This window comes from Ochlerotatus camptorhynchus, unplaced genomic scaffold, assembly GCF_037179485.1.
Source record: "Ochlerotatus camptorhynchus isolate MF236.1 unplaced genomic scaffold, CSIRO-AGI_Acam_v1.1 ptg000140l, whole genome shotgun sequence".
In the NCBI taxonomy this organism is placed as follows: Eukaryota; Metazoa; Arthropoda; class Insecta; order Diptera; family Culicidae; genus Ochlerotatus; species Ochlerotatus camptorhynchus.
In genome coordinates, this window is record NW_027040630.1 from 2,329,304 (window position 1) to 2,401,392 (window position 72,089).

The window sequence follows — 72,089 nt, forward strand, 5'->3', positions numbered from 1 at the left end:
CCCAGACCTTTTGGGGGTGAGAGCCAATCGCGCTTACCACTACACCACCGGCGCCGCTTTATTATACTTATTCGAAAAAGGGAATATTTCCTTCTATGTTACCTATATATTTAACGAAGGGAGTTTTCCCTTTTTGCTTCGAGGATGGGAATATTTCCCTCTTTATTAAATATTCAAAGTGTGAAATATTCCCATCTCTATTGATGAATTGCAACTAAACTTTTGGAATCGCCAACAAACCAATTCCAAGTGAGAACTAAGAAAATGATGATGTTTGGAAAATTTCTTTCAAAATACGGCCGTTATTACGAGGAAATTTTTGATTGTGTCCGGTAAGAAAACATCAATTCTAACCAATTGATAAATAGCGAAATGATTTCTTGTTTATTACACGAAATACATAAACCACTAAATGGTAAACCTTTTGCTCCTAAAATACCTTGATCCATTGAGTATTATTCATCTTCTTTTGAAATAATCGGAAGAAGAAAATTTTCGTCTTTAAACATGTCCCTTCTTTAGATCACGTGCTGTTCTCTCCACATCTATTAATTTCGGGGTAGTAGAATATTCGGGATAAAGTCATAGAATCTTCAAATACACTATGTTTACGGTATTGTTCTTTCAACGTTTATTAATTTCAGGGTATGACGTTCGGGGTAGTGAAATTCGAAGTAATGTTATAGAGTCCATCAACTTGACACCATATCAGGAGTGCATGACAAAAATGTGTTCAATGGATTTTTTATACCACTACTAAAAAAACTCAAAAACGCCTATTTTCACTTGTAATGAATTTGATGTTTATTCAACATTTCCAAACGCTTACATACAACTATATACGCTATGTTAAGGACAATAGGTTGACAAAATGGTTTTCTAAGTTGATATTGAATTATGCAGCATTGTCAAAATGGATCATAGTTTTACCGTGGAGGATTAAAAGTATCTTAGCTTGCAATTATGTTATCGAGAAGAACCAACCAATATGTTCAAGTTGTTTTTTTCCTGAAATATCGTACAACATGCAAGTATCTAACAGAGGAAACTTGCATTTAATGAATGTTTGATAATGTTTATCAATCATATTCAATATAATGTTTCCAGCTAAAGCATAGTCGACACACGAATTAGGTCACATTGGTGACTTGACTACATTTATGATGTATTAGATTTTCGCAATTTCAAGTTCACAAAAGGGAATAATCAAACGATATTGGAAGCTTTGTACAGCTCTATGAAATGGATGATAATGTTGATCGGGGAAAGCACAGCAATTGTAGTTTGTTTTGTCACATTCATAACATGCATTTTATGATCAATGATTTTCAAATCAACGTTGCTTTATCATTATTAAAGAAAAGAAAATAACCAAATTGAATTGCTGTTTTATTCTTCTTTAGAACTAAGAATTAACATAAAGTTTTTTTTTAAATCAATAGTTGTCTTTGACTGAAGCTAAATAAGATGAGAGGCTGAACCTCAACTAAAATGATTTGTATTTGTAACATAAACATGACGGAACTCAGATTATGTACTTATAATAACCAAGGTAAAGTAAAAATAAGCTTCAGCTTTGAAAATGGATAAATCATGAGCAAAAGCGATTACGGTAGATTCATTGTTGATTTAATAGGGATTATTACGCATTCGTACTCTACCTCGGTTGTTATGTACTATTGAGTTATATGAAGGAACGAAGAGAGCGGCCTTAGCTCGTCCATGATCCTCTGCCACTCGGACAATCAGCGGTTGAGTACCACCTTGTGGTATTACATTATTCAACGCCGATATCGCCTCCTGGGCTTCTTCTCTCTTGTTGAATCTTTAAAAAAAAAAACAAAAAAAAATGTAAGACGGAAATTGCTATCTATATGTATTAAGTCTTTTAACTGACCTAACGAACGCTACCCCTCTCGGATGACCAGTCAGTTTATCTCTCAAGATGTTCTTTTGTACTATGGTACCGTATTTACCAAAAATAATATCTAACTGCTCGTCAGTTATGGTTCGTGGAAGATTTGTGATATAAAGATTTGTTTCCTTGATGTCATCGCTTTGTGGCCTTGCATATGAAACCTTGATTCGCTTGTTTCGAACAGAGTAACCATTCAAACATCTTATAGCACGCTGTGCCGCATCCTCGGATAGAAAGTTGACAAAACCGAATCCGTAACTATAACCAGTCTGCTAGAACAATTAATAAGATAGTTGTTGTTTAACCATTAGTATGCTTCTCAAAAATCATAGTTGAGTTACTCGGAACAAATCTTAAGACATGCACACAGAAAAAAAATAAGCCACATATTGATCGGTGACATATGCTTTATATTACCGGGGGGAAATCTCATCACTGATGAGTCCAGCCATCTTAAGTTTCTAAATGATAGACAATAGAAAACAATAGACTATAATTCACTAAAAAAAGTAAAAATGTTTCAACGGCTATTTGTTACAAATCTAATAGTTTAAGTTGTTTTCTAATTCAGTAATCCACAAACACTTCCCCGCAATAAATACTGGGAAAATGCGTAACAATATTGATAAAACTAATTTTAACAATTCTTAAAGTTTTTCATTAGATACAAGTTTTGAAGGCCCACGCATAGTGCACGTTGAATTAACCAATAAACTCAATCAGAGGTACATGGCCTTTAATATTACTCAATAGCTGAGTAAAATAGTATACTGCCGCTCATCGCAAGTCGGTCCCATTTGCGTTTTGGTCAAAACTAAGTTTTCCAATGCAACTAGTAACTAGTCATATTTTCATAATACTGGATAAACTCAACAACTTTGTTCTGGAAAAGTTTGGAAAACAGAAAAATAGGCTGTTCCATCGCATTAGAAGCAATTTTACGAAGCAAACTCAAAATGCAGTTTTCTCGGCTTGCTGATTTGTGCTATGGGACGGACTTGCCATTGTTATAAAATCTAGGGTTACCCCAGTTTTTATGACATGAGCAGTGGTGCATGAAAGAGTTCACGTCCTCCCCCAGAGCCTTAAGACAAGATATTGATATATGAATAAATGAATATGCAAGGGTATATTTTAACAAGATTTATGAAACTGACCCACTCTGCTGGATATTGATAACAAAAGGCACTCTAGGTCAATTTTGATAATAGCTTATGTCAGTGGCGTCCCGTAACTCACTTTTTACCTGTGCACCAACCAGATTTAATGTCGTACTCGAATCGGTTGAAAAATACAGTTGTAAATTTCAACCAAACTATGTAAATTTCAAAATCCGCAAAAAAAAGAAAACAGATAAGTAAAAAATAAATAAAACCGTAAATTTAAAACTCCACTTTAAACAGCAATCGGCTACAATGAAAATGAACAAAAAATCAAACAAATTGTAACTGCGTATTCACAATAAAATAAGGATTATTGAAAATTATTTGAATTAAAATTCCTGTTTACTTCGCCACCAATATTTAACAATTTAGCTACGATCGTGGAAGTATCTCGAAACGAATATGCAAACATATTAGAAAAAGATTAAATTCGTATGAAAAATGTCCACCTCCCATTTGCAAAGGGAAAAATGGTCATATAATCCATTTCATTTTTAGCTCCAATTTTGCAAAGGGAAAACTTCATATGAATAATAAATAGGGGAAATGGATGTTATGTTGGCCTATGGATTTAAGATTGGGCCCATCGCTAAAAACCTGCAATTTATCAATTTTATCTAGATGAACCATTGGAACGGCACTAATGGATTTTTTGGTCGCTATTGAAAAGGGCATTTAGGCCGACATTACATCCATTTCCCCTATATATATATATATTTCCTTGATATACTTCTTTCCTTTATTTAACGTCGGTCTCTGTTCCGCAATCTAGTGCCAATCACCGACGGACATCGATTGCCATCCATTGACGGCAATCGAATGTGCAGGAAGGCAGCTTCCACACCTGCGTAGGATATCGCACCCATTCAACACACATGGGCCGGGACCAACGGCTTTACTTCCCTTCCGAAGGAAGACGTGACCAGAGATTTTTATGCCTCAGAAAAATCCCACCGACCTCGGCTGGGATTGAACCCAGACCCAGGTGTTAGAAAGCAGTCACGCTTACCACTACACCACCGACGCCGGCTATTTCCTTGATATAATTTTCGTCGAATTTGTTTTCCGTACTGAGTACGAATGCTACCGACGCCATGAAGGCACCTCCCACACCTAGACCCTACCTATCGACCCATCAAACTCATGGTCCGGGGACCAACGGCTTTACTAAGTGAACATTTCAAATGGTCCTATCTGCTTTGATCGATTCTCTTCATCGACAACAATACATCGATGTTGACAATTTTTCTGTTTCACATCATCAATATTATTGTCAATATTTCCCCTTGATACGTGTGGTGTTTGCTTTAGATGTTTCGGTGTAACAATCTAGAAATAAACGTGCGGTTTTTGTTAACTCAACAATAAAATCTGGTAGCCCTGAGTCAACAAAGGAAAATTCTGAATTTATGCACGCGAGGATTTTTTTTTGCTTTTTTCTACACCGTGTTATTTGAATGGGAGCTGGCTGCCCGTACCTAAGTCGTACACATAACGGTTAAAAAGTGTTTCTTTGCGTTATAGTACGTTCAGACTACAGAGTTATAACATGTTATAGCGCTATCATGATGGTGGTTTCTGTGTTGTAATTATTAGACAACCGTTATAACATGTTATAACTGCTCAGTCTGGACAGCGTTTTAGATGGATAATCTGTAAATCTAATATGATGCACAAGAAAAAAGATAAAACGTGAATAATTGGCATAAAGTTACTTACCTTCATGTCTCTCATGATTCGACAGCTCTCAATTGGGCCCATGGTTGAAAACATCGAATACATTTCACGTTCAGACATGTCCTGTGGCAGATAATTGACGATCAGATTCGTCCCAGAGAAGTTGCTGCTACCAGGGCCGAAATTCATTCCGGACAGTGAACTTGTGCTCGAAGACGATGTATGTGGTGCATTGCCACCGAACGTGCTACTCGAAGGCATGTCGTACATTCGAGGTCGTGACGAATAGGAGAAATCTGAATCCTGTCCATATGCATAATTCGACTAAAAAATTTCAAGCAATTTGAACTTGGTAGTTTAACATCAGGGACTAGAGTAAAGACGGATACTGGCTAAAGCAACTTCAGTACACATTTTTATCTGATTTTACAAAGCAGGGTTTCGTTTAATATATTTGGCTGTTATTGCTGTGTTTTGTATGTATCTAGAGTTTTGTAAGTATGATTTAGACAGAGCATGAGAGAAATGGAGACCAATGAATTCAAAAATAATGATACAGAAAGAAGTGAAAATGTGTAGCAGAACTTGTGTATATAACTTGTTTCGATAGTAAATAAAAGGAAGATAGAAGAAAAATATTTGGAAGATCTCATTTATGCTAACATTCCTTTTATTTTATGCGGTGGGTATTATCTTTTTTTTTTCATTATTGAAATTGGTTCGAACGTTACAATAGCGCAAAACAATGACGTCTTTAAGCGATTTTATATCGATTATTGGCTGAACGTGTTTTTTTCTCTCCCATTTGTATCAATTCATACTTTCTCTTTTAGCGTATATTCACCATAATAGACAGACGGGATACAGCATCACCGTGAATAGGCAGCAAGCGTATGGCAGTGACCATCAGGATACAAACCGGCACCGCAGAATTGTTTCCATTTACAAGATTTAAGGATTCGCTTCAGAAACTCTAAAGCCTCGACGACATCATAATTGGCAGTGCGTTTGTACGACGAGAGAAAGGAACCTCTCCATGAGTAGAAAAAATCTGCTATCGAACACATACATCTTATCTATATGTGGCATCATAGCGATATAAGAAGGATGTACAAATGAAATGTGTTTCGTATAATCCACGCCGCCAAATAATATGTTTGGAGGGCTTAGGCTTAGGCTGACCAATCTAGTTAGTTGTCATCAAAAATTAATCTAAATTTCACGACACCACAATAATAAATATTATTATTAACTGTAATTAATTCCAACTAATTATCCGTCAACGTCAAGCGACCGTTACCGTCTCAGTCGAGGATTTGTTCGGATTGGAAATTTAAAAGCTCTCAATAGTATAGTATTTAAGGTACTGAGAACAAAACTATATTAGTTCCCGCAGAAACGTAATGATTTAGAAAAAAATAGAGTGAAGGGTGTGAGCTATCCCCTAACCAATGCTCTTGAAGGCTACAAATCGAAGCATCTCTCTCTCTAGACACCACGACGCTAAGCACAAAATCCCTCTGGAATTGTATCTGAATGCAGATCAAGCAAGCATGGTGCGTCATCATCTGGCAGGCACGGAGTCTTGTTTGGCTGGCACTACAGTACATAATTCAACCAACTACGTCGCTCTGTCTTTTGGCAATGCGTAAAAGTAGTACGAATTAAAGTGCCATATGCATTGATTTCCTCGTACCTTTGCTTCAGATTTCATAATTTGGTTTCAAACCGGGCAAGATATAGCACGTTACATACACGTGTCATATGGATATTGCAAGCGAAAGTTTCTTCTTACCATTCACGTCTGTTGGCATAGTGAAGGGACATACTTAGCCATTCGTCCCTAATTGACATAGTAACGATGTTATGCATTTAAATCATTCAAGAGATGAACTAGCCTATGGCTAAACATCTCTTTTAAAAAGATAAAAAAAAAAAATCATTATTTATATGTAGGGTAAGGTGGGGCACAGATTGGTTATCTATTTGATTTATTTATTGTTGATATTGACAAACAAATAAACTAATAAATGTACTAGCTGACCAATCGTGCACAACCTTAACATGTTGACTTGTTCCCCGAACAAATTGCACTACACTTTCTTTTAGCGGTGGAAACTATTGTTTCCAGATCAGCTCAAGCTGGAATATTTATTTCTTGTTTAGTGTGTGCACGTTTTTACTAATTAAGGTAGATCAACTTACAATTTAGTGTAGGCTTCGTAGTTTTAGATTATATCCAATTTGATTTCCACTAGTAGGGTATAGTTTAAGATTTAGCAACTAATTAAGTTCGAACGCTACGAGAATCCGTACAATCACCATGATTGAATAATTGCCTGTTTGGATCAATTTTAGGTTAAGTTCAGCATAGAAATAGAATAATCAATTTATAGCTTACGTTTAGAGATTAGGTAGTTCTGTATGTAAATAATAACTAGTATTAGGAATTCATTTGTTGAATAATTAATTTTAACAAATTTTAGAGGTATTTTTCCAATTAAATTAACGTTTTTGTATATGAGACACCAGTCCAGCAGTGAATCCACTTCAGTTCGCCATTCACACGAGTTTTTTTCCTTTTCCTCCTATTACCTGTCATTCGTCACTCCTGTCATCGGCCGCCACTGTCAAGGTTCACCGGTGCTATCGGTTAGATGACCAGCGTTGCTAGTTAGCGTAGCAACATTCTCGCCCCCGTAACACTGCGTATCAGGAGTAGTTTTACCTGTATCGTTGACGTCCAACACGGCCAGGTTGCTGACTGGTCTTCGTAAGAATCCTGAGCTCGTCTGAACGGTGGCTCGTCGTATCCGGCCGTCGGGTCCCGGCTGCACTTCCACTATTCGCCCCCGTATCCAGTTGTTCCGTTTGCAGCTATCCGCAATGACCACTAGGTCTCCTACTTCTATTTGCTTCGTATCGCTGAACCATTTCGTCCGTCTACAAATCGTTGGTAGATACTCTCTCAGCCAACGACGCCAGAAGATGTCTAACTGATGTCGGATCTGCTTCCAGCTGCTTACGACTGCCTCCCGGTGATTTGTGGGATTTGCGACTGGTTGCTTGACCCCACTGGAGCTCCCAAGCAGAAAGTGATTTGGCGTTAGGGCTTCTTGCTCTTCTGACTCCACAGGCAGATAGGTTAACGGTCTAGAATTGACCATACTTTCCGCTTCGACTAGCAATGTTTGGAATCCTTCGTCGTCAAGCTTTCTTCCGGTGTCGATACTTTCTATGGCGGATTTTATAGAGCGGACCATCCTCTCCCAAGATCCACCCATATGTGGAGCTGAGGGTGGGTTGAACAACCATTTGGTATTGGCATTGGTAAATGTTTCTGACAGGCCGTTGCAGATCTGTTCTCTAAGCACTCTCTCAGCACCTTGGAAGTTGGTGCCGTTGTCGCTGTACACTTCCAAGGGGGCTCCACGCCGCCCGACGAATCGGCGAAAGCACGTTATGCAGCTCTCCGTGGTCAGGCTATGCGCAACTTCGAGGTGAACTGCGCGAGTCGTCAGACACGTAAACAATGACACCCAGCGCTTTGCGTGGGTGCGCCCAATCTTCACGAGCATTGGGCCGAAATAGTCCACTCCAACATGTGAGAAAGGACGTTCAAAAGATGCTAATCTGGCGAACGGCAGAGGTGCCATTTTCGGTGTTGTCGGTTTTGATCTGTAGACCTTACACTTTTGGCAAAGTTGTGAAGTCTTCCGTACGGCTGCCCGAAGATGAGAAATATAGAAATTCTGTCTTACCTCATTCACCACCGTCTCAGGATTCGCATGATGGTTTCTACGGTGATAGTGATCCAGAATCAGAGTTGTCATTCGGTGTGACTTCGGTAAGATTATCGGAAACTTTGCATTGAAGCCTGTGTTTTCTGCTGCTCCAATCCGTCCATCCTGCCTTAGAACTCCACACTCATCGATGTATGGAGACAGCTTATAGATTGGTGATGATTTGTCGACATTTTTCTTACCCGCCTTCAGTTGGGCGATCTCGTCCGGATAACTCTCCTCCTGACAGCAATGCCAAAGAATGTTTTCCGCTCTTCGAATTTCGTCAGAGTTCAACGGCGCTATGTCTCGCTGCCCTCTACTTCGTCGAGCATTTCGGATGAACCGGAGTGTGTAACCCATTGCTCGGAGAAGACGCATCCATCGAGAGAATCGTTCAAATTTCACTAGAGGCTCCAACGTCGAGCCTCCATGTACAAAACACGGCCGAAGTTCCTCCTCTGTACAGACCTTCTGCTTGAAATTCTGTTCTGGCCACTGCTCCTCAGGATGGTAGAGAAACTCTGGGCCCCGGAACCACTTCCCTTCCGTCGATAAGCAGGGTCCGGTTCCCCACTTCGTTGCCTCGTCGGCGCTGTTCATCTTGGTAGGCACCCATCTCCATTCGCTGCTTTCTGATAGCGTGAGAATCTCCCCGATGCGGCACGCTACATATTGTCGGTATCTTCGGGCGTCTGACCGAATCCAGGCTAAGACGGTGCTAGAGTCTGACCAGAAAATCCTTTTTTCGGCGGATCGAGTATGGGTATCTTTGACGAACGATGCAAGTCGAACCCCAAGGACTGCCGCTTGTAGTTCCAAGCGAGGTATAGATAGTGGCTTAAGAGGCGCCACTTTCGTCTTCGCCGATATTAGGCTGCAGATCATGGTCCCATTGACCAGAATGAAACGAAAATAAGTCGCTGCGCTGTACGCTTCTTCGCTGGCGTCTACAAATACGTGCAGCTCGACGGAACGCAGTGATGTAGAAGCAGTTGAACCAACGTAACAACGAGGAATGCGAATATTATCGACCTGCTTCAAGATTCCGATCCATTTCAGCCAACGGTTGAATGCTTCCTCTCCGATTTCCTCATCCCAGTCCGATCCCGAGCGCCATATCGATTGGATCAAGATCTTTCCGTGCACTGTGTACACGGCCAGCAAGTCCAGGGGGTCAAACAATGACATGACACACCGAAGAACTTGGCGCTTGGTCGGTCGTCGGCCTTCATCGATAATCGCAGCAATATCTTTTCGCATTTGAGTTGAGAATCCCAGTACATCCTCTATTGGGAGCCACAACATACCAAGAACTCTTTCTACTCCTTCGGTTTTATCCAGGTTCAGGTCCTTCACTTCCGAAGCCACCGTTTCACCTAGATGTCTGAGCACATCGTGGGAATTGGAGTGCCAACCTCGAATTTCGAAACCACCCTTTCCGTGGATCATTTTCACCTCTGCTGCCACTCGTTGAACTTCTTCGATGGTGTCGAAGCTGTCCAAGTAGTCGTCCACGTAATGACACTTGATTATCGCCTCTGCTGCCCTGGGATAGTCGACAGCAAATTCGTCTGCGTTACGGTTCTTGATGAACTGGGCACTACACGGCGAGCAACTGGAGCCAAAGGTGGCTACGTCCATGAAGTACACATCTGGTTTTTTACTGGGGTCTGTTCGCATAAGAAAACTTTGGGCAGAACGATCTGCAAGTCGTATACGAAACTGGTGAAACATTTCGCGTATGTCACCGCTTACCCCTACAGGCTTCTCTCGAAAACGGCATAGAACCCCTGGCAGACAAGACAGCAGATCCGGTCCTTTAAGAAGAACCATGTTGAGAGATATGCCGTCCACTTTGGCCGCAGCATCCCAAATCAACCGGACCTTACCAGGTTTTTTGGGGTTGGTCACAACGCCGAGTGGTAAATACCATGTTCTGCGGGGGTCAGCATTTTTCAGTTCCTCCTCAGAAGCGCGATGCGCGTAACATTTCATCTGGTAGTCTTCAATCTGTCGAAGGACATTTGTCTTCAGTTCGGGCTCACGAAACATCCTACGTTCCAAGCACTCCAATCGACGAAGAGCCATGTGGTAACTATCTGGAAACTCGAAATGATCGTATCTCCAGAGGAGTCCGGTTTCAAATCTACCGTCCACCCGAACAGTGGTATTGGCTAGAATCTTCCTTGCTCTCGTGTCCTCCGCTGATTCCAGTTTCATCATCGGCTTGGTTCCTGTATCTTCCTGCTCGAAATACCGCTTGACTACCTCGTGAAGATCCTTTTCTGGCTGAACTTCCGAGATATGGCAACTGACCCCTACGGACTTCGCATTATTACCTCCACCGTATACACACCACCCGAGTCGCGTTTTTGTGGCTACTGGTTCGCCTTTGTGCCCTTCTCGGCATTTGAGCGGCATTGACAAGTTCAACTGGTCCAAACCAATAAGCACGCGAGGCACGGCGTCTTCGTATCGAGCTATCGGTAATCCTTTGAGGTGAGTGTATTGCAGCGAAAGTTGTTCGGGCTTCAGCGACTGAATTGGAAGGTTCAGCTCAGATACCGTTCTAGCTGACTTGACTTGGAATGATTTCCCACTGGATACTCCTGAAATGTGGAATGATATTTCTTGAGGATCCGCTTCACACCGGGTTACATTGCTGGTCCAATTTAGGTACAAGGCTCCTTTTGGTCCGGACTCTCCCAATCGCTCAGCTACCGATTTTTCCACCAACGTTAGTGAAGAACCATCGTCCAAGAAAGCGAATGTGCTAACACTTCCACTTCTCCCCGTCAGAGTTACGGGAACAACTCGAAACAACGTTTTCGATTCTTGGTCTCGATGCGAATGGTTTTCGGCAGTAACTGGCTTGACCTTGTTTTCCGTTTGGGAGTGTAACAGCGGATGGTGCTTGAACTCACACCCATCAATTCCGCACTTCGTAGACAATCGACAACGATTCCTTCCGTGCTGGTTGAGACAAGTCCGGCAAAGCTTCAAGTTGTGTATTCTTCGCCAACGATTTTCTACGTCGAGTTCTAAAAATAGCTTGCACTCCTTGACTCGATGATCCGGTTGACTACAGACTGCACAATTCCGTCCTTTAGAATCTGGATTCAAGTGGCCACCAGATGTACTTTCTACACTGTTCGAACTGTGAGTGTACACCCGCGCTTTCTCCTTCTGCGTTCCCCTTTTGTGATCGCTTGTCCGACGGTCACTAGAGCAATGAACTAATTTGGTCACTTGGCTCGCCGCAGTAACCATTTGTGACATGTACGTTGCGAAGGTCTTCAGCGTCACATCAGTCACGGTTTGTTTATGGATAGCCCATTGAAGTTTCAGCTGTGAAGGTAGCTTGTCTTCTAGCTCCTGTAACAACGAGGGATTGTTTAAATGAGCTATTTCTCCCGCAGCTACTAGGTGATCGCAGAGCCCCTGCAGTTCCATCCCGAACTCAATCAGCGTCTCAAGGCGTTCCATCTTCGGCGCCGGTGCAGAACGCATTCTGTTCAACAGAGCATTTATAAGTAACCCGGGTCGGCCGTAGAGCATCTTGAGTGTAGTTATTACTTGAGGGACGGACGCGGGAAGAAGTAATCGGCTGCGAACCGATTCTCGAGCATGGCCCTTCAGGCATCGTTGCAGTCGAACAAGGTTTTCGGCATCGCTGAACCCACAACATTCCGTGGTGATGTTGTACTGGCTAATAAATATGGGCCAGTCTTCAGGTTTCCCATCAAAGTCTGGGAGATCCCGTGACATCACCCGACGAGCTGCAATTTGCACTGAGGAGGGTCCCTGTCCCTGTGCTAAAGTTTCATCTTCCGTATACGGTGTTGGACCAGCTCGGGGATTTGCATATCTCACGTTCGCCCGTGGTGGTATATGCGACGCAGACGTACTTTGGCCAATAATATCCAGAGGCTGAGAATTTCGTACTGATGGCTGTGCACGTCTAACTCTGTCAACACTGTGATTAATACGAGGGGGAAGGTCAGCTTCCACCTCAGAAGGAACGTACTCGAAAGACATTGGCGGAATAATGATACTGGCGTCCTCATTCGTAGCGTTGCTAGGTGGAACTGATGGCACTGCTGGGGTAGTTAACCTTACACGTGATGGTTTGTACGGTACGAGTTTCTGATTTACCGGAGCGGATGCAGGATTTCGAGAATAAACACGGCTACTCGAAGCAATATGCTGTTGAAGTGTCATGGATTGGTTGACTGCTGAACGTGACGAAACTAAATTTCTGCTGCGAGAGTGTTCACCCTGGAGAGTGATTTCCGGATTTGGTGCCATCCCGGTTTCATTTGGTGTACTGGCTTTAGGCTCCTTTGATCCGTCATTCCTCATCCAGTCGATAATTTTCTCCCGGCTAACACGACAGCGACTCCTATGACTTGCAACGCTCTTTTCATCGTCTGCGTCTTGTTCCGCCAACAAAGCGTACTTCTCAAGAAGGAAGGTCATCTCCATCTCTTCTTCTTCCACTATCCGCCTTTTCTCTCGGTCAATCAGCTCCTTCTCAAGATCCATTTCCTTCAGGAATCGATTACGATGGATTTTCTGTTCCTCCTCCAATCGCTGCTGCGCCAGCGACTTACTGATGGTGTTTCGGGTTGATTGGCTGCTGACACTGATTGGTAAACAATCGCTACACGCCCAGTGGCGGAGTTCGACAGACCGTGTTACACTGACGCATTTAAAATGGTACCAACCTTCGCATTCTTCGCATTGGACCATGTCGTCAACCCAGTCTGGTTGATCACAGGCCAAGCAGGCACTAGCATAGTTGTTCGAGGCAGTGTTGTTGTTATTGGCCATCTCCGTAAATTCTTGAGGTTTGTTCCCCGAACAAATTGCACTACACTTTCTTTTAGCGGTGGAAACTATTGTTTCCAGATCAGCTCAAGCTGGAATATTTATTTCTTGTTTAGTGTGTGCACGTTTTTACTAATTAAGGTAGATCAACTTACAATTTAGTGTAGGCTTCGTAGTTTTAGATTATATCCAATTTGATTTCCACTAGTAGGGTATAGTTTAAGATTTAGCAACTAATTAAGTTCGAACGCTACGAGAATCCGTACAATCACCATGATTGAATAATTGCCTGTTTGGATCAATTTTAGGTTAAGTTCAGCATAGAAATAGAATAATCAATTTATAGCTTACGTTTAGAGATTAGGTAGTTCTGTATGTAAATAATAACTAGTATTAGGAATTCATTTGTTGAATAATTAATTTTAACAAATTTTAGAGGTATTTTTCCAATTAAATTAACGTTTTTGTATATGAGACACCAGTCCAGCAGTGAATCCACTTCAGTTCGCCGTTCACACGAGTTTTTTTCCTTTTCCTCCTATTACCTGTCATTCGTCACTCCTGTCATCGGCCGCCACTGTCAAGGTTCACCGGTGCTATCGGTTAGATGACCAGCGTTGCTAGTTAGCGTAGCAACATGACTAATAATCACACATCAGTCCACTCCCACGTGCGTTTTCGTCAATTTTGAGTTAAGGTCGATCCATTAAGTATGTCAACTTCTTAGGGCACGTTTTATGAAGTTTCATACACACATGAGTAGGGGTAGGAGGGACATAGTGAACAGGTGGAGCATAATGAGCATCCTGTACTTTAGCCTTAAATTTCTAATTATTCCTACCCCTACATGTATACGAAAAATGTGACTAAAGAAGTAGGGGGATTATTATTTCTCCTGATTTTCGAGTGAAGGATTTAATACATGCTACCTCAATATCACTACATAATCAATGAACCACTTTTTCAGGGCTGCTTTTTCGAGGGGCACACGATAACTCCGACGCAGGAAATACCAGCAATCAAATTAATGCCATTACTTACATCTTTAACTACATTGATAACAGTCGTAATTTAGTAATTACATTTTCAGTGCAATTAATTATATTTTGAGAAATTTTAATTACATTAAGTACGGCAAAATAATTTTCATTACTTTTATTACATCATAAAATGCATAAATTAATCATGTTACCATGCTTCTGCGTTAATTTTACTTCAGATGTCATTGCTGTTCTTAACGGATACACTAAGTTCCGTTATTTTTCAACAAAGGGCAGTGCGGTAAACACATTTATGGTACCTCTTTATATGCAGTTAGATTAATATCCGGAGTCCCTCCTTTCTTACAAATTCAAACGACAAACATACAAGCCAACCTGAATGAGAAATCAAATTGCATAAATAAGGGTTCCAAAAAATGATCAGGACTAGGTACTGTATTTTGTAGTCTGTGAAAGGGAAATCACACATCGTGTGGCATCAATATGCATGGCATGTTGAAAGATTGAGCTCGTGAGAGAAAATTGTCACACTTGAATATTAATGTTTTTGCTCTCGTGGTACTGGTAGTAAAGCGTTTAAAAAATGTATGGAAAAATACTGTTTTTATTTAATTGTAGCTTGTTTAACAATAATATATGGAGAAAAAAAACTAAACGACAAAGTCCCTGACTGATTTCTTTAGGTTGTCGTTCACTCTTTTGACCAGAATATGCATCGAAAGCGAATTATTCCCACTTCTTTCAATTTATATATGGAGATTTTTTTTTATATGTTTTTGTATTACTTCTGTGTGAAGTCAACGATTTACATAGTTCAAGATGCTAATTTCAAATAACAGACAAAGTGGTAACTTTTATACGATAGATGAGGAGATGAAAGTATAGAGTTGATAGTTCCGTTAGAGTACGGCAGTGTGAAAATTGTATATAGAGAGTAGAAAGCGAGCTAGGACAACTTTTTAGGAAGGTACAAATCGGTTTGATCATATCTCTTTTCCAAACTCCCACGTTGGAGAGGGATGGTGAGGGGTATTTCCCCCCACCACCACTGGCAAAAAGAAATGATCGCCGACTCGCTCATGTACCGACGATGTGTTTGAAACAGTTCTATCGATTTTTACCGCACTCACGTTGTTTATCTGAAGGAATGCATCCATCCGTAGGTTTGGAAATTGCAGCTATTGTAAACCAATTTGGCCGTGGCACATTTCGAGTATGAGAGAGTAATTGCAGTTAGATCAAAAGTGCCTGAGACAAATGCAACTACTTTCGCAGATTACCCGAAGTTGCGATAGTGAAGGTATGATCACAGACAAGCAGACATAACACTCTTAAAACGTTCATAGAAATCGCTTTTAACGGTCAATTTAAATGTTTCTTAGTTGGTAGTACCGCCACTTGTGGTACACATAATCAATTCCCTAGCGTTTGACGTTTACACATTACAGCCATCTGTTGAGTGTATTGCCCATCATAGTGTATACGACAGATGGCGGTAGGGTTTACAATGATAAATGTTCAATGTGTTGTGTCTGTATGTCTGTGATATAACATTGAGGCAACGTTAGGGGCTGTTCATAAACTACGTAGACATTTTTTTGGGATTCTCCCCTGCGTAGACTATTGTCCATACAATTTTGTATGGACCGTGGATAATTGTTAACACCCCCTAAACTGTCTACGCAGTTTATGAACAGCCTCTTAGGATAAAATCAAAACATTGAGAAATAGAACGCATCACTTTCAGAAATACTTCACTTCGCAACCGATGAACCATTCTGACGGCCATATGAGTACCCAAGTAACCATATAGTCGCAATATAGCTTGTATATTCTTACTTTGCATGAGTATGGTTAAGTAGTTGGGGAATCTGATGAAACTGATCCCTTTCGTATTTCTTTCATTCTCTTTGGGCGTGAGCCTCGTCCCAGATCACCATGGCAATTCAGTGACAGATGGTGGACATGAAACCGACCACACCAACCAGCGAGGAAGGAGTCAACATCGAACCTGGAACGGAAATTAGTGCGGATTTATCTCCCTCGGAAAACAAGAAAACCCCGGAAAAGTCGGGATCATGTTAGAATCAACCAAGGACAATCTACGGAAGGAAATTGCCGGTGAAGCACGGAATGAAATACGAAGCGTTAGAGAAAAGTCCAAGGGATTCCAAAAGAAGCAATTAACGGCGATGGAAGAGCAGAATATAATGAGAGCTGTCCAATTATTTTTTTTTACAAATTAAATATCAAAATTAAACTAAATAGGGGAAATGGATGTAATGTCGACCTAAATTCTCATAATTTGGGTCCATACATAAATACAGCAATCGACTAAATTGTCAATAGCGACCAAAAATATCCATTAGTACGCGTTCATCAATTAATAAATAGCAGATTTTTAGCGATGGACCCAATCTTAGATCTATAGGCCAACATTTAAGCCATTTCCCCTACATGCCAGGTGTGAAAAAAATATTTTCGAACCTGGAAGTGTGTATATATAACCAATATCCATTTGATAACGGTGATGCCCACATTCGGGGTTTATTGTGAGTGAAAGTAACCTCGGAATGGGCGTGACTCTCCAGACATTCTGAAATGGGATGTTGGATCTGCAGTAGAGTTATCACCTTCTAACTCCCGGACTAAAGCTGTCTACAATGACCATAAATGTGACATTGTAGAGAGAGTTCTTCCATAATAACACTGCCGGCCAGTGGGGGTTAGAGGGAATACACACACAATGTATAAACATTTAATAGAAAAATAACAATTTTACAGAGGTAACCCTAAGCTACTCACCAGAATAAAACGTGAACCATTAGAAATAAAACATTTGTTTTTCAGCAAAGTTACTTCAAATAAATTGCTCTACAACTTTATCAAATACTGTACTAGATAGAGACCGGTCTTCAATAACTAAAAAGTTGATATTTAGTGCTCATGAACCGTAAGGACCACCCTTAATATCAAAAAATTAACTAAAATAAATGTAAAAACATTCTCGAATACACTATTCACCTAAAACGAATGGTCTACGCAAGCAATTTATTCATCCTATATACAGCTTTTGGACCCCTGTGTAATGCTCTGCACTATTATTTTATAGGACTCACTAGACGAAGATAATTATCAAAATACCAATTCTGGGAAAACACGGCATTCTTGTTTTTATATGATAATTTAATTTGATCACGAAAATTGTATGCATAAACCTACAATAAACGACGGAAATGCACTTGAAAGTTAAACCGCTGAGAATAAAATTTCCAATTATTTTCTCCCAGAAAGTGGATATTAGAAAAAAAAATCGTTTATTTGGTATATTAGCTACGTAGAGTCAAGTTTCTACACGGAGATGAAAAACTACCCAAAATTAAGTACTTTTCCCTCAATTCCGGGGTTCACCCCAATAACCCAAATTTAAGTAAATCGCATATAGTAGTTTTCATTTAAAACCAACAAAAAAATTACCTACACTTAAGTATATTCTACCCAAAATTAAGTTTAATTCACGTAAATTTGAGAATATGCAATTTACTCAAAAGTAACTTATTGGGCTGAACTATATCGTTGGGTCGAATCTCTCGTTCCTTTTTGACAACAATAACGAGTGCAAGTGAGAGACTGAAGCCAATATTAAGTAAAAAGAACTCAAATTTTGGGTAGTATTTTTTCTCCGAGTATGTTTCTCGAGGAGTCGAGGGATCACTAGCATAAAACCTTCTCGCTTGCTATCTCATGGCAACGAAGGAAAAAAATTGTTTTTGTTTCAAATAAATTATTTGTTGTTGTTTCCATCAAATACTGAAAAAAAAAAACTCATCAAAATGCTACAACAAAACGTTCGGTAAACTTTACCAATCATTCAGCAATATTTACAGTGCGGTTCAGTAAACTTTGACACCTCAAGAATGAAGTTGAATTTACTGAACGTACTGTAAAACCAAAAAAAAAAAAAAATACCGAATCCATTACCAAATGTTCTGCTGTTCCATATTCGGTAAAAAACTTCAGTCCAATACTCTAAAAATTCTTAGTGTGTACCTTCAAGTTGGTGCATGTTTAGTGTACACGCTTATTCTGGTTAACTCAAAATTGAGTCGAATGTACTGATCTCAGCGGCAAGTAGGGCTAATCAAAATTGAGTAGCCTTATGTTGACTCACTTTTGAGTAAACGACGTTCTCACGTAGACTGAGTCAAATCCACTCGGCGGAATTTTCATTTGCTGGGAGGGTTTTTGTTATGATTTTTTTTTTCAAGGACATGGAAATTGCCTGCTCCGGATTCATTCTACCGTGAGCGTTAGCGTTGTTATGATATACTTCGTAGATTGGATACTAACGACAGTCACGTCTCTTCTGAAATTCTCAGTTAGACTACTTTCAGGAATAATGCTGGGGAGTAAACATTGGTTCCAATCTAAACAAGAGTAACAGAAGCATGACTGTCGCTATTCCCGGCCACGCCCATCTTTACCATAACTAGGGATAGGGAAGGAAATGTTGATGTAGTACTTACTTAACGAGAGGCCACCGACTTAGCGACACCCTCATAAGTGCTACGGAGTTGGAGGGTTGGGTAGGGTATTCGGTTAGGATTCACCTCAAGTTGGCGATGCAACCAAAAATATGTATTGTTTATTTGTTGTTTATTTAATCTCTCGATAGCCGGCTATCGAAAGAACATATTAATTTTGTTTAGTGATAATGAATTTTAAGAGTCATGACGGAGAGCTTGGGATTAAACCCATGATTTTCTACTCAGTAAGCAAAAACGATCCCTCCAGGGTCATCGAGCATCTCAGAACCATAACGCTTCGCGACAATACAGGGCTACGTTTTCGCTTGATATGCAAATAGTTTCCGAGGTTAATGTTCAATATCAAATATACAAATGATGGTGGCGATTTATTGTGCTGTGGAAGAGCTTGGGGTTAAATCCATGATTTTCTGCTCAGTAAGCAAAATCGATCCCTCCAGGGTAATCGAGCATCTCATAATCCACAGCGCTTCGCGTCAAAGTACGAATATATGGATGAACTATCATTCATTCTACCGGAGCAGAAACTGGTTCAACACCGTTTCCCTAAGCAATTCGTACTTACCTGAAGGCATTTCAGCCGGTTTTAAGTAACATTTCCTATGAGGTTTCCTCCGACATGACTGGCATTTTTTCCAAGTCCAGAATTTTGCTGACTGAGTGGCTTTTACTCAGTTTGACATTTCTCGTTTACTCAATTTTTGACAACTCGATACATCGGACGAAAGTGAGTACGATCGACTCACCTGGTGAGTAAGCAGAAGTTAGCGTGTACGTTCGAAATGGCAATTTCAAGAGCAAATTTTCATTATGTCGTAAGTAACATTCGCACCGATCCAAGAAAAATAAAGTTTTGTTTTGATGACCGAAAAGTTATTCCTATTTCCAATTAAACCCAAATAATCTCATAGTGATAGCAATGTTTAACATATTTAGCCGGGTTTTAATCATACAACAAATGCAAATCGCTAGCTTTAATGCTAAAAAATACTGGTTTTTAAGTCAAAAGCTATTATACGTCGTTTGGTGGCCCCTATTGTTACTTAAGTCAAAGTGTATTTACCAGGATATTCGGGAGAATTATCAATTACGTCTCCTTACTTGCAGCCCATTTATCATTTTAGGACCACCGAAATCATCTTAGCAACAAACAGTTCTATTTATTCACTTTAATAATGAGAAATCGAAACGACGAACGTACACTTTTCACTGGTTTCTCTGCAAAAAGCAGATACCATATTACATCAATGGATGTCATTTTGTTCGCAAAATCGATGTACATCGTACAACGTTATATTACACAACCGATGGATTGACCTGGTTGCATCAGTTTGAATGTAATATTCAACAACTTTTTTTTCTGTGTACAGTATCTGAACTGGATTAAAATTTCAAAAGATAAATTTCAACCGCCGACATTATTTTAAAGATTACTGATTTTAATCGCGAAACATTTGAAAAGGGCCTATGTCCACAATATGAAGTGTAAAGTGTTTCGTCGATATTTCAATTCATATGTAATGAAATTCAAGTATTTTAGACAGTATTTGGTCTGAATAACAAAAGTAATTGTATCTCAGTACACAAAATTCAAAATATGCGAAAAGTTTTCAAAAATACATTAAATTCGATAAAAATTTAATTTTACAAATTAATAAACTTGTTTTGTGAATTTCAATGGTTTGGCCCTTTTTGTTAAGCCGTTGTGCTTACCAACAGAATCATCCAAACAAATAAGCAGCAATAGAGCCTAGTTTTGATTAGAAAATTGTTCAATCATTGGACCTTCACGTCACTGGAACAAAAAATATATTTATATTAGGCCGTTTTAGCTGACTATCGAAAAATGTCGTAGATCGGCCGTTTTGAAACTCATGTTATTTTCAATGATTTTTATCAGAAATACGGAACATTCCTATTCGATTGATAATTATTTACCAGTGCTATAAAATGGTATCAGAAAACGATTTGTTTACATTTTGGACAAAGGCCCCTTTTCAAATGTTACGCGAGAAATACGATACTGTTTTCATGGTAGGTAACTAGATTAAAATTTGTTCAGTATTTCAAAAGTGAAGTTTCAAAATAACGTATCTGCTTTTGGGGAAACTTTACCCTATTATTTTGCCTTCGCGATGGATAAAATGCTACGTTAACAAGAGTACCTAAAATAACGACAATATTTAGGATAAAACAATTCCAAAGGCATGAAAGAAGTGGAATGGAGATAAATGCAGTTAAAGAACTTTAGCAATCTATCACAAGGGGTGAAGATGCAAAGAAAAAATACTGAAAAATTTAAATCATATCTCAAAATGACAATGAACATACATGGACCATGCAATCCATACATCTCCATCTCTCTATTATCCCTCTTTGCTTAGGAACTCATGCCAAATGCATAATTATGCTACAGATTCGACAGATTGTCGCCGGCATGAGTGGAACAGCCTCCGGTTGCAATATGTATTTTTTCTACATTCAATACGTTTCCAATAAGCACGCAGCACCTTATTCACAGTCGCAGCCAGCCCACATCCTACCACAGAAACGACAGGTCGCTCTTTACCTGTTCAAATTGGAAATCCTTCTCCAATTAGTGTCACTACTTGACGCTTTACCGATAACGTTCGATGACCAATTTGCTTAAGGATTATTTAGTGTTTTAGTGATTTATATACAGATTTTAGCCAGTATCAGCCTAAACTCCACTCTACAAATGGATCCACTCAAATATTCATACCATTCCTGACGGAAGCGAGTGTGACATTCCCCACAATCGGCCACCACTGAGATCATTTCAGCACACATGAAATTGAAGAAAAAAAAAAGAACTATTAACAAAAATACACAACATATTGGAAAGTGTTTAAAATCATCGCTTTCTGCGAAAAATATGCACTCCGTATACACTACACGAATTTGATCCGTATCGATCTCATAAATTATAATCGTGGTCAATGTTATCCCTACGGCGTCCTTTTTCCAGGCGTACGTTTGGCAAAGGCTGTGAAAAGCACTTTTTCTCTTATTGTATACTAAATATATACCTCGACCTAAATGTTGATGATGGATATCCATTCATTTTACTGTACATCTTCACAATCTTCTATTTTTCTGCTCCTCTCTTTTGAATTTCCGAGGCGTTCCACCAGGCACACTCGTTGTTCCGTTCTACGCCGTCACTCTTCTTCCACTTCCAATTTTTTCTTCTTTTCACGATGAGCCTTTCTGATCGCTGCTGCTGCGGTGACGGAAGAAAAATCGCGAAAACTCGTTCGAATTCAGAAAAACGCAAAAACTAATGCCGAATCCGATTAATCCTGTGTCATTTCTTTCTCTGCATCGCGGTTTTTAAGAAGCAAAAGCAAAAAACGGACCGAAATTTGGTGTAGTAAATTTGAAAAGATAAACTTCACGCTCCTCTTCTTCTGACTATCGAACAGCGACGGACGATGAGCTCGTGTAAAAGATGTATTTCTCGGACTGGCTTCGTTGAACGAATGTCTTCCTAACGAACAAACACTGACAGAGATGAGTAGGGGACTGTTGTAAGGTGTTTTTACCTCACGCATACTAGAGTCGGTGTATAATTATACACCGACTCTAACGCATACCAAACATGAGCGGGAGCGTGTGTTCGAGTCGACATATCTGGTTACAGTGGTGTGCACCTAAGAGGTGTGCACACATCATTCCACTAACACTTGACATCAAAGCGTGGTTGAAAATAGAGTCGGTGTATAATGAGTCACGCCAAGAGAAAAACAGTTGAACTCGCATCACGGTTTTCGGAAGATTCCCATTCTTTTCACTTGGCAACAGAGGACTTCTACAACAACTTCAAATGACTTCTAGCGAGAGAAAAAATATTGCGGCTGTAGTAAATCATTATATCAGTGATTTTGTCAAATCATCTTAACAAAAAATAGTAGAAATTCTCATTACTAATCATAACCGAGCGTATCCCATGACACTTTAGCGCTCACTGCGTGTATATGCTCATTTCTTCGATTATATTTTATATTTTATTGCAATACCTTTCGTGGACCTTTCATAGCATCGTAATGTTTATTTACTTTGCACGATAGGTAGCCGGTTTGACAGTTCAATAGGTAGACTTGGCTTCACTCTTGGCGTGACTCATTATACACCGACTCTAGTTGAAAATAAAATATCCAGAACAACATGTGAAAAGGGCATACAAGCTTTTTGTAAACAAACCTTCTTATGCCCTTTTCTCGCCACCCATATGACACCAACGGAAACTTTTAACATCACCGTGTAGGGGACACTTTCCCCTTCCCGATGATATTGCTGGTTTGCGTGAGCGACACTCGGTTGGCGAGAAAATGGCCTACAAAGGTTTGTTTACAAAAAGCTTGTATGCCCTTTTCACATGTGGCTCTTGATATATTAAAGCCCTTTAGTTAAAGTATGAACGTCTGTCACCACAAAACTGAAAAAAAAGCTGTTCCAATCAAGGTGGCTACAAATAGGTGTTCTAATGTGTCAAATTCATGATTCAGCCATGTTGGATTTTTGTATGGGACAGCGACCGAGTTTGTTTACAATTTGCTTTAAAACCGCACTTTTCCCCCCCGCGACCTCCTCGCCTATATAGTGACAAAGCTGTATCACCATTTATATACCCACCATGGTTCCAATACTTTCCAATCGAGCGGTGAATTTTTACGGTTCGATTGGGTCTCCGGGATCGGAAATTTGGGTAGAATCAACCCAGGTTGGTCAAAACTGTACCTACCCAAATAGGGGTAAACTATGTTGAGAGTGCAAAGTTGACAAATGGACTACATCGACATGAATCCGATCGACTTTGTTCATTTGTCAACTTGTCACTTTCAACATAGAGATTGCTAAAGTATGATTGTGTCAGTGATTTGTTTTCATCGGGAAAATTTTTCGCTATGAAGTTTTTTTTTCCCGATGAAAACATTTTGCGTATACGTATACGTGACGTAGTGTGCGTACGATAAACGTCAGCAATCTCTATTGTTCACCCATTTTTAGGTAGGTTCAGTATTGACCGATCTGGGTGGATTCTACCCCAATTTGGGTAGTTTTGAAATAACGTGATTTTCCAGATTAAATGGCAGTATCATAGAGGTAACTCTAAGACCACTGGGTCCCGAAGAAAATCATTATTATTTTTGGCTCACTCAGTACCAGAACAACGGTCCCAAGCAGTCCCAAGCTATTTCACTCACCCCTGCATGTTCTGCATGAATCCACACACCCCTGATGTTATCTGTCAAACTTTCATAGCGAATCAAAACAAACATAGTGTAGTAATAGAATTTCAACTAGAATAGGGTACGTTAATCGTTTGCTTGGGACCAATAGGCTACTAAAGTGGTGAGCCAATTTAAAATCGTTAGTTTCGTATTGATTGTTGATTGTACCACATGGCAACACTACTATTGGATTGAACTAGCATTTTCACCAAATGTACTAGAATATTTTGGTTCTATCTCTTTCACTGTACTCAAAACTGAAATGCATAAAAAAATGACAAAATGATACGCACTCTTTGCACACTGTCAAAGAATCATTGTACACAAAATTAACTTTGTTCAAATCAAAACAAAAAAACTAACCCATCTGGTGGATGATGGCACAAGCTTCCAAGAAAATTCTATTACAGTGAACCACATTATTTAAATGGATTTCTTCGCCAGTAAGTCGTCTGTCACTTCGTTTGTGGTTTAGGTGCAAATCAGTTCATACACACTAATCCAGCATTTAGTTGTTCGGTTTTTTTTTGTACTGGGCTTACACGGTAAAACCACAAACGAAGTGACAGACGGAGCGGCTCGAAAACTTTGGTGACTAACCTGCTATTGCAATTTTTCAGTGTACCACATGGCAACACCACTACTACTGGATTGTACCAACAATCAATACGAAACTAACGATTTTAAATTGGCTCACCATTTTAGTAGCCTATTGGTCCCAAACAAACGATTAACGTACCCTATTCTAGTTGAAATTCTATTACTACACTATGTTTGTTTTGATTCGCTATGAAAGTTTGACAGATAACATCAGGGGTGTGTGGATTCATGCAGAACATGCAGGGGTGAGTGAAATAGCTTGAGACTGCTTGGGACCGTTGTTCTGGTACTGAGTGAGCCAAAAATAATAATGATTTTCTTCGGGACCCAGTGGTCTTAGAGTTACCTCTATGATTGTACCACATGGCAACACTACTACTAGATTGAACTAGCATTTTAACCGAATGTACTAGAATGTTTTAGTTCTATCTCTTTCACTCTACTCAAAACTGAAATGCATAAAAAAATTACAAAATGATACGCACTCTTTACACACTGTCAAAGAATCATTGTACACAAAATCAACTTTGTTCAAATCAAAACAAAAAAACTAACCCATCTGGTGGATGATGGCACAAGCTTCCAAGAAAATTCTATTACAGTGAACCACATTATTTTAATGGATTTCTTCGCCAGTAAGTCGTCTGTCACTTCGTTTGTGGTAAAACGAAAGATTTACTGAACATTCAGTTTAAATCAGGTGAATAACCGACGTTCTGCAAAACACAAACTGAACTTCGGTATCGTTTGATGCAAAATACTGAACACAGAATATTTATTTACTGAGAAAGTCGTTAATTTCAAATTTTCGTGATTTCACGAAAAGTCAGCAAAAATAATTACTGTACCCAAAGTAGTCTTTATTTTTTTACCGACTGGTCAGCAAAATAGCCTCCTTGTTTTACCGACCACGAATTGTAAAACTCTAAACTGTCAATTTTATTCCCGCCGCCATTTTAGCTTCAGTAAAATCCGAGAGCAAGTGTTTAATCGCGCGGTTTTGTTTAAACTTGAATTATATCATGACGGAACTGAGAAAGCTCGACAGCGAAATTGAAGTACTATTTCGTTAGTACCAACAATTATTATTTACTCTTTTTGCAGTTCCTTGATCTCCAACAAATTTTGATTAACAAAATGGATGTTTGCATTGTTTGCTTTCACTGTCGACGCGCTATTCCGGGGTACGTCAAGGGATTAAGTCGTCATATTAATTGGCATATTATAAACGGTGAATTGCACCAGGATTCATGCTTTTATGACTGCAAATTCACTACTTTTAATATAACTGGGTAACACGGTATAATAATGAACCAAATAACTGTCTTTTCAGTTAAATTGCAGCAAAATAAACAAAAAGAAACTACTGGGTTTTCCAGTATACGCAACTCGAACCAATTACTGAATGAACAGTTATTTTTGACAGATTGACTTTACGGACAGTTCGGTAATGCAAATTATTTCTGTGATGACTACTGGGCGATCCGCAATTCAAAAACCCAGTAAAATTTTACTGACTCCAGTAATCTAAAGTTAGTGTGTATGTGTGGAAAATCGTAAAATAAGACAATTACCGACGGAAACCGGCAAGATGTTCATTGAAAAATGCTTTAATTTGCGTTGTGAAAAATCCTTCTTCTGATGTAAACAAGCGGTTTGGTTGACGTTTCTTCTCTAACTCGCGTGGTGCCCTCTAAGTTTTTGGTGCATTAAAAAGGCCTATAAGGCTGAAGCAAACCCGCAAAAAAATCCAATAAAAATAAAATGATTTTGATTGTCATTGTAACCATACTATTTATTGTGAAAACATTGGCAATTTTTGTTGATTACCATGAAATCACAACGAAATTCATGGTTCACAACAATTAAAATCATGGTATTTGAGAAATTTACAGTAAAAAGGGGGGGGGGGGGGGGGTTGTTTAGCATCTTAACAATAAAAAAACTGATTGTTCTAGAACAAATTTAATCTCATCACATTAATTTTCATTGTTTGAGCATTGTATCAATTTAACACTTAAATTAAATGTACCCAGTTAAAATCACTGTAATTCCGTTGTTTTATTATAATTATTTTTTTTCGGAAAGACTAAGAAGTAATGTAAACGTTTGAAATATACGGTTTAGATGTGATGTAAAACGAATTTTGAATGTTTTAGCACAGACAAACAGACATAACACATTTAATATTTCGCACTGTAAAACATCGTCGTTAAAACATTACCGCCATCTGTTGAGTACACTGTGATGGGCACACCGCTGAACAGATGGCGGTAGTGTGTAAACGTCAAACGCAAGTGAATTGACTATGCGCGCCACAGGTGACGGTACTACCATAGAGGTAACTCTAAGACCACTGGGTCCCGAAGAAAATCATTATTATTTTTGGCTCACTCAGTACCAGAACAACGGTCCCAAGCAGTCCCAAGCTATTTCACTCACCCCTGCATGTTCTGCATGAATCCACACACCCCTGATGTTATCTGTCAAACTTTCATAGCGAATCAAAACAAACATGGTGTAGTAATAGAATTTCAACTAGAATAGGGTACGTTAATCGTTTGCTTGGGACCAATAGGCTACTAAAGTGGTGAGCCAATTTAAAATCGTTAAATTCGTATTGATTGTTGGTACTACCAACTACGATACTTTTAAATAGTCCGTTAAATGCTTGTTAGATGAACAACTTGCGAGTGTTATGTCTGTTTGTCTGTGGTTTTAGTTTTTATTTCCCCCCTTGACTATGGTGTGAGCATCGAGTGACAAAAGAAAAACTCGTGATTTGTTCCGGCCTAATTGAATCAAATTTAATTCTACCAAATTTTATTAACGTTATACAGTTTCAACGAATCATGCAAGAGCAGTATCCATGCTAGTGCTTATCCCATGCGTAGGATTTTCCTGGAGTTGGAAGCTTTTTTGCCGAGCTGTAAATAAATTATAAATAAATGCACTGATTAGACTTATTTGTGTAATGCTGGATGGATCGAAATGAAGTGCACGGGTTGCAGATGACATTACCGTGGACCCTCGGTAGTCCGGCCACTTTTAATCTGAACACTTTTTCGTTTGAACCTCACAAATCTGCACGCTGTGCAAATTAAAAATTGCTCAAACGTCATGTAGCAAATGGAATGCAATGAGCTACAGAGCTATCTAATTGGATGGAATGGAGAAAAGCGAAATAGAACGATGCGAAACGGAACGCAGAATCAAAACAAAACAGCAAATCAGGCTAGCAGTGTCGTTCATATTTACGGGGGTCCACGGTATTCTATTATTCTACTTTATTCATAACCATAAACGGACCGAAAAAAGAAAGTACTGGTAATTGAATTCTATTCGGCTATTGATTTATTTGTTTAATCAATTTGAAATAGGTAGTTTGCTGTTTGAAGGTGATAGCGATTTGTATTCGCCAGACTCAGGATATAGAAAATGTGTTTGATAAAGATTATTAGAATTAAATTTACCTATATAATTTAATATTTTCCTTTCCTGATGGTCACTCGATATTGAAGTCATCATTAGGTTGGAGAATATTAAATTACATAGCTAAATTTAATGGATCAATGAAAATGCTGAGGTTTTGACAGAACTATGCTGTGCCTACCACAGTATTTTACATTTGATCGTCCATATACAGTAGCGACAAAAGCAGGCTGTGGTGGGTTCAAAACTTGACCATCTAAAATGATCAATTAGGGGAAATCAATGTCGGCCTAAATGCCCCTAATTTGGGCAATCGACAAAATTTTCAATTAACCACTTCATTCGAGCAGTTAAAATGACATTTACTACCACTCAAACTTTGAAATAAAACATTATTTTGAGATTTTTTCTTCTAGAACCTCGTGAAAAGTAGCCAACATTTGTGCGTTTCATAAAAAAATAGAAACTAGTTGGTCCAGTTTTGTGAAATCGCTGGTAGAAAGTCAAGCCAAAACTGCTTGACAAAGTGGTCCATTGACAAATCCAAGTTTGAATCGGCCACCGTGACGCGGTGATAAGTCAGAAATAATGTGTCAAACTGAATACATTTTTGAAATTGCGACCAAAAAACTATTATTCTCAATTTATTCTAGCGAGTTTCTGTTGAAGTCAAAACATGATCCGAGCAAAAAAAAAAAAAATAGTACTCTTAATAATGGTATGTAATGTATGTAATGCTGAGTGGAGGCGAACCAGCCCAAGGCTGAAAGCCTCTTTAATAAAGCTAAATAATAATAAATGTAATGCTGAATTTTAAAGTGCTTTGTTTCGAAAATATTTTTCAAATAAATAAACATCATCCAAATCACCCGATTGTACCCGTGTTATGCATTTTGTACAAGATTCATCCATTTTAACAAGAAATATGCATGAAATTACATTGAAATTAAACAATTTTGCAAACAATCAATAGAATTGATCAATTTAGATGATCAAGTTTCGAACCAACCACAGCATGCTTTTGACGCTACTGTATATGGACGATATAATGTAAAATACTGTGGTAGCCACAGTACAGTTCTGTCTAAACCTCTGCTTTTTCATTGATCCATTGCAAAGGGCTGCCAAATACTTATCACCGTCGGTTAGTGCTTATTCCTGCCACCAGGCGCGCATTAGTTTAAGTTGGATTCGTCAATGGATCATTGAAGATGCTGAGGTTTTGACAGGACCGTACTGTGGCTACCACAGTATTTTACATTGGTTCGTCCGTGTACAGTAGCGCCAAATGAAAGCTGTGGTGGGTTCAAAACTCAGCCATCTAAAATGATCCATTGAGAAATCCAACTTAAACTCCTGCTTGCCTGGTGCCTGGAATAAGCACTAACCGACAGTTATACTGTGACATCCCTTGACAATGTCATTGATTGTTTGCAAAATTGTTTAATTTCAATGTAATTTCATGCAAATTTCTTGTCAGCATGGATGAATCTTGTACAAAATGCATAAAACTATTTTGTAATGCATTGTTCCTAAATAAAAAGCTACTTCAAGACTCATAAATTACAGAAAACATGTTAAGGTTTGAAATCATCTGCCGATTAAACAGCAGACAAAGTTGGCCGACTAAATCCATTGACGAAAAACTATTAAATAGGCCGATTGCTCGGTGTAGCACCAGACGAAACACAATTTAGTCTGCTGATTAATACTCCGACTGAAATTAATGTTTAAGCAAATGGCAATAGATTTAGTCGGTGGACGAATCGGGTGATTTTGGACGATGTTTGTTTATTTGGAAGATATTTTCGAAACAAAGCACGATAAAATTCAGCTTTATATACCATTATTACGAGTACTACTTTTTTGCTTTAAAGTCTCTATTATAAAGATAATAATAATAATAATAAATACAGACATACAAAGTTCATTGTTGTACCATAGAGGTAACGATTTTAAATTGGCTCACTACTTGACTAGCCTATTGGTCGCAAGCAAATCGATTAATGTACCCCAATCTAGTATAAATTCCAGTACTACACTATGTTTGTTTTGATTCGTTATGAAAGTTTGACAGATAAAATAAGGGGTTCGTGGATTTTCCTATGTTTAGATGGGTGCATCGATTAGCTTGGGATCGATGATAGTACCAGAGCTGAGCCAAAAAGTTGAGCTCGTTTCTTCGGGACCTTCTGGTCTTAGAGGTACCTCTATGGTACAACCAACAATCAATACGAAACTAACGATTTTAAATTGGCTCACCACTTTAGTAGCCTATTGGTCCCAAGCAAACGATTAACGTACCCTATTCTAGTTGAAATTCTATTACTACACTATGTTTGTTTTGATTCGCTATGAAAGTTTGACAGATAACATCAGGGGTGTGTGGATTCATGCAGAACATGCAGGGGTGAGTAAAATAGCTTGGGACTGCTTGGGACCGTTGTTCTGGTACTGAGTGAGCCAAAAATAATAATGATTTTCTTCGGGACCCAGTAGTCTTAGAGTTACCTCTATGGTACAACGGTACTAATTTGTATGTATGTCTGTGGTATTGATGAATTTACGTTACGGTCGACCAGCAGATGGAAATGATGTGAAAATGATAATGACGTTTTGCTACCTGTCAAATCGTATGGGATATTTTTTAGTACATCATCACTTTTGTCGTTTTGAATTTGAAACCTAGGCGTCGCATGCACTGGTGCAGTTTCGCGTAAATTCATCAATTAACCACTTTATTCAAGCACTTAAAATGACGTTTACTGTCAATTGAACTTTGAAACAAAACACTATTTTGAGATTTTTTCTTCTAGTAGCCAACATTTGTGCGTTTCATAAAAAAAATATAAATTATTTGGTCCAGTTTTGTGAAATCGCTGGTAGAAAGTCACGCCAAAACTGCTTGAAAAAGTGGTCAATTAGCCTCCCTTATCTCAGTCGTTAAAGGCGAAGCTATAAAGCAAGACCATGCTGAAGGCGGCTGGGTTCGAATTCCCCGGTCTAGGAATTTTTCGGGTTGAACAATTTCTCGACTTCCCTGAGTATAGAGTATGATTGTGCTTGCCACACAATAATACTAATGCAAAAATGGTACAGGCTTAGAAAGCTCTCAATTAACAACTGTGGAAGTACATCTAGAACACTAAGTTGATCCAGCTATTAAAGAAGTTTTAACATTTTTGGATAATGTTGTTTTAAAACAATATTGCGCATTTAAGGGTTAAGATACACACTTGGAAAAATTAATGCAAATTTAGGTGCTCTGAGACTGACATATACGAGCGTCAATTTTAACATAAAATTGAGTCATAATAGACGCGAAATTCAGCTCAATCAAACGTAATTGCGAGCTTTTCAGTCTTGGAGCACTTAATTTTACATGACATCTTTGTTTATGTCTCATCCTTTATGTCAGAGATGGATTCCGTCACGTGTAAGATAAGGTATTTCTAAGTGTGTGTATCTGGTCTTCGAGTAATGATGCTTCTTTTTGAGCAGTTGCAAGTATTTTTTTGCTTTGTGATGCCGACATGCATCTGTAAACTATAAGTTTTCTTGGTTTTACTTTAAAATTCCCGGTTTTTCCCGCTTTTTCCTGGTAACAAAAAAAAAAATCCCGACATTTTCCTGGTTTCCTGGTTCTCTGCCACCCTGCTCTTATTATAAAATCGACTCTGATCTATGGAATCTATAGTATCTATAATATTGAACGATGTTTGCCCTGTCCTAATAAAATTTTTATGGTTATTTTGCTAACGACGTGTTCAAACCATTTGTGGAATAATTCTTCGGGTTATCGTTCGGGTACGGTATTTTTTATTAGGGTGGTAAAATTGATAATTACACTAGATAGATCTGAAGTTAGGGCGTAAGCAAGGGGCAAAACAACTCAGATATATTTGAAAATATCATCAAATATTTCTAAATATCATCAGTATTTCTAAATATTAACAAACATATTATAGTATTTTCAAAAACTTATACATATAATAGACAGAGCTTTTTGTGCACAGGTAAACATACATCGCACATAAATCGCACGAAGTTTGTGATTTATCGTTTTTCTAAAGTATGGCCAAAATAGGAAACTATAGCCAAAACTGGAGCACTTACTCTATTGCATTTTGAATTTGAAACTCGACACCTCCTCCAAGGAATAAGAGCGCCGCACTTATAATATGCGCAATGCCAATGCGCAATACCTGGTGCTATTAATGTTTCCGCTAAATCGTTTGAGTGGAATATATTTTTCCTTCCAGTTTAGAGTTCTTGGTAATATTTCGAATACAGTCCCTTTCAGTTTTTGGCACTTTTTCTAACCAAATCCGATTCTTTGGAAAACGGATAAGGGGCTGTTCATAAACTACGTAGACTGTTTAGGGGGGGGGGGGGGGGGTTGAAAATTATCCACGGCCCAAATTTCAAAAATTTTGTATGGATAATTGTCTACGCAGGGGGGGGGGGGATCAAGAATCATAAAAAACCGTCTACGTAGTTAATGAACAGCCCCTAAGGGTGAATATCTTATTATGTGTTATGAATGTAATATCCAATATTACGAATGTAATATGAATCATACCTTTTTTCCCCAAGCAATACCGGTGATGACAGATTGATTGGATGAGTAACCTCACGACGAGCATCACGCAGAACGTAATGGTTTGCAGATAATCTAAAAATTAAAACATATTTAATAATTCATTACAAAACGGTCACAACAATTGCGACTGGATTACTTGTGGTAAGGTCCTTCCGGCAAATTCGGTGGGGGTTGAGTCCTAGCCGCTATTCCATCCTCCCAACGAAGTGCATTATTGTGTTTTCTCTGAAATTACGTAATATGCTCATGCCTGACACAGAAATCGAAATATTTACGTTTGCCTTACACCCAAGAGAAAATTACGTAACTCTTGAAGCATTGGTGAAATATCTCTTCGAATCACTTTGGACATTTTTTTTAAGTGAATATACTTTTAAGTGAATAGTTTTGCTCAAATTATTCGCACTTGCCACTCCACCAAGAATCAACCAATATACAAAATTTGACGTTTTGATCTTGATTTCGAAACAAAAACAGCTGTTGAACTCGGATTCGAACCTAAGAGGAAGAGGAGACAATACAAGCTGAACATTGCATTCAGGGTGGCCAGACCTACACTCATAAAATAAATCACATAACCAGTGGAAAATATCCATGTGATTTTCACATAACTTTCCTGTGATCCCATAATTGGAAATTGCACCTCTAAAGCACATGAACGTTATGTGTCCAATGAAATTTATATGATTCCTCACATAGAATTTCTTATTTGACATTCAGGTAAAAATCATTATATTTCAGGCATAACATTTGATAACGGCACAAAAGCATTTGTAAAAAAACTTTCTAAGGCCCTTTACACGCGAACCAAAGTACGCCCACTCAAACCAATACCACTTTCGGAGAGGTTATAGTTGCCCCTATCCGATGATGTTGTTTTTTTTAGTAGGCGTACTTTGGTTCACGTGTAAAGGGCCTTAGAAAGTTTGTTTACAAATGCTTTTGTGCCGTTATCAAATGTTATGCCTGATTTGTTATTGGAAAAATATTATGTGCGTTCTTAATAGAAACTAAGTGAAAACTTTTTTCAGTGTACCGATTTATCCGTTTTTAGGGATGCCTACACGGTTAGAAAAAAGTACCCACAAGTAAGTTATTTTCACTCATCTCGGCACTATAGCACTGACAAACCGACATGAAACTGAAACTTAACTCTTGATCGAGAATCCATAACGGCGTTTTCAAATGTGCAGCGATCCCATCTGTCAACACCATAGAAATTTTTTATCTAGATAAAAATAATTGGCAAATCAAAGTTGGCACTCGTGGAGAATAGAAGAACTATGAAAGTGATGATGGTTTCAAAATTTTCCACGGGGAAGTATACGAGTGCAATCTTAAAATGCTTTTATTTTGCAAATGGAGCATTTTATTTAAATCTGGTTAATGTTACGCTAGTAGAAAATTTAAGGACTATTTAATAGACACATAATATAGAAAAAAATAATTTCTTTTCAGATTTTTAGGTGTAGACATAGATTTCAGCTTTTCTACAACGGTAGCAGCAACCAGAATTAAATAAAATGCTCCATTTGCAAAATAAAAGCATTTTAAAATTGCATTTGTATACTTCCCCGTGGAAAATTTTGAAACCATCATCACTTTCATAGTTCTTCTATTCTCCACGAGTGCCAACTTTGATTTGCCAATTAGACCGGAATAGATTTGACACAAACCAACTCATACATTCTGCATGCGTGTTCGTGGCTAGGATACACATTTTTCGCGAACACGGTGGCAGATGTCAGTTTTGTGCTTTGATCAGAATTTCGATATTTCTTTGTATGGTCATTCATGTCGGTTTGTCGGTGACTATAGAGCAGGAACCCAAAAGTAGGTAAAGCGGGTCAAAGTAATTTTCATTTACTTGTGTGCAGTTCGTATGGAATTTTTGACTGTCTTTTTAACCAAAAGTAAGTTAGTTGTACCCAACAGTAGGTATATATGATTATACTCAACGTTGGGTTCCCACACTTTACTACCCCTGTTGGGTGGTTTTGCTCCTCCGGTTTTGACAACATTAGAAGGAGAAAAGGAGACAAACTAGTCAAAAGTAGGTAAAAGTGAACTTTCCGTTGGGTACTTTTTTCTTACCGTTTACACAGAGAAAAAGGTTGTTGAACATATTTGCAAATCAAAGTTGGCACTCGTGGAGAATAGAAGAACTATGAAAGTGATGATGGTTTCAAAATTTTACACGGTGAGGTACGGGTACAATCTTAAAATGCTTGTATTTGGCAAATGGAGCATTTTATTTAAATCTGGTAAGTGGTACGTTAGTAGAAAACTTAAGGACTACTCAATAGACATATAATATAGAAAAAATAATTTCTTTTCCGATTTGTATGTGTATACATAGATTTCAGTTTTTCTACAACTGTAGCAGCAACCAGATTTAAATAAAACGCTCCATTTGCGAAATAAAAGCATTTTAAGATTGCACTCGTATACCTCCCCGTGGAAAATATTGAAACCATCATCATTCTCATAGTTCTTCTATTCTCCACGAGTGCCAACTTTGATTTGCCAATTACATCCAAACTGCTGCAACCAGCCCTAATAAAAATAACCATAAAAGAGAGCTTAACGACGTGTTCGGGGTATCATCCAAACCATTTGTGGGATAGTTTACCCATCCGGGATACACATTGGCAACACTACACGCAGAAAAATTTATCGTTGAAACAAAAATATTTGAGGTAAATTTAAACGTAAACTCAGTTTGTTCTGGCCACAAAAATAAACAAGGTTATTTCAAACGTATTCCATGTTTGAAGTCACGTGATATTAATGTTTAAAACAAAAATAATGTTACGTTTATTTTAAAAATATTCGTTTTGAAAATAAACGTGAATATTTTTGTTTGGTTTGACAAGTATGTGAACAAAAATAAATATGTTTATTTTAAACATGCTTCTTATGTTTGAAAGAAACATACTTAATTTTAAATTATATTAGCAGGATAAAGCAAAAAAATGGATTGCAAAGAGATGAACAAACGATCTGCAGACAAGGCATCTAAGCTCCTGCTCTTTTTCGGGTGCGATTAAGGGTAAGCTGTGGATGTTGGGTCCTGGTCCAAGATGCGGGGACCCGTTGGGGTGAGTGTCCGGAAGTTTCAGTTCAGTAAAACCAGTGAAACTGTGTGATATTGGCGTCGTTTCGTCGTTTCTAACGCTGGTCCTCATGCCGGCCTCTTTCTACGTTCGGTGTTCGTGGAGGGGGGGGGGGGCTGGAGGATCCGGAATAGATTCAAAATCTATTTCGGATTTTCGGTTTTTCTTTCGACGTCAGTTGTGGAGGAGGATGATACAGGATCGGCATCAGAAGCGACAGAGTGACGTCGATACCGCTGGGGTTCCTCCGGTTTTATCGAGTTGGAACTTTGTTAAGACACTTACCTAGGTGGGTTTCCGAATCCATGACTTCGGTTTTGTTGCGGGCCGTTTTCAGTTGATTGGGGCATTTTTTTCCGAATGTAAACAAGAAGAAAAAAAAGGCAGGGCACGCTAAAAATCGTTTACCCAAATTTTATATTGTTGAAATAAACATGCTTTTGACTTTAATTCAAACATATATATTTTTGTTGCAAACATGTTTTTAATTTATTTTGAATTATTCATATGTTTATAGAATGAACATTTATATTTTTGATTTAAATGAACAAAATTCGGTTCCGTGTACTAATGGATTGTACCACATTTTTTTTCCTTTGGTTTGTTTTTTCCGTCGATCTTGTTTTCCGTGCTGAGCACCAATGCTACCGACGTGCCAGGAACTATCGTTCAATAAACTACTAGTGAGTATATGAGATATTCTAAAATTTGAGTCAATTGAACTTAATTTTGGGTAGAAAATACACACGAGTAAGTAATTATTTGTGCCGTAGTCAAATGCAAACTATACTAAAAGCGGTTTACTGAAAATAAGCTTATTGAACGGACATGGGAGATGAGTGAAAAGAACTTAATTTTGGGTAATTTTTCGGTTCCGTGTACACTCTTTGCACCACAAACGAAGTGACAGACGACTAACTGGCGAAGAAATCCATTTAAATAATGTGGTTCACTGTAATAGAATTTTCTTGGAGGTTGTGCCATCATCCACCAGATGGGTTAGTTTTTTTGTTTTGATTTGAACAAAGTTAATTTTGTGTACAATGATTCTTTGACAGTGTGCAAAGAGTGCGTATCATTTTGTCATTTTTTTATGCATTTCAGTTTTGAGTAGAGTGAAAGAGATAGAACCAAAATATTCTAGAAAATGCTAGTTCAATCCAATAGTAGTGTTGCCATGTGGTACAATCCAGTAGTAGCACAAACGAAGTGACAGACGACTAACTGGCGAAGAAATCAATTAAAATAATGTGGTTCGCTGTAATAGAATTTTCTTAGAAGCTTGTGCCATCATCCACCAGATGGGATAGTATTTTTGTTTTGGTTTTGCACAAAGTTGATTTTGTGTACAATGATTGAAAGAATTTTCTTAGAAGCTTGTGCCATCAGCCACCAGATTGACTAGTATTTTTGTTTTGATTTGAACATAGTTGATTTTGTGTGCAATATGATGTTTGACAGTGTGCAAAGCACAAACGAAGTGACAGACGGAGCGGCTCGAAAACTGTGGTGCTATTTCAATTTTTCAGTGTACCACATGGCAACACTTCTGCTACTGGATTGTACCACATGGCAACACTGCTACTGGATTGTAGTAGCATTTTCAACAAATGTGTTAGAATGTTTTGTTTCTATCTGTTTCACTCTACTCAAAACTGTAATGCATAAAAAGATGACAAAATGACACACCATTTTTGCAAACTGTCAAAGAATCAGAGAGAGAGAGAGAGAGAGAGAGAGAGAGAGAGAGAGAGAGAGAGAGAGAGAGAGAGAGAGAGAGAAAGATGCGTGGAGTAGCTGACCGTCCTATCATCAGAGGTAACCAAGCTACAAAATCCCTTTCTCTCTCTCCCTCTACGCATGGGCCCCACCGTATCCTGTTCCACCGCAACGACACCCCCCCCCCCCGCTTTTCATGTATCTCTTAAATCCACAATTATATTATGAATAAGCTTATTTTCTGTGTTTGTGCCTTCCCCCTTGAGACACTGTCTTGGTGTCCTGTATTGTTCCGCCTATCATTCTCGTGTTGATTGGTTGTATGTGTGATGTCCTCCCGAAGCAAGTGAATGTAGCCGACCCTGAAAAGAAACCCATTATACTGAGCTAGCCGTCAATAACAAAACTTACAACTAAATACCACGGCCTTGATGAATCCCGCCTTATAGTGAATATTCTGTAAAAGATTAAATAAATACAGATTTAAACAAACAGCGCTTATCAACCTTTCAATTTTAGCTTTAGTTTTTCTGAAGTCCTTCGAGTAATACCAGCTGGGAGTGTTTCCAATTCAACCTCAAAAAAACCCTTCTCGTCCCTCCTTCATGAATGACATCCTTTTCCTGAGCCGGAAAAGCTTCTTGAATCCTTCGTTTCTCACCCCTTACTGCCCATCCCTCATGTAATCCCACAACGTTCCCTCCCCACCACCCCTAAAACGCGAAGCTTCTCCTTCCGCTCTGTTACTTGCACCCGTAGAAGTACTTGGCTCAAGATTCAACCCCGGCAGTTCACCACCATTTATACCTTTTGGATCTGCCAGGAGAATTTTTGCGGAGTGTTCACCAAAGCCTTCACCTGAGCTCCTTCATTTGCAACCATGTTCTTCATTCTTAGTATTCAACGATTTTTGAACACAAGTGGTATCAGAAACCATCTGATATAGATGTCTCTTAATTTTTCGTTGATTTTTGACCAGGTCAAGGACAAGGTAGTTTTTTCCCCTACAACCTTCTCCACCACCGCTCTTATCCATCCCGCTCGGTTAGGATCGGTGTGGTCTCTGACGAGCACTTTATCTCCAAGCTGAAACTTCTGAATTCTCTTAACTCCTGCATTCTCTTACCCTTGTGATATTCCCGTTGCTTTGATTGAGCCTGGAGCAGATTATGCTTGAGGACGTCTACGGTACAAGCCTGCTTCTTACGAGGAATCAATCTATCGAAATTGATAACTAATTCTCGACCCAGCATGGCGACCGCCGGTGAAACCTTAGAGGAACAATGCGCTGCCCTACGGTATGCAATTAGGAAGTTACTCGAAATTTCATAATAATTTTTTGTACGATTTTCCAACAGTGCCTTTTTCAACGACGCTTTGAAGGTTTTCACAAAGTTTTCTGCTACGCCGTTTGTGGCTGGATGTCCTGGGGCCGTTAGGCAGTGTTTAATTCCATTGGCTTTCAAAAACGATTGAAACTTTTCCGCCGTGAACTGTGTGCCATTATCGGTAACAACCATGTCGACCAACCCAAAACGTGCCAAACATTCCATCAATCGCTCAATCGTGAAAGTAGCTGTGATGGAGGTAGTTGGAAATACCTCTGACCACTTAGTCAGTGCATCTACAATTATCAAATACCAAACACCCTTTATTGGGCCAGCATAATCCACATGAATCCTTGACCAACGACGTTCCGATAAGGACCATGAAACCAACTTAGACAACTCTGGAGAAGACTGTTCACTCAAACAATAGTGGCACTCTTGTGCTTAATTTTCGATAGCCTTATCAAGTCCTGGCCACCATACGTATCCTCTGGCTAGACTTTTCAATTTCACCATGCCCAAATGCGCATCGTGAAGTTCTTTCAGTACTTTGGGTCGTATCGAAGAAGAAACAACCACTCTGAATCCTCTCATCAAAATACCACTTTCAACCGATAACTCGTTAAAAACCTTCAAATAGTCCGAAAACTCATATCCTATGAGATCTCTCTTCCGACCGAGGGGGGCGACACATCTAAATCTCAATTCTAGATGCTCAAAAAATCTCACACTAGCCAATAAATCTTTGAAAAATCTTCTTTTATTTCTCGCATCTACTTGCATCGCGCATCATCTTTTTGCAGGAAATCTTCAAAATCGTGATAAATCTTCTTTCTATCTACCCAGCCACAGCAAAACACAATAATTCCTGCATCATAGATAGAGTCGTCCCGCTCGCTTCCGACCCTGAAGCACGCAATGACTCACTGATTTAAGCACATGATCGCCCTAAGTAGCCTTTCTAAGAGAGTCTTGATCCAAAATTTGAGACGCTTCCAAGGTTATGAAGTTTAGATAATTACCATCTTCCTTCCACGATTCCCATGACTCAACTGGGCACCTAGAGGCGTAATATGCTACAGAACTTATTCAACCCGTACACAATAGCCAAGCCTTCCTTATGCAGGACACTGTAATTCCGTTCAGTTGGACTCAACCTTGGACTCAACAACCTAGATGCGAAAGCTATCGGGCGATCTTCATGGTTAACCCTGTGTGCTAATAACATGTTATAGCGCTATCTTGATGGTGGTTTCTGTGTTGCAATTATTTGACAACCGTTATAACATGTTATAACCACAAACGAAGTGACAGACGGAGCGGCTCGAAAACTTTGGTGACTAACCTGCTATTGCAATTTTTCAGTGTACCACATAGCAACACTACAACTGGACTGAACTAGTATTTTCACCAAATATACTAGAATGTTTTGGTTCTATCTCTTTCACTCTACTCAAAACTGGAATGCATAAAAAAATGACAAAATGATATACACTCTTTGCACACTGTCAAAGAATCATTGTACACAAAATCAACTTCGTGCAAAACCAAAACAAAAATACTATCCCATCTGGTGGATGATGGCACAACCCTAATAAAAATTGTATGGTTAATTTGCTTAACGACGTGTTCTGGGTATCATCCAAACCATTTATGGAATAGTTCAATGATTTGGGTTATCGTTCGTTTATGGTTATTTTTTATTAGGGAAGCTTCTAAGAAAATTCTATTACAGCGAACCACATTATTTTAATTGATTTCTTCGCCAGTAAGTCGTCTGTCACTTCGTTTGTGTTATAACTCTCCAGTCTGTACAGCGTTTTAGAGAATGACTTCCCCATCACCTCCTCAATACGAGGCAAGGGATGACGAACATCTTTAACGAACCCCTGTTCACTGTGATCTTATAGTCACCACACAGCCTTATAGATTTTCCATCATTTTTTTACACTGGCACAACCGGCGTTCCCCAGTCGGATGAATCGCACTTCGAGATAATCCCTTTTGCTTCAGCCACGTTTAGCTCCTCTTCAACTGCCTTCTCGAAATTAAGCGGAACCGGTCTGGGTTTGCAAAATATCGGTTTGGTATTTTCGTCTAATGCCACTTCGATTTTCATCCCATTATTCTTTCCTAACTTATCCGAAAAAAGGCAATCATACTCTCTCAACAAACCATTAAATTTCTCGCGCGTGCTTTTGTTTGCCATTAATAGGCGGCTTCTGTTGACGCGTGGAAGTGTGTTGGATGTTGTGACAAAATCGAAGCCAGAAAACGCTGATGTGGCCTGGGTCATTAAAGATGGTAAGGCGCAGGCGTTGATCGGTTTGGCACTGGAAGACAGTCAGCTGATTCACGTGATGCAGAAGACGACCGCAAAAGGGATGTGGGATGTGCTTAAGGAATACCACGAGTGTTCCTCCCTTTCGAGCATAATTCATGATGTGCGTCAGCTAATTACGATGCGGATGCCAGATAACGGTGAAATGGCGGAACACCTTAAGCAGATGACCGCGTTGCGCATTCGTTTGTCTGCGCTGGGAGAGGAAGTGAAGGACCACTGGTTCGTGGATTTGATGCTGTCCAGTCTCCCGGAATCATACGACGGATTGATAATGGCGCTCGAAAGTCGACCAGATGCGAATCTGACGGTCGATTTTGTGAAGGGAAAGTTGCTGGACGAAGGTGTGGAGAACGCTTCACTTAGCGCTAGTGACCATTTCCTGGAAGAAGAAACCTGCGGTCAAGCAATTAGTGAAGAAAGAGAAAGTATGCCATTTTTGCAAGAAGGAGGGGCACTTCCAGCGTGATTGTCGAAAGATGGCACAGGATCGTGCGCAGAAGGAGAATTCTCAGCAAGCAAATATCGCTGTTAAATCGGAGTCTGGAGGGCTGGAGTAGCTGGAGAAGCTGGTGTGTGGTACCTTGACTCAGGTGCCACTTCCCACATGATGAACAACTCTGACATTCTGGAAGAGCTGGATGATTCGAAAGTGACGACCATTAGTCTGGCCGATGGTAAATCAATCATGTCGGTTGGTGTTGGTTCTGGGCGGCTTGTTTCTGTGAATGGAAAAGGTGGTCGAATGAACGTGAAGCTGGATAAGGAGGCTGTCCATCGGGAACCTGTAGTTACAGTGACAGGAGTGGTTGAAGTTCCGTTAGCATTGCCCTCGAAAGAGGAGGAGCAGCTGGTTGAAGCACCGGGTTAGGAATTTGAGTCTGATGCGGAGCCTGATGACGTCAATGATTCTCGGTACGATAGTGCTTCTGAAGGTGATCGTTCATTCCACGGTTTTCCATTGGATGAAGTAGCGCGTTTTTCGATGCTGTCTACGAAGGGAAAACCACCATGTAGGTTGATAAAGGAAATTTTCGTTGTTGAAAGCGTTCTTGAGAAGGAGTCCGAACCCAGGAACTTGCACGAAGCCCTTACCTGTGGAAAGAAGAAGGAATGGAGAGCAGCTATGTTGGACGAATTGAAGTCACATTCGGACAACGATACGTGGGAACTTGTTGATTTGCCAACCGATCGGAAAGCGGTAGGACACCGTTGGGTCTTCAAAGCGAAGAAAAATGCAGCTATTGAGGTGACGATATACAAGGCTCGTCTTGTGGCTCAGGGATACTTCCAGAAGAAGTGAAGATTTTGATGAAGTATTTGCTCCAGTAAACAGGTACACGACTCTGCGAGCTCTTCTAGCTTTGGCGAGTAGCAGGAAAATGACATTGAAACATTTTGACGCTTACTTATATGGCAAACTTGTTCATGTAGCAGCCGCCTGGATACGAGGTGGCGGGAAAGGAGCACAAGGTGTGTTTGTTGAAGAAAAGCATTTATAGCCTCAAGCAGTCGGCCAGATGCTGGAATCAACGACTGGATAGTGTTCTACAGGAAATGGTCTTTCGTCCAAGTGCAACTGATCCCTGTTTATACACAAAAGTAGTCAACGGCAAATGGGTGTGTCTGCTAGTGTATGTAGATGACATAATGGTTGGCTGCGAAGATGAATTCCAGATTAAGTTAGTGTACAAAGCACTGAAGAAACAGTTCGAGATTACCAACCTTGGCGAAGTGAATTATTTCCTGGGTCTGGAGATTGGACATGAAAATGGGAAGTTATGTTGTTCGCTCAAGGGTTATATCGAGCGAGTTGTGGAGAAATTTGGCCTTCAAAATGCGAAGGGAGCCAAATCGCCAGTGGAAACCGGTTACATAAGGAAGGATGAAACAAGTTCGTTATTACCGGATGCTACGATGTACAGAAGTTTGGTCGGCGCGCTTCTTTATATAGCGGTGTGCGCAAGACCGGATGTTGCGGCATGCGTTGCGATACTTGGCCGAAAGGTGAGTGCGCGAACAGAAGCGGGCTGGGTGGCGGCCAAAAGAGTGGTCCTTTACCTGCAAACTACGAAGGACTGGAGGTTGAATTTTAATACCGATGAGGGTCTAATTGGCCATTCCGATGCTTCCGAACTGGTTTCGCGTTCCATTATGCCGGCGGAGCAGTTTCTTGGGTTAGCCGAAGACAGAATTGTGTCACACTTTCATTAATGGAGTCGGAATATGTGTCACTGAGTGAAGCAAGCCAGGAGCTGGTATGGTTGCTGAGTCTGTTTAAAGATCTTGGTGTGCAACAAGGTGGTCCGGTAACTATTCGTGAGGACAACCAAAGTTGTATCAAGTTTGTCGGTGCAGAAAGGTCTACTCGTCGATTCAAGCATATCGAAACAAGGCAATACTACGTAAAGCAGTTGTTCGAAGACAAGGTGCTGGATCTAGAGTACTGTTCAACGGGAAATATGGTGGCTGATATTTTGACTAAGCCATTGGGTACCATCAAGCATCACAAGCTGGCTGGAATGCTAGGTCTATCATCGTGAGCAGAACGTTGTTCGTTGAGGAGGAGTGTTAAAGGTGCAACGATCGTCCTAATAACGTACCAGTGTAATATGTGTACCAGTCTATAGCTGTCTACCAGCCACTGAGCGCCACACTCAAAAAATTTATCACATATCTAATGGATGAAAACCATGTGAATTTCACATAGCTTTCATGTTATCACATAGCTAGAAATCCCACCACAAAATCACATGAATATTATGAGGCCGATGAAATTCATATGAAAAATCATATAAAACTAACGTGATCGCATAACCCTAATAAAAATTGTATGGTTAATTTGCTTAACGACGTGTTCTGGGTATCATCCAAACCACTTGTGGAATAGTTGAATGATTTGGGTTATCGTTTGACTATGGTTATTTTTTATTAGGGAAATGTTATGTGAAATTCAGATGAATTATATTAATTTTGTTTATGGATGAAAATCATTTGCGTTTCCAATGGAAGCTACATGAAAGCTATTTTCGGTGCATTTTATTCAATCAAGAAAGTGTACTCGTTGTAAGCGCATCGTTAAAGAGAATAAATTTAATTTACTGTTTTACATAAAACTCTTGGCCTTTCATTTCACTGGAACCTCATCCCAAGATTCAAGAGGCAAGAACGGAATGAATCTTTATTTCTCATAAGCATCCTACACGGTAACTTATATACTAGTGTTAGTGAAATCGACCGTAAGGTGGTATCCCTATACACTACAATTACCATAGAGGTAACTCTAAGACCAGAAGGTCCCGAAGAAACGTGCTCAACTTTTTGGCTCAGCTCTGATACTCTCTTCGGTCCCAAGCTAATCGATGCACCCCTCGAAACATAGGAAAATCCATGAACCCCTCATTTTATCTGTCAAACTTGAAAGTTGAATATGAATAGCGAATCAAAACAAACATAGTGTATAGTACAGGAATTTATACTAGGATGGAACACGTTAAACGATTTACTTGGGACCAATAGGCTAGTCAAGTAGTGACCAACTAATTTCTATTTTTTATGAAACTCACATATGTTGGCTACTTTTCTCGTGGTTCTAGAAGAAATAAATTGAAAATAATGTTTTATTTCAAAGTTCGAGTAGTAGTAATCGTCATTTTAACTGCTCGAATGAAGTGGTTAATTAACCCCTTCATTCGAGCACTTAAAATGACGTTTACACACAAAGAACAAAAATTGTTGCTATAAAAATAATGCATACTCAAATTAAAAGTTTCCCACATTTCGTAGTTTCAACTATGAAAATTTTCAAAATTAAACTTATTTTTTGATTTAAAAGTGTTTTTTTCACTTTCGGCTTGTAATTTTAAAAGTCTATTTTTTAGAATAAAAGTTGTAAAATTGTCAAAAAATCTCTTCATTGCGAAATTTTTTAAAGTACTGGACCTGTGTTTCCCGCCAAATCGGACATGCGAAACGAACAAACAAAACGAAAGCAGCTGTTTCTTGAACTTTCCCACATTTTCATCCATCTTTCTCTTCTGCAAGATACGAATAATAAAATGGAGACATCCGCGGTGACGCTATGAGGTGGAAGGATTGGTAGGATACTCCAGCAGTGGGATTTGGAGGTAAGTTAATGCAATTTTCGAAGAGTTTGATTGCTTCCGATTTTCCTACTTGTCGAAAAGGAAGGCTACTTCCACCATCACCATCACCAACTGTCGAGTCAACTGTATCATTTGAGTAAAACGCTTCTCATGTTTCAAGTTCTATAATGCCGTGCCCTTTCAGTCAATAAATATAAATAAACTAAAATATATTAAATTAAATATTACCATGGTTCATTTTTTTTCAAAGCAAAATGCAATTGAATTAAAAAGAATTCATATTTGAGATGAAAACATAAGTCATTGCGATAAAAATGCCCATCTTTGAAATTAAATCCTTTCATGAGTCTATTTAACAAAATAGGTTTTTAATTTGACAGTTCTACAATTCGATTAGAAAGTTTCAACTTTCAAAAGTAAAAAACGTGTTACTTTTGTATAGGGATTGACAGTTAGCTGACTTTTGTTTTGAAAGCTAAAGACTTTCTACCAAAAAGAACCAACGAAAACTTTTGATTCTACCAATGTTTTTTTTTTCAATTTTACTAACGATAATTTTTTGTGTGTACTACCACTTCCAGTTTTGTGGAATCGATGGTAGAAAGTCACGCCACAACTGTTTGACAAAGTGGTCAATTAGTTTTGTCAAAGGAGCGATGCGAACTTTCAAATGGATGATCAGATCTTCCAAATGAGGTGAGTCTACGTGTCACAAACAGCCTTGCTCATTATATGACGCGATCGAATGAGTAGATCTTCTTCTTTCCTTTATTTAACGTCGGTCTCTGTTCCGCAATCTAGTGCCAATCACCGACGGACATCGATTGCCATCCATTGACGGCAATCGAATGTGCAGGAAGGCAGCTGCGTAGGATATCGCACCCATTCAAACACACATGGGCCGGGACCAACCCTTCCGAAGGAAGACGTGACCAGAGATTATCATGCCTCAGAAAAATCCCACCGACCTCGGCTGGGATTGAACCCAGACCCATTGGGGTGAGAAAGTAGTCACGCTTACCACTACACCATCGGCGCCGGCGAATGAGTAGATGGCGGTAGAACAGATAAACAGAATAACTCTTTGAATAAAATTATCTTCAAAACATAGTACCGCCAAACATAGGACTGCAGTAACGACATCTCGAAGGCTTCTCGCGGAAAACAAGCTTGCTCGCTGATTCGAAAACAATGTTGCATGCAAGAAAAACCGAATATATAGTAACGTCAAAGTGATCCGATGCCAGCGCTGCGGCGAGTAGTTCACGGAAACGATAACATTCAAACCGTTAAATGCGCAAACAATGATCCAGAATGAAGAGTTATGTCTGTTTGTCTGTGGCGGTAGTGTTTAAAGTATTTTAAATGTGGCGTCTTGAACAAGAATTTGAATGTAGTTTGTATGAGCTGTCATGTCGGTTAGTCGGTGCGGGTATAGTCGCTATATATATAGCGACTAAAGGTGCGGGTACTGTAGTTCGGGCCCATGCATTAATTATGTCACGCTAGATCGAGCAAAAAATTACCCCCTCCCCCCCTATCGTGACGTTTTTCCTATACCTAATGCATTGCTTGTGCATTGCCCCCCCCCCATCCCCCCCTAGAGCGTGACATAATATATGCATAACCCTTAGTGACAATAATTGAATTATTCTTGAATTGCTTATTCTTATCTCTGAGTTGGTCTGATATTCCTAGAATCATTGGTTAGGCGTCAAAGTTGCGAATTTTTGCAAAAACACTAAAAAAATTATTTGAAACTGTGAAGTTAGAGTTGTTAACCCTTTCAGTGGATATTTTAGATTTACCGACGTGAATTGGACAGGATCCCATAGTTTCATACAGGGTTACTCCCATTCGTTTGCAGAAAAATGTGTTATGGTATTATGGAATCATAATATGTTATAATAATATTTTGTATTTGTTAGTAAATAGGTTCTAGAGTTTTTAATACTCTAATAAATCTCACGTCCGTTTTATTTACTTATTTATAAGAGGTTGTAAGGAATGTGTTGTGCACATAAAACCTGCCAATTTTTTTTAGAGGGTCACAATCCGTGATTCTCTGATCATTTATATACCTATTGCGAGTCTTATAGAACGAAATTGATAAGTTTTATGTGTCAAACATAAACTCTTCTTGTAACTTACAATTACAAAATATCACCATAATATTTTATGATTCCATAATCCCACTAACAAAAATGCGGAATGAATGGAAGTAACTCTGGTTTTATAAAATATATATTGATTGGGTAATAGCTAAAAATATACTAAGATTTAAATGCTGGGAATTTCTTTCACTAATATATACAAGAAATTGGCAGTCTGAACTATATTTTCTTGTTAAAATACATTGATTAAATGTGGGCTTATATTTGCAACTCATGCTTGACTCAAAGTCGAATGAAGGAACAGCGGAGGTATGCTTGGTGAGTGGAAACAACACTTGAAACTCAATTAAAACAAACTTATATTCGTTCTTATGTGCCCTCCACTTCCAGTAGAAAAAGTACATAATTGTATTAATTCTACAGAAAATGGGAACGAATGTAATTCTTTTCTACCGATATTCAACAGCTGTTTCTATTTTCCAAGCTTTTCCAAATGTTCCGTCGTAACTTACCATTATATTGATCGTCAGTATTCAAACGTACTATGCTGTGTATTCATTATTGTAAATATTTTGGGACTATATATGGCGTTTTGTTATGCGTTTAGATTGCACTATTGATGATTTTCACTGATTACGGACGAACCAAGTTCCGTGTCTTTGTTTAGTTGCACGTTCGTATCTAACCATTAGATTTGTATTTAATTGCTTGTTATCCTATTCTAACTACAAAGAGGACAAATGTTAGCGAGTAAAGTGTAAAAAGTTAGTCGTTTTTTCTTATGATAATATCAGGAAAACTCATTAAAACATTATCGTCTCCTACTACTGTACAGATGTCTTTCTTCTTTTCGTTAAAATCAACTATGTTTCATTTTTTTTTTATCTTATTGCAAACGTAATTGTTGATATTCATAACGGAATAAATTTCTCTAAACAAACAGTAAAAAAGCACCGCTTTAATGATAGTACTGGATTTAGAGTCTAGCTCATGGGAATGCTTTTCGAGGATTTCTAAAAAGTTTTAATGGAGCTTACAAGTTTGTTGCTTAAACTCAGTTGTGAAATTGAAAAGCATAACACTGACTGATTCGACTTTTTGCGACTAAAATGGAACAGCGGATTTTTTTATTTGGGACTCTTTCCATAGTATTACACTGCTAAATGATACATATATCGCGACGCAACTTCTAAGTGCATATGGCGGCAACTCAATAAAGAAACAGCAGCACATTAGTATAACATCATTGTTGTGTTTCCCATAGAGAGTTTTGGAACCTGCGAAATAAACAACCATATGTTAGAGTGTTAAAGGTATATTTCTAAATCTAAACACTTGAGTTTACGGGTGAACAGTAATCTGAAACAAGCAATGCATAAACTATTGTCGCTACAGTTGAAAACTGGGAAACCCCACAAGCGAACATCACTTTAACTCTCGTTCTATACGTATACGTAGTATAATAATAATAATTTGTATAGGTGTATAGAGAATATGTTTACACCAAATACCTATACTGTATTAACAATACAGTTCACTCTTTTGTTTTTTTTTGAAGTCACGATTTTCGGTTTTGCTGTTTTTCGCAATTTCTTCTTTCACGTGGCAGTCTCCGTTGAAAATTATCCATGCTAAATCAATTGGTAATATGCAATAGCATACAGTTGTTAGTAATACACTATATAACTTTCTTAGATCACCTTTCGCCGTCTTTAGCGTCAACAAGCAGATTGGTGGGAACTTATCAAGCTGGTTAAGGTTTGTGGGCGAGCGATCAACAACAGACGAAATCTTTACGTTGCTTCAAATACTCCAAAAGTGTCGAGAATATCAAGTACCTAAGCACCTGCGGACATTAATTTGCATCCCCGAAAACGTGGACATTGTTGTGAGAACGTGGTAGGTTGGATTAAAGGTGAATACGTCGAAGACCGAGGGAGCAAGCGCGATGCAGCTCGCATAGAAGTGTGATAATCGAAGGAATGTATGAATTTTTGTACCTCGCATCATTGGAGACATCACAACTGCAACAGATAAATTCAGAGAAACGCATTATTGGCGGAAGTCGTGCTTACTCGGACTCCACAAGACCTTGAGGTGAGGTAAATTTCGCCCCCGTATTAAATGTACCATGTACAAGACGCTGATAAGATTGGTAGTTTTCAATCGCCATGAGGTATATGAAAAAGGCATATGGAGGAGAAGAATTAAAAACGAACTGGCGAAGTGTAGGGCGCTCATGAAACTGGAGATAAGCAGCCACGAACCGAGTTAGTTGACGCAACATTGTACAGAAGATAAAATATTGAAGGACGTCGGACCAGCAAAAGTTAGTAGGTATTTAAGTGGTGGAAAGAAAGTTAGGCAGATCACGGACAGGCAGAGAAGTTAGGCCTTCTTCATCCTTGCTTGTGATGCGGTTACACGAGTCTATGCTAGCTTTCAACTTAGTGTTGTGTTGAACAGTTATAAAGTGAGCGCTTACTATGTCAACCTTTGCATGAAATTGTATATTGCGTGGCAAGCTCAATGATACTCTATGGCAAGAGGTGGTAAATGTACATTTTTACAGTAGGGATGTCACCACTAAAATGTATGGGGAAAAAATGGGAATCTTTGGGAATCTGACCACGGTCCGCTAATCCAATGCACACTTATTTGCTTGTCATGCTTTTGTTGTCCATTAATTAATTCCACGAGTTCCGTACATGCATAGATCAACAAATAAGACGTTGATCCATGCCTTGTTTGAACATTGAAACAATTTGAGCGTCAAACTGAGATCGTGAAAAGGGATCATTCGAATAATAGATTCCATTTAATCTATACTCGGATTTACGGTATTTCTAAATGAGATCGACACATCTATTTATATGGCAAACAATCGAACCAATAGCTTAAAATGAAACACGTAAGCAGATGCCCGCAAACGGAGAATGAATTAAAGAGCAGGTAGGGTAGACTTCGGCCTAATCGCCGATTTTAGGCCTATCCAGCAGAAAACTTCAAATAAATCCATGATTTCAGAGTCAACAAGTAAATTATGCGTTTGGTACGATACTTTAGTTAATAAGCTACCGAACGAAGTCAATGAGAACGCGTGATATGAAGGTTTGCACTCATTATTCCCAAAAACAAAAGAAGCGCTCCGACCGAATCAATTTTTTTCTTCATCCGATAGGCCGAAGTGAATTCATTGGCGTTTCAATTGCGTTTAAATGCGTTAGGCCGAATTTAGAATCCGTAGGCCGAGTTTGGCGTCAAGAAGCAGCGTTAGACTTTTGACAATATCTCAACGATTGGTTTCTCTTTATCAAATCGGAAAGGTAAATAAATTTGAAAGCCATCAGTAATAATAACATTCCGTTTGGTGCTAAACTGCGCTAGATTAAGAAAGAGTTAGTGCGGGTTGTGTTTAATAGGCCGTAAATGGGGTAGTTAACCCTACCTACACCCCAAGAATATCATCAACTAATTAATAATGATTGACGCAAATTCAGCATGATGACCTTTCCAGTCAGGTTGAATTGCCTTTTGAAGAATGTAAGCGCGATAAATTCACATCTTCGTGTTCGAATTTCAGAGCAACGAAAAATAGAACGTTTACTTCAGGTAGGTAGTTAATTATTATGAAGTATCTTGTTTTCTTGTTCATGTATGAAACAAATATTTCAACAAACCAAATCAATTGCATCAGAGGTACGACCAAGTACTTACCTTAGAACTACATTTGCGGTTCCAAACAATGCAATCATTGCTTAGCACCGAAACTATTCAATGACTGATTGCGTCGGTGTCAGTACAGCCCGGTGTTGGACCGAACGGGCGCTGGAATCTTCGACATACCCTTATCTCGTCGAGGTGACATGACTGATGGAATTTCTTTGCAATTTGCCCCTTCCGAAGTGGTAGATACAGTTGAGCTTCGCTTAGACTGTGTCTTGGGGGAATTGCTCATGTTGCGATCGACTATTCCGTTGTTGTTAACCCATGCAGTGGTGAAATCATCAAACTCACTGCCACCCGGTGTCACGGATTGTTGTTGACTGGAGGAATATTTAGAGAGCAACTGTTTCACTTTTTCTATAATTTGAGTGTCATTCTGGGCCCCTGCTGCTGCTTCTATTAGCTGCTGCGCCAAAACCGAAGCCTGTCCGTTTTTGATTGGAGACGTGTTGACCGAACTGCTGACTGGTTTGATTTTTCTACCATTCTTATCATACTGTGAAGTTCTTGCTGGAGAGTTACGGGATAGCGTTGCCTGTGGGGAATTTACTTTGGTATCAAACGTATCTGCTGCTAGAGGCGTTCTTTGCTTGGTGGTCCTGCCACTCCAAGTATTGTCTTTTTGGTCGGGTGAGGGGTTAACTTTGCGAACAGAACGATAGGTTGGAATTTTCCTATTCAAAGAAGATGCTTTGTCACTAGAAGCCGTCGTGGAACCTTCGGCACTTTTGCGTCTCGACGGTAAAGGCGACTTGGGAATTTTGGAAGCCGGTTGAGTCTTAGACATAACAGGGTTATTTGGATCATATAAATTTTCTGAAAATCCAGTCTTTCTCAGACCTGTACTACCAGCAATGTCGATCGTGATCTCATCATCCGTAATGAAGACACCTGATTTTGCAAAATGTGACTCCGGAGTTTCTCCGGAATCTACATTATCCTGCAATTCCGCGACCTTGTCAGCGTCGTCGGATTTGGCTGTTACTTCATCAGAGATAGTAGTAAGATCTTCATCGTTTGCCTTAGAGCTACTATCGTCAGTTGGTGTTACCTGCGAGTCCGGGGTTATTTGTTCGAGATGCGCTAGAAAAAAGTAGGGAATACATATTAGTAAAATTGCATGTTACATTACCTGGTTAATGAACAACACTTGAAAGCAATGATGATCGTTCTAGTACCGGTTACAGACCGTATCACAAAAGTATGTTGGACGTCAAAACTGTAACTATAAAGTCCCTGCAGAAGGTCCTGCAAGTACCAATGCGTCGACAAAAATAAAATGTTCTGATTTTGTGAATACCAAGGGTGCCCCTGCTTTCAAAATAGAGGAAGGCAAAACATGTTTGCGGGTGATTAGGCCGAACGCCATTATGACCTACGAAATAAGGCCGAAGAAGTCAAATGGGTCATCAAACCGACATTAGAATGCTTGTTGCTCATTCATATGCCACGGATACACTTGTATGACAAACGAGGAGCATGATCTTGTTTTTTTTATGGAGAAAACATATTTTTTTAGTCCTGAAAATCAATTCCTTTGCACAAATTACTTAAACAATGCGTGAAAAAAAGTTAAATTCTTATCTAATAATGTTCTTTCTCTCTCTTTTTTTATAATAGTCATTTTATCACATTTGGGTCATTCGTGACGTGTCCGGGAATGAGAAAGGAACTTGTGACTTTGACGAGGGAGGTCTCCGTACGCCAAGGCCGTCCCTCGACACTATGGACACTTTAAAATTGACCATAAGTATAAAAATCTTAAATATGTACTTTTTTAATTATTGAAGTTTTAACTTTTTTTTTTTTCATTTTTCAACAAAAAATGTGGGTATTATTTTTTGAAAAGGGAGCTGTTAATTTTACATGACATGTTTGTTTACGTCTCATCTTTTATGTCAAAGATAGATTCTGTCACTTGTAAAATTAGTTATTTCTAAGCGTGTATTTTTTACAACTTTATCTCAGGCGTGATATAAATTAAATGAGCCATTTTCACGATAAGATTTATTGAAAAAATATAAGCGCCATTTTGAAAAATTAGGCGCGAATCAAAATGACCGAATTCCAACACAAACTTGGTTCATTACCCCTAACGAACAAAATCTGAAATTTGTTTATTTTTTCGCTATTTGGCGTGGATTTGATCCATGCTGTCTAAATCCTTTTTCTAGTCAGACAGTATTTAGTTGCAGTAGCAAATTAAAATAAGTGCACAATTGCTTAGAGAATTCAATTACCATAATGCGGTTTTGATTAGAATTCCAATAAAATACAAGCAAGGGAAATTATGAAGATTATTCGAAAGGAATTTCTAAAATAATTCTTTAGGGTTAAAATTTAAAAACTTGGTAACTTCAGCGAAAATTTTCCAAATTTATTATTCTACAACATTTTTCAAGATATAATCTCATCAACACTCTTGGATCAATCGTGACTTGTCCGGGATAAAATTTGAACTCGTGACTTCGGCGTGTTTACCACTACGCCACTACCACTATAAATTTACATGTGTAATATAAACTTAATGATAATTCAGGTGCAATTTTTTAACCGTTTTTTTTCAGAATTGTGCCACTGTGCACTGGAGCGTTAAAAAAGCCCCATGCCTCACATTCTAGAAGAATTTGCAAAATCTGTAACATTGATTTTTTTTAAATCCAGGATTTATTTTCCTACTCCAACACAGCAAAAAATTAATTTTAATATCACATCAAAGTTGATGCACTTAAATCGTGTCGAAAATATGGTGTAATATTACTTGACAAAAGGACAAAATAATGATAAATACAGTATATGACCTGACATTACGCTGCTTTTGCTGCATTTGTTTATTGTTGTGGCCATAAAAATTACATGAGATTTTCGACATGATTGAAGTGCATCCATTTGGATGTAATATTAAAATATATTTTTTGCTGTGAAATTTACTTAATAACTTCGTAGTCGAAGTATTGATCTATAGTATCTTTAAATGTTTCAAGCCCGGAATTCAAGAAATTTATTATAAAAAACTGGGTTCTTTCTAGATGAATTAAGAAATGCTTTTAAGTTCTGATCCTTAACAACAAAAAAAGAGTTCAAGGTGCTCATTAGTTTCCAAGAATAATTTTGAAATCCCAGAATCTTGAAAAATTGTAACTGCATTGCATCTTTAGAGAATGTGGGACAAAATGGGTAACAGGGCAAGATGAGTTAGTTAGTACATTTACTAATTTTCAAACCAGCATTAGGGCTACATTGAGCCTGTTGTTGTTGACAATAAAAACAACAAATAAACCAAGTAGATGACCCATCTTGTCCCACCACCCACGAGTCTAATATGTTGCGAAAAGGAACAAAACTACATTTTTTTTACGAAAGTTTGAAAACCACTATATCATTTTGCTTTGAAATGGCTGTATATTAGAGTGATGCAAAATTTGAAATTTTCGCTCCACAATACTTAAACGATTCCAAATCTGATCTTGACTAACCTCTCAAAATTTGAACCAATTTGATGAGAAACTGAGATGGCACAAACCATTTGAAGTTTGTATGGGAATTACTATGGGAAAACCAAGATTTTTGTTCATGTCTATCTAATAATTCACCATATCGGTTTGCTTCAAAAACTTTCAACTGTACTTGTAGGAAATTTTCCCAGCTACAACTTTGCTCAAGACCATTTTTTCATTAAATGCAAGGATCGAAAGTTATCAATGATTCAATGCGCTGATGTCTTATGATCATGCTCAATCAACTGCTCAGCAGGCAACATTGGTGTTTCTGGGGCGTTGAATAGGACACAAAAATCATGGCTACTATGTCACACTGCAAAATACAGTGTTGCCTACAGAGCAGCTGCTTGATCATGTCATAAGTTTATCAATCTCTTAAATAATTAATAACTTTTTCCTGTCTCATTTTACATAGAAATGATTTGCAGCAAAGTTGTAGCTGAGAAAATTTTCTATAAGAATGGCTATCGAACTGTTTCGCAGCTCAATATGGAAAAAGACTAGAAGGCAATGAGCAAAAAGTTGAGATTTCCCATAATAATTTACATGTAAACTTCAAATGGTTTGTGCGATGTCTGTTTCTAACCAAATGAGTTGTAACTTTTGGAGGCTAATCAGGACCCGATTTGAAACCATTTAAGCACTGTGGAGCGAAAAAGTCAAATTTTGCATCAGTCTACTGTATATATATATATATTCTAAAATTATCTACCTTTCTGTACGTACCGTTAGATTTGATAAAGAGTAATAAATCGTTAAGATATTATTACAAATCTAATACTGCTCCTTGAATCCTAATTCATCCTATGTGTCTCAATTCCGTATCACTTTGTCATACGGATGAAGGTAAAAATGTAATGGAAAAATGGATTTGCTTGGAGTGCTTCAAGAAGCAATAGACAAATCTACACCCAAGTAACCACCAAGCCGGATAATCCCCCTTTTTGCGATATAAGGTAAATATAGGGTTTCCGAACTTTATATCAGTCGTATATCAGCCTTATATTGCATACATGCCCTCATGCATGCTCACTGCCCAAGTAACCAACAAACCCGATAATCGCCCTTTTTGCGATATAAGGTAAATATAGGGTTTCCAAACTTTATATCAAAAAGGGCGATTAGCGGGCTTGTTGGTTACTTGGGCAGTGAGCATGCATGAGGGCGTAACTGCGATGATCGATTCTCTTCGTCGATTTCCTCTGTTATTAATAACTCGCTTCGATTAACATTTTTCGGTGCATTTGTTGTTGCTTTTGATAGCCAATACAATCTGTTACAGCACTGTATTGAACAAATTTCAGAAAATTGCTTCCCTTAGCTATATCAATTTAAAGAGAAAATCGATCATCGTAGTTAGGCCCTTATGCATGTTCACGGTCGAAATGATTTTGATTTTCAGAAAAAAGGGTTTACGATTTCCGGTTTTGTTTTTGAAAAAGGTATTCATACATTCCGGTCTTCGATATAAACTTTGTGTTCTAGCTTTTGACCTAAAGTATCGTACCAAACACATAATTGACTCATAGATATATGTAATGAATTCTGCCCGATAGACACAAAATGGTCAATTAGGCTGAGGTTGATTTTTAACTCACTAACATCAACCATAAACAAATTAAAACATTAGAATAGTTGAACATTTATAAAATACTGATCTCGTATGACGAAGAATGCATAAAATTTAAATTTCGGTTCAATTACTCATTTTACCAATTGATTATTTCGGTCCTATTGTATTTTGTGATAATCCTTTTAGCATTAGCCCTTTAATTATATTTGCCCCCGCCCCTATTTGAAAGCTGGCTATGCCCCTAACCATCTATCGCATTTAAGTAAACATTTTCAACGTACAACATTACAAATTATGCTACTCAGTTGAAGTTGAACGCACATAACAAATCAAATCCATAGTGAACAGGTATACATACCGCTAATTTCAGCATCTTCATTCGAGGCTTGGCTGTACAATGATACCCGTTTTTGTGCTTGAGATGCGGTACCACTGGACTGAATGATTCCCAAACTGCGATAACCCTCATCGCTGATTTCACTACCGTTGTCACTGATGTTTTCGTACTTGTTGGTTTTGTCCTCCCCAGAGGACTCAGTCTTACTATCAGTTATAATAGAACCGTCCCGATCACACTCGAAGTGTACCGTTGCTTGGTGCAGCTGATTGCCGCTGTTACTTCCGCTATTAGTATTATTATTAGCTTGTGCTACCGTTGAACTCGAATCCAGCGAGTTTTGCTTTTTCTTCATATCTAAACGACGAGGACTAGGCGACATCGAACGGCGAGTCAAATTTGGAGAAGCGAGGTATCCCTTCTCGTGTATCTGTAAAATAACAATTTGGCATTTAATTCCAATTATTGTGTACTCCGTGAGTCACTTACGGTTGCCGCCGATTCATTGTTATGGTTAATTTTACGCTGAGCGCTTGGACTACGGCTTCGACTGCGAGCACGGGATGGTGGAGACAAGGTACTACCGAGGCTGTCCATATTAGGTGACGCGGTCTGTGCGGTATGAGCATTAGACTTCCATGACGGCGTTGGTGATCTAATACGAGCAAATATGAAACGAAAATCAATTATAAAAAAGAAACTATAGAACCGCTAAAAGGATTAATCAATATTAGCATTTTTATTGAATTTCACCGTTTGAGGTTGAATAGTCACATGAGCAATTTGAAAGGCTTTGCAATTTCTTGCCGGCTGCTACTTACCTCTCATAAACGACCTGAGCTTTGTGAAGCTCAATGCCATTGCTCAAATGGTTTGTTTTGGTAATTAGTCTTGCCGCCACTGATGAGCGATGCTGTGCCTTGCATCGACATGGGTCATGCTTATCCAAATAATGTGAAAGCGTGTCCCAACCACCACCGACTCGAACCATGACGTGCGAGCGTAGAATCTGCAAGGACAGAAAAGAGAAAATACCTATACATAAGAAGAAATCAATTAAAACTGCAGTGCAGTGAAAAACATGAATGAATAAAAAAAAAATCAATAGCCTAACGACGTGTTCTAGGTCACGTGGTGACTCATGCAAATTGTAGAATATTTATAGTCTATATGTTTGTGGATACGGTCCTAACGATGTTGCAGCCAGAACATGTATCTGAAACGAGTCACGGTTTGCTGAAGTTCAAGTTTTCCAAGTCCCAGAATTTAGACATTTTATTTAGTAATTTGCCAATGAATCGTTGTATACTGTCATTTTTGATCCCACAACAACTGACAGCATGTTGCCACTTTTCTAGAAGCGAAAAGTTAGCCGAAAAAATAATGTTTTGAACATTTTATCAAAAATATTCATTTTTGAAGCGAAAACAGAATAAAATATTAGTTTTCCGTAAAAAATTGGCCCAGCCAATTTTTTTTTTTCAGAAAAGAGGCTTATTTCGTTTAAATCAATATTTTCCGGTTTTCTGCATGCAAAATAAATCTTCGTAACTTTTATTCACTAGCGACATGTGCTCCAAAGTAGGTATTAACATTATTTACTGTGAAACATTTATCCATGACCATGACAATTACCGATCATGGTGACATGTTAACCATTGATCAAATATAGATATTCAGTATTAGGAATATTGTCTTTATGTATGTTGTTAATTCTTCAGCTAAGAATCGTCATTTGTACAATAAGCCATTACTAATTCAATTACCCTTAGTAACCTGTACAGAAGAACTTTGGTTATTGTTTTATCTAACGATCAGAGCTATACTAAGGATTTTTTTGATAAGTGGCAAACTCTCAATTTGGCACCCCCCAATGTAAATTTTATTACATTAAACGTTGAGAATCATAAAGATTATATGCTACTAGAATAGATCATTTTCCTTTCATCGATTTCCTATGTGAATTACTACAATCAATTTTCAGACATTTTTCATTTTTTGCATTGGCTAAACAGCAGCAGCAAACGCGCTGAGAAAACTGTTTTGATGTTTTAGTAGATATCGTCCAATGAATAGTGCTGTATTCAATTCAGAAGGTGAGGAAAACCATGCCGAGGAGCGAAAAAATTAACGAATTTTAGATTTTATCTATCAAAATTCCAGAAACTTTGCATAGTGGTTAGCTATGGGCAACATATCAAATGTATGCTGGAACTCGGCCATTTTGAGTTGTGCATAATTTTTCAAGATGGCGTTTTTTAGGTTATTCAATCAATCATAGCACGAAAACGGCTCATCTAATCGAAAAATCGACGTCTGAGACAAAGTTGTTGGGAACATAAAAATCAAACACTGTTAAAAACTTCAATAGCAGAAAAATGATTTTTTTTTAATATTTCAAAACATATGTTTATTTCAAGCTAACCAAGAATGCTAACTTTTCTGATATTGCACACGATGGACACATAATTGACAACTTTAATAAAACTTTTGAACTTTTTTTTTCACGTAAAACTTTTGTAATTTGTGCATAGGAAATGATTTTTTGGACTTAAGCAATTATTTTCCGCAAAAAAACATAATAAAAATAATTTTCGCAAAAAAAAGTTCAAAAATATTAGATTTCTTTTCAGTGTGTATTTTTTTCTGATTTTTCCTACAACTTTGTTTCAGACGTAATTTCGATTAAATTACCTCTTTTTGTGCTAGGATTTAGTGAAAAAAACATTGAATACGCAATTTCGAAAAGTTTGGCGCGAGTCAAAATTGCCCAATTCCAGACAAACTTGGTTTGTTGCCCCAAGTGAACAATTATGCAAAGTTTCATGCAATTTGGAGAGGGTTAAGTTTAACCGATTCGTCAGTTGGCGTGGATTTGCTCAGGTATCATCTACCATGCGATTTTCGAACAGAAATTGGCTATGGTTTCCAGAATGTATGCAAGCTGTTATGTAAAAATAAATTCTCTCTGTCATAGTACGTTCAGACTACAGAGTTATAACATGTTATAGTGCTATCTTGATGGTGGTTTCTGTGTGGCAGTTATTTGAAAACCGTTATAACATGTTTTAACTCTCCAGTCTGTACAGCGTTTAACATCCAAAAAATTTCGCCTCTTCAGGACCTTCGTCACCAGCTGAGTACGGTGCTGCAAACGATCTATTGCAATACAACTATTGACCACGTAAAATTTATAAGAAAATCTTTAATGTTCAATAATTGAATCACAATTATCATATAGACAATAATCCAGGACCATGAGTTATGAAAGTGATTGATCTGCTCAATAAAATAAATAAAATAACTGATAACTTAAGCGCACTAAACCAAAAAGTTACATTCAATCATCTAACAGACTGACTGAAAAATACTTCTAGCTGAAAAAATACATTCTAAGATGCATTTGCGTATAATTTGAGGTTGTGAAATAATAGAATGCAGTTTAAAGCAAATGAGTCGTGCAATAATTGGGTTCTTAGAAACATGTGAAAGATTCCTTAGGAACGTTGTGACAGAAATAAATAACCGATCAATTGTGGAAACGCTTCATGAATCGTATTCAAAGATTTCTTGATAAATTAATACTTCAAAAGGGGTTTTAAACACATAAATTCGCAAAATAACAGAAAGGTGTGTAACAATTAGGTGGGAATTTGTCCCATAAAAGGGTTAATGTATTAGATCATTTCAATCAAAGCCCATAATTGATACTCATTGAACATCTTCAGGACAATATACACACTCAATCTAGCTCGGTAAAATCTCCAGCATCCGGCATTTACTTTTGCTGATATCTCTGCAATAAAGGGCGAACACGAAATTATTGCGACACCGAAAATGTCATGCCAATTTTCTTATAATGTTTAGAATCAAACCAAAATTTTAGGGTAGTTTTATACATATATTTACTTCAAAAATCAAAAGAAAAGTTAATCGATGGAGCCTTGAGTGTAAAATTGAACGCATTTTCGCTTGATGCCCTCCATCAAAGTCTTTACAGTGTCATCCGGTACCAGTTTCTCAGTTTTTTTTTTCCATTTTCTTAACATGTCCTTCTCGTCTTTGACTGTCTTCTTGCTCTTCCGAAGTTCCCGCTTCATTATTGCCCAGTACTGCTCCACCGGGCGCAGCTCCGGACAGTTTGGCGGATTCATGTCCTTTGGAACAAAATTGACGGAATTGGCCTCATACCACTCCAGGACACTTTTAGAATAGTGGCATGATGCCAAATCTGGCCAAAATAGCGGAGCTTCGTCGTGTTGCTGCAAGAACGGCAAAAGGCGCTTCTCGAGGCACTCAGATTTGTAGATCTCGCCATTTACTGTGCCCTTTGTCACGAAAGGCTCACTCCTCAGTCCGCAAGAGCAGATGGCCTGCCAAATGAGATATTTGGAGGCGAACTTCGACATTTTCTTCTTCTTAAATTTGTCGTCTACATCGAACTTGCTCTTGCCGGTGAAAAACTCCAACCCCGGAATTTGCTTAAAATCGGCTTTTATATACGTTTCGTCGTCCATCACACAGCAGCCATATTTTGTCAGCATCTTCTCGTAGAGCTTCCGTGCCCGAGTTTTAGCCGTCGATTGTTGCCGCTCATCGCGGTTTGGGAAGTTCTGTACCTTGTATGTATGTAGTCCAGCTCTCTTCTTTGCATTCTGGACGTAGCTCTGCAACATGCCGATCTTTTTTAGCCAAATCACGGCTTGAGACGTTGGGATTTGCTTTAATCATCCGCTTCACCTTTCCCTCCGTCTTTTTGTTCTCCGGTCCCGGTTTTCTTCCAGCTCCTTTGCCGTGGTCCAACGTCAACCGCTCCTGGAACCGCTTCAACACTCTGGAGACGGTTGAATGGTGAATGTTCAACATTTTTCCCAACTTCCGGTGCGACAGGTCAGGAAATTCCAGGTGTTTGGAAAGAATTTGTTCTCTCAACTCGCGTTGGTTCACCTCCATTTTCGTTGAATCGAAAAACACGACTTCGAGTTTGACAGCATGTACACAATACACATCAATGAGAAAGTGTGCAAAATTTGGTTGATTTTTACCCAATGGTAAAAAAGTTATGCCCTGTTGAATGTGTCGCAATAATTTCGTGTTCGCCCTTTATATATGTTTGTTAGCTGCGATTTCAACAAAAATTTAATTTGTTAACTGAGTCTTGGCAATTGTTTTACTGAATCTCAGCCAAATGAATTGCAGAAGTACTGTGTAATAAGAGGCCAGCCAGCCAGTTGCTTAAAGTTTTAACAATAAAGCTAATTTATACTAACTTAAGTGTGTGAGACGAGCAGATCAAAAGAAGCACATTTTCAATAGAAAGTGAGCTATGTAGAGTATCCTGCTGCCAGAAACTACAAAAAACTTGGAAATCAAACTTGTAATATTTAAACAAATTTTTAGACCGGTTTAGAGTTGCTACGATAAATTTGAAATAAATCCCGCACCAAATCCACGCGAATCTTAAATCAAACACGTGTCGATCGATCGAAAACGTATCAAGCAGCAAATATTACAGTACTAGTAACGGGTTGTAGAACATATTTTCAATGAACTACTAAGCTATCAAAGTTCCTGTGGTTTCTTGAATTTTGTTTAGGTCGTTCAAACACCTAAATTACCTAAAACTTTTCAAAAGTTCATTAAATTTCCTTAAAAATTTTCAACTTTCTCTGAGGTTTCCTAGTTTTTATAAAGGATTCTAATGCACATACTTTGATTTTTTGCCAAGATGGGCACCACCGAGCAGCTTGGCAATCTATTTTGCTGGATCTTAGTGAAAAATTTGCTGAGATTCAGTTAACAAACGGGAATTTTGCCGAGATCTTGGCCAACAAACATAAATGTTGCTGCGATCTCCGTAAAAATAAACGCCGAGCCTGCTCGGTGGTGCCAATCTCGGCAAAAAAAAAATCTAAGTGTGCATTATCAAGATTCCCTGATTTTGTTTAAAACTCGCTAATCGTCTTTGAAGAACTTTAAACTACTATGTGGTTCATTTGACCTAAAATTACACTATGCTTTCCTGAGGTTCCCCTTAAAGCCTTCCTGAAATTTCAAAACTTCTTGAAGTTTCTCAAAATATCTCTGAGGTGATCACTAAGCCTTTCTGAGATTCCCCAAACTACAATGAAGTTCCCTGCAATTCTCTGAATTACAGTTTAAGGTGGGGTGGCGTTTGTCTACGGCCCAAACACATTGTTGTCTAAGCAGGGGAGGGGCTCTAGAATTAAAAAAAAACTGCCTACTGAGCTAGAATGATGCGAACAAAAAGTTCACATTTCCTACACACATAGAAAAAATCATGTAAATTTAGGTGCTCTGAGAGTGACATATAGGAGCGTCAATTTTGACATAAATTTGAGTCATAACAGACGTGAAATATCGCTCAATCAAACGTACTTTTCGTCTACCAACGAACTTTTCAGTCTCGGAGAAGTTTATATTATATTACATGTTTGTTTACAAAGCCGGCGCCGGTGGTGTAGTGGTAAGCGTGACTGCTTTCTCACCCCAATGGGTCTGGGTTCAATTCCAGCCGAGGTCGATGGGATTTTTCCCTAATAAAAAATAACCATAAACGAACGATAACCCAAATCATTGAACTATTCCACAAATGGTTTGGATGATACTCAGAACACGTCGTTAAGCAAATTAACCATACAATTTTTATTAGGGTTGTGAGGCATAAAAATCTCTGGTCACGTCTTCCTTCGGAAGGGAAGTAAAGCCGTTGGTTCCGGCCCATGTGTGTGTTTGAATGGGTGCGATATCCTACGCAGGTGTGGAAGTTGCCTTCCTGCACATTCCACGGTGTCGCGAGTGATTAAGCGGTTCGAGGAACGGTTGACCACCGATCGGAAGCCCAGAAGTGAAGGAAAAAGTATTCCGTACAACACCAAAAATCACAACCGCGTAGTTGGGGCCTTCAACCGAAATCCGAACGCCTCCGTTAGGGATGTGGCTAAGAAGCTGCACCTAAGCCGAAGTTTTGTCCAGAAGGCCAAAACTAAGGCTGGGCTTCGAACGTTCAAGGTAAAAAAGGCCCCTAATCACGATGAGAAGCAGAACAAGTCCGCCAAAACCCGTGCCAGGAAGTTGTACCTCAACATGCTGACGAAAGTTGAATGCTGCATCATGGACGACGAAACATATGTGAAGGCCGACTTCAAACAGATCCCCGGCAACCTGTTATTCACGGCCAAGGATAAGTTCAGCGTTCCGGAGAAATTCCTGGTTTGGCAAGCCATCTGCACGTGCGGGAAGCGGAGTGCACCTTTCGTGACCCAGGACACGATGAACGGACAGGTGTACATAAAAGAGTGCCTCCAGAAGCGGCTGCTTCCTCTCCTGAAGGCCCACAACGTCCCAACAATCTTCTGGCCGGATTTGGCCTCATGCCACTACTCCAAGGACGTGCTGAAGTGGTATGCGGACAATAAGGTCAATTTCGTGCCGAAAATGTTCAACCCTCCCAACACTCCGGAACTCCGCCCCATCGAGAAGTACTGGGCGATTATGAAGCAGCACCTTCTTAAACGACCTAAGGTAGTGAAGACAGTCGAGGAACTGAAGAAAGTATGGGTTTACATGCAAAAAACGGTTGATTCACAGGTTGTACAGAATCTTATGGCCGGGGTTAAGGCCAAGGTGCGGGCATTTGCGTATGGACTGTAAATAAAATACGAGTAAAATGGTAAAATGAAGTTTAATAGTTATTTCTCAATCCCTGAAAATTTGATGGCAATCGGATGAAAACTCGAATTTTGTGAATCAATTTTGTGTGTGGCAATTTCATCGTGGACACCCTTTACATTCTGAGATTCTATTGAATAATACTGGCCTAGATTTGATGAAACATAATTAAAAAAAAAGGATTTTCATTTGAAATGCAAATTTTTTTGAAAACTAACCTTTGCGTCTCTGACGTATTTTGCTGTCCTAAATGTTGTAGTCTAGTTTTCTCAATTTTTTACCGATTCAAAACAAACACCCTGCACATAATCGAGAAATTACCAGAGTTTCATAAGTCACGTCGCGGTTTTGGATTTTTTTTAACTAGTTCGTTTATTTGAAAGGCTCAATCGCGTTAGCTTTACGGAGCCAATAGTTCATTGTTCTTTGTTTGTAACAAAATTCACTTAATTCTATGTCTAGTAGGAGTTGGGCCGAATACTCGCGGCTTACTCGAGGTTAGAGAGGTACATTGTCGAAGGATAGGATGATGGGAGGAGTTTGGGGGTAAGGTTTCGTTGTCTCATCGGTTGTGTATTTACACGGATATTCCTTGGGGTCTGTCCAATGGTGAGACATTTTCATGATATTTTTTTTTTATTTCTAATATGAACCTATCATTTTTCGTTGTCAAATCATAACCGAATCGTATATATGTGATTACTATGTAGGTATACCGGAAATTATATGTTTTCCAAATCGTTCAGGACATCAGATGATTTGTTCTACTAGATCAACTAAGACTGCAATAATGTCTGTAGTATCGAAAAATGTCCAATCAGATTCAAAGTGTCTATGTGGATCATGCATGATCTATTTCCGAGTAATCCAGATGTTCAAGGTTCTTCAAATCGTCCTGGATAATTTGGATCAGATAATTTGATCAACCGTATCATTGTGCTTGCCACACAATATACGAATTCATGCATTGGTATTGGCATCGAAAGCTCTCAATTAATAACTGTGGAAGTGCATTTAGAACACTAAGTTGAGAGCACGCAATAAGCTAATATGCACTAAGCAATAAACTTGAAATGTGAATAAGAAGAAGAAGAAATCGTTCTGGAGCTCAGATGATTTATTCTGCTAGATTAACCATGACTGGGATAAAGTCTGTAGTATCGAAATATGTCCAAACAGATTCATAGTGTCTATATTCTATTATTCTATGTCTATAATTATTTCCACGTATACCAGATGATCTTAGTTCTCCAAATAGTCCTGCAGTTCAGCTGATTTGTTTTACTAGATCAACAAAGACTAGGATAATATCTGTAGTATCGAAATATCGATTTGGAAATCCTAGAACATTTGGCATACATGGAAATAGGTTGACATGATCCACATAGACACTGCAAATTTGTTTGGGCATATTTCGATACTACCGATATTAAATTAGTCTTGAAACTAGTAGAACTAGTAGAAAAATAATCTGATCTCCATAATGATTTCAGAACCTATAACATATTGTATACGTAGCAATAGGTCGGGTACAATTCACATACACATTTTGAATCTGTTTGGACATATTTCGATACTACAGACATTATTGCAGTCTTAGTTGATATAGTAGAACAGATCAACTGAACTCACGGACGATTTGGAGAACCTAGAATATCCGGTATACATGGCAATTGCTCACATATATACGATTCGTTTATGATTTGACAACGAAAAATGCTATGTTCGTATTGGAAAAAAAGGAAAATGTTTCACATTGGACAGACCTCAGAGAATTTCTGTGTAAATCCGGTGTGACTTATGGAATTGAGATCATTTCTCGATTATTTGCAGGATGTTTGGTTTGAACTGGTAAAAATTGAGAGCCTAATGAACAACAAAATTGATGACAGCAAAATAATCCGGGACGGAAAGGTAACAATGAATTCTACAATTTTAGTGACAGCATATCAGTCTCTTCGCGATCTTCATTTAATTTTTCCGTGATTTTCGCGACTGAAAGTTCAAATCCGCGACTATTCTGCGAAAATCGCGAGATCCGTGAAATCCGATTCGCGAAATCCGCGCCTGTTGTAACATCCCTGAAATTATCAAGATCTGATTTGAAATCGATTGAGCTTGGTGGAGCAAAAACGATATTTTCAACCACCCTACTGTCTACGTAGTGTATGAACAGTCCCTTTGAAGCGCAGGAAAATTATCTAAAATTCCCAAGACTTCTCTGGAGTTCACTAAAATCCTCTGAAAATACCTGAACTTCTCAGAGAACTTCTTAGAGCACCAGAGAGCTAATGAAAAGAAGAAGCTGTGAATTTTGTAGTACTTCGAAGAGGTACAACGAACTTTAGATAGATTCAATAGTGTTCAAGAGAGGGTCCAGTTCACAAAATATATGCTTCAGAGAGGTCCAGAGTGCTTCGGAGTGAATTTATCAGCCAAGATCACTTGCATTAAAGTGCTGATCATACAAAAAATGTTAGCTACACATAATTAGGCGCTGAAGCGACAGTCTCAACAAATCGATCAGCCTTTTTTATACTAGAGAATGCATCGCTATGAGAAATAGTGGAAGTATCAAAAAAGGGTCATCAGGGGTCTCAGATAACCTATTAAATTAAGGCACGGTATTACCAAGCCGGAGATTCCCGGGTTAGATTCCCGGTACAATCTAGACCAAAGCAACACGGTTTGTCATTAAGAAAATGAAAATGCTGTTAAATGACACATGTAAAGAATCAAAATTTCTTAAAGCAACCATAATGTCCTCCATTTTGATTTGATTGATACTAAAGTCTCTTGTAAATTCTGGGAATTTTGAAAAATATTCCCGATCGCGATCTTTATCAGAAAAAGTGGCGTTGCAATTTTTTTTCCGAGTTATCACCTTCCTTTTCGTCAAAATTCATTCTTGATAGAAAGTTGTATGATTTTAATTTAGTAATTTAACTTAGTTAAAGACAATTTTTGACAAGATTTGATTTCAAGTTCTGTTCTTGCATTGTACTCTTCAAATGCAATTTTTTTTTCCTTTGGTTTGTTTTTTCCGTCGATCTTGTTTTCCGTGCTGAACACCAATGCTACCGACGTGCCAGGAAGGCAGCTCCCACACCTGGACCCTACCTATCGACCCATCAACTCATGAACCGGGGACCAACGGCTTTACTTCCCATCCGAAGGAAGGCGTGATCAGAGATGTTATGCAAATTTTCAAATAGTTATCCAAATTACCATTGTTGTTATACCTTTTATAAATGTTATGTGCTTTCTGTTTTCGGTTTATTAAAGTTTTGATTTGTCTATTGAACCAAACTGGATTCTTTGAGTTGTCCTGACGCCTTCTTCTCTTTAATGATACTTCAACAAGTATTCCTTCAAATAATATTTTAGAGAAGATGTAAACAGCATTTTTGACATTTTCTTCATTCCTCAAAATTATTTGCCAATTTACACTACCTAATCTGTGCCTTATGCTGTCGTAATTTGCTTCATGAAAAGATGGTGGCTTGACAGTGCCGTCAACGCCGATTTGGAAAGAACAGAATCTCTTCAAGAGCTTCATACATTCAATTAAGATTGATTTTGCATTCGACATGTTTCGTAGTGGTATTGAAACTTAATACCTTTATTAAGCGGAATTAAATGGAAGATAACCTTTTTTGCTGTTTTAGTTAAACATTCTGCTAACAACCCAATTTCATTACTTCATAATGATGGCTACCAAGTCTTTGGGATGGGGGGGGGGGGGGGGAGCTTGAGTATCTGAGACGAAAATGCCAACAAAGGATCAATTTTCTCCGAACAATTACCGGAACGTGGTGGGGAGCTCATCCGCAAGATCTTCTAACGTTGTACCGGACAACGATTTTATCGGTTTTAGAGTACGGTAGTTTTTGCTTCCAGTCGGCGGCTAAAACTCACGTCATCAAACTGGAACGTATCCAGTATCGTTGTCTTCGTATCGCGTTAGGATGCATGCACTCGACTCATACGATGAGTCTCGAAGTGTTGGCGGGCATGTTGCCACTATCGGATCGGTTTTCGGAATTGTCCCTCAGGCTCCTCACCCGTTGTGAAGTTATGAACCCACTGGTAATCGAAAACTTTGAGAAGCTTCTTGAGCTAAACCCTCAAACTCGTTTTATGTCATTGTACTACGTGTACATAACTGAGGATGTCAGCCCTTCACAGCATAATCCCCATCGTGTATGCTTCTCCGACTTCGGCAATTCAGTTAGTTTCGATTTTTCTATGACGCGGGAGATTCGTGGAATCCCAGAACATCATCGTTCCATGATTGTTCCGTCAATTTACGCTGCAAAGTTTAGCCAAGTTGATTCCGCAAGATCGTTCTTCACAGATGGATCACTAATAGAGTCGTCCGCTGGTTTTGGTATTTTTAACGAATTTCATAGCGCCTCTCGAATGCTTCAAGCTCCTTGTTCCGTATATGTTGCTGAACTGGCGGCAATATATTATACACTAGAAACGATCGCCTCACTTGCACCAGATCACTATTTTATTTTTACGGATAGTCTCAGTTCTGTCGAGGCTATTCGCTCTATGAGGCCGGTAAAGCACTCCTCGTATTTTCTCATGAAAATACGAGAGCTTTTAAGTGCTTTATCTTTAAGATCTTTTGTCATCACCTTTGCATGGGTCCCATCTCATTGCTCGATTCCGGGCAATGAGATGGCTGACTCACTTGCTAAGGTGGGCGCTATGCAAGGCGATATTTACGATCGACAAATCGCCTACAATGAATTTTTCTTCATTTATCGTCAACAGTCGCTCACCAGCTGGCAAAATAAATGGAGTGAAGGAAGTTTGGGACGACGGCTATTCTCGATCATCCCTAAGGTGTCGAAGAGTCCTTGGTTCAAGGGGTTGGATGTGGGTCGAGACTTCATTCGTCTGATGTCTCGCCTCATGTCCAATCACTATTCGTTAAACGCTCACTTGTTTCGTGTTGGGCTGGGAGACAGCAATCTCTGTGAATGTGGACAAGGTTACCAAGACGCCGATCACATCCTTTGGTCTTGTGCTGAGCATCGTGGAGTCAGATCTGAGCTGTGCGATTCCCTTCGGGCTCGAGGTAGACAACCTAATGTTCCAGTTCGGGATATTTTGGCTAGACGTGATCTGGAGTTTATGAAACTCATATATGTTTACTTTAAGAATACTAACCTTAGATTGTAAGTTTGATTAACCTTGTGTTTAGTTTGTGTATTGTGCGTGTAGTTTTTTTTTTAATGTTTGTTTTCAAGATGAATAGAAATAAGTTCATGTTTTAGGATTAATTAAATATTTGTATAATAAATCATATTTCAAACCTCCTTCTCCCTTTCCCCATCCAAAAAATTGTAAATCTCCACTAACCTCGAGACGACCGCGAGTAATCGGTTCAATTCCTTTAACTCTAGATTTAAGACATTAATCATGTATAATGAAAATGATAACTCGGCTCTGTAAAGTTTATTCGATTGAGCCTGTACAAATAAATTAATATAAACAAAAAAAAGTCTTTGGGATTTTTGAATGAGGAGAAGAAGAAAGAGAAAATACGAAGAAGAAGAAGAAGAAGAAGAAAAATACGAAAAAGAAGAAGAAGAAGAAGAAGAAGAAGAAGAAGAAGAAGAAGAAGAAGAAGGAGATCAAAGATTCAAATATTTTCAAACGATTGATTACACCACAATTCTATTCATAACTTTCTTCTTCTTTCTTCGCATTTCAAGCTTAATGCTTATCGCATTTTTTAGCTTATTGCGTGCTCTCAACTTAGTGTTCTAGATGCACTTCCACAGTTATTAATTGAGAGCTTTCGATGCCTGTGCCATTTTTGCATTGGTATAATTGTGTGGCAAGTACAATCATATTCTATGCCCAGGGAAGTCGAGAAATTTTCCAACCCGAAAAATTCCTAGACCGGACCGGGAATCGAACCCAGCCACCTCCAGCATGGTCTTGCTTTGTAGCTGCGCCTTTACTGACTGAGCTAAGGAAGGCCCAATTCATAAGCCAATAGTATTTTGTTTAAATTCAGCGAAAATGTCAGACATTGTCGTCGCCTTCGAAACAGGTGTTTGTTTGTAGAGCCCTTTTTCTTGGTACTATTCGCAATTTCTAAAGCTCTAATCTTAAGATTTAAAATCATCTGAAAATTGCACTGATATTCTGCAATAAATTACAGGAAAACTGTTAAAATTCACCGAACTGTTTACTGAACGTTCAGCTGTTGAGATTTTGGTCAAATTTCTCAGAAATCTGTGAAATAATCTTGGTGTGTGTGTTGTTGTCTTCTAGAAATTTGTGTGTTTTTGAAGAAGAATGTTTTTTTTCGAAAGCCGTGAAAAAATCAATTAAACAAAATGTCAGCCTCAAATTGATTTTATGGGGCTTTCATAAAAAAACCACCATATCTCACTGGAAGCGACAAATTCGCAAATTTTATGGAAATGATGCTTTCTTCAACTTTGTAAAACATTTTAAGCTGTCAAGCAAAAAAGTTAGATTTTTAAGCAACGTAGCGATCTAGGAAATTAAATTTATGGACGAGTCCTTGATTAGATGCGCCTTAACCTAAATAAAAACACTTCCGGTGTCACCAAATTGATTAAACATCATTTTTGTGCACTTTTTTAGTTTGTACCTGAAATTTGCCCTTTTGCACCACACTGAAAAATTTGTCAAAATGTATACAAAATGTAGGATAAGAGGGACATAGTGAACAGGTGGGGCATAGTGAGCATCCCGTGCACCAGCTTGGACTTCCGGCCGTTTGGAACAAATTGGTTGGCATAATAATATTGATCCTACTACCAATTGATTTGTTTCATGCAGCTGGAGATCCAGACCCTAAGTGCGGAAAGTTCACTATGCCCCACCTGTTCACTATGCCCCTCCTTCCCCTACATAACTCCTAAGTTTTACTATACACTTTTAACTTACCCGCACAAAAATTAACACTTTGGTATCTCCAATACGATATTTTCCCTCTGATACTCGTACCATGGGGAACTGAGACGGGCAGGTGCACTTTTCCACCAGATCTCGAACCTGAAAAAGAGCAGACACAATAAAATTATTAGAATATGTTCATTATTCCGACATGCAGTAGAGAGACAGAACCAGTGATTGCATCAAGCAGGTAACAGCAATCTCAGCAGACGACCGTAGTTTAACTGGACTTGTAAGAATCAGAACCTGTTTGAGAATTAGTGTCTTTCGGTACGTATCATAATAAATAACGTCATAGAAATATTTGCGATAGCTGTAAAATGCCTCCTACATAAAGTACTCTTGTTATTGTGTATATAGATAGGGAAGAGCGGGGTTAGTTATTCGACGGGACTTGCTGATCACTAACGACATCTCGAAAATTATACATATAAATATTGGGAAGGAATATCAATCAGTACAAATATCATCTTGTTGAATGTGGAGAGAAGCTCGTACGTAACGATGTTTGATTAATGGGAAATAATCCAGGATTGTATGTATGATTATTTGTCTAAGAAGTATTTTTCTCTTTCATACAATTTGTTTTACCACTTCGCATTTTCTTGGGCACCGTAAAACGAGGTATCTTTGATAATGCGGTAACTTTGATAATAGAATATAATAATTAAATTTACTCAATACACTATTTCCGAATTGGAAACATTGGTTTCATTTTGTAGCTTTGGGTATTAACTTTGAGTTGAGTTTTCCTGATTGAAAAGGCACTCAA

The 72,089-nt window shown here is 38.7% G+C and overlaps 4 protein-coding genes across 8 annotated transcripts in view; all 4 read right to left on the reverse strand.

Annotated features, from left to right (window-relative positions):
• Positions 1 to 779: 779 nt before the first annotated feature.
• LOC135700651 (protein sex-lethal-like) lies at positions 780 to 22,416 on the reverse strand. Of its 4 annotated transcripts, none has more exons than XM_065221234.1 (5): positions 21,972 to 22,416; positions 21,665 to 21,710; positions 4,801 to 5,061; positions 1,898 to 2,187; positions 780 to 1,825 (listed from the first exon to the last, which is right to left on the reverse strand). In XM_065221234.1, exons 1-5 carry the CDS (start codon positions 22,016 to 22,018, stop codon positions 1,630 to 1,632), a joined length of 840 nt encoding a protein of 279 aa, XP_065077306.1. In that variant the 5' UTR covers positions 22,019 to 22,416; the 3' UTR covers positions 780 to 1,629. The 4 variants fall into 4 exon arrangements, with proteins under 4 accessions (XP_065077306.1, XP_065077305.1, XP_065077304.1 ...); XM_065221233.1 differs by having other exon boundaries at positions 1,898 to 2,190; XM_065221232.1 differs by having other exon boundaries at positions 4,801 to 5,082.
• Positions 22,417 to 27,582: 5,166 nt separating this feature from the next.
• LOC135700653 (NADH dehydrogenase [ubiquinone] 1 alpha subcomplex subunit 7-like) lies at positions 27,583 to 33,253 on the reverse strand. The gene is made up of 4 exons (XM_065221236.1): positions 33,098 to 33,253; positions 32,948 to 33,036; positions 32,791 to 32,883; positions 27,583 to 27,703 (listed from the first exon to the last, which is right to left on the reverse strand). The coding sequence occupies exons 1-4, from the start codon at positions 33,161 to 33,163 to the stop codon at positions 27,649 to 27,651; spliced, it is 303 nt and encodes a 100-aa protein (XP_065077308.1). The 5' UTR covers positions 33,164 to 33,253; the 3' UTR covers positions 27,583 to 27,648.
• A 5,421-nt stretch (positions 33,254 to 38,674) lies between these two features.
• On the reverse strand, positions 38,675 to 39,166 carry LOC135700668 (uncharacterized protein K02A2.6-like). The gene has a single exon (XM_065221250.1). The coding sequence runs from the start codon at positions 39,164 to 39,166 to the stop codon at positions 38,675 to 38,677; it is 492 nt and encodes a 163-aa protein (XP_065077322.1).
• An 8,569-nt stretch (positions 39,167 to 47,735) lies between these two features.
• pigs (pickled eggs) overlaps positions 47,736 to 72,089 on the reverse strand; it is a 56,073-nt gene continuing 31,719 nt past the window's right edge. Inside the window, exons 4-9 of one of the 2 annotated variants that reach the window (XR_010517587.1) lie at positions 71,309 to 71,416; positions 57,493 to 57,680; positions 57,161 to 57,326; positions 56,693 to 57,101; positions 51,253 to 52,344; positions 47,736 to 48,812 (exon numbers count right to left, since the gene is read on the reverse strand). Coding sequence is in view for 1 of the 2 variants with exons in the window: in XM_065221205.1 (XP_065077277.1) it covers positions 51,332 to 52,344; positions 56,693 to 57,101; positions 57,161 to 57,326; positions 57,493 to 57,680; positions 71,309 to 71,416 (1,884 nt within the window). In the remaining variant the exon portion in view is untranslated. Of the gene's footprint in view, positions 48,813 to 51,250; positions 52,345 to 56,692; positions 57,102 to 57,160; positions 57,327 to 57,492; positions 57,681 to 71,308; positions 71,417 to 72,089 lie in introns of those variants that run through there. The other variant, XM_065221205.1, reaches the window with a different exon arrangement.

What these genes read in the sequence shown, in the direction of transcription:
- LOC135700653 (XM_065221236.1), bottom strand. Translation starts at nt 33,163, where the DNA reads ATGTCCAAAGTGATTCGAAGAGATATTTCACCAATGCTTCAAGAGTTA. An exon ending in CCGGAAGGACCTTACCACAA is followed by an intron (nt 32,884 to 32,947) that starts GTAATCCAGTCG and finishes TTTAATTTTTAG; the next exon opens with ATTATCTGCAAACCATTACG. An exon ending in GTATTGCTTGGGGAAAAAAG is followed by an intron (nt 27,704 to 32,790) that starts GTATGATTCATA and finishes ATTTATTTACAG; the next exon opens with CTCGGCAAAAAAGCTTCCAA.
- LOC135700651 (XM_065221230.1), bottom strand. Translation starts at nt 22,018, where the DNA reads ATGTACAGTAAAATGAATGGATATCCATCATCAACATTTAGGTCGAG. An exon ending in TCATCAACATTTAGGTCGAG is followed by an intron (nt 21,711 to 21,971) that starts GTATATATTTAG and finishes AAATGATCTCAG; the next exon opens with TGGTGGCCGATTGTGGGGAA. An exon ending in ACTCGCTTCCGTCAGGAATG is followed by an intron (nt 5,083 to 21,664) that starts GTATGAATATTT and finishes GAAATTTTTTAG; the next exon opens with TCGAATTATGCATATGGACA.
- LOC135700668 (XM_065221250.1), bottom strand. Translation starts at nt 39,166, where the DNA reads ATGGTTGTTACCGATAATGGCACACAGTTCACGGCGGAAAAGTTTCAA.